At 41.9% G+C, this 58077-nt stretch overlaps 1 protein-coding gene across 2 annotated transcripts; it reads right to left on the reverse strand.

Moving 5' to 3' along the window:
- Nucleotides 1–5360: 5360 nt before the first annotated feature.
- On the reverse strand, nucleotides 5361–38376 carry HGSNAT (heparan-alpha-glucosaminide N-acetyltransferase). Of its 2 annotated transcripts, XM_040443791.1 has the most exons (17): nucleotides 38229–38375; nucleotides 28651–28787; nucleotides 28327–28448; nucleotides 25210–25279; nucleotides 22935–23004; nucleotides 22140–22249; nucleotides 19925–20001; nucleotides 18914–18944; nucleotides 17379–17539; nucleotides 16143–16258; nucleotides 12047–12168; nucleotides 11539–11665; nucleotides 10079–10165; nucleotides 7800–7877; nucleotides 7113–7183; nucleotides 6905–7017; nucleotides 5361–6179 (listed from the first exon to the last, which is right to left on the reverse strand). In XM_040443791.1, the coding sequence occupies exons 1-17, from the start codon at nucleotides 38310–38312 to the stop codon at nucleotides 5998–6000; spliced, it is 1758 nt and encodes a 585-aa protein (XP_040299725.1). In that variant the 5' UTR covers nucleotides 38313–38375; the 3' UTR covers nucleotides 5361–5997. The 2 variants fall into 2 exon arrangements, with proteins under 2 accessions (XP_040299725.1, XP_040299800.1); XM_040443866.1 differs by lacking the exons at nucleotides 19925–20001; nucleotides 22140–22249; nucleotides 22935–23004; nucleotides 25210–25279 and having other exon boundaries at nucleotides 38229–38376.
- Between the last annotated feature and the right edge of the window lie 19701 nt (nucleotides 38377–58077).

Consider the following 58077-nt stretch of genomic DNA (forward strand, 5'->3'; position numbering starts at 1 on the left):
CCACCCCCCACACTGGGACAGGCTAACTCTGTGCATCAGGCACTCCCCTCACAGCTGTGAAGAAGTGTTACCTCTTGTGAAATGTGTGGATGAACAACTGTCCCAAGTGCTCGGCAGTGTTAGCTCTCAGGTTTATCTCCTTCTTTTGCTGTCCTGAAGTATGTCAGGTAAACATCAGACAAATATTGTTTCTAGGGGCTAAGAATGAAAGGCTAAGAAGTTACTCAGTTATGTGCATTAAAAATTTTAGATACACAGTTGACCCTTGATCGATGTAGGGGCTCCTGAGGGTGCTGGCATGCCCCCCACTCACTGCACAGTCGAAATCCACATACAACTTTTGACTCCTCCAAAACTTATCTAATAGCCTACTGTTGACTAGAAGCCTTACTGATAACATAAACCGTTAGCACGTATTTTGTATATTATATGTACTACATACTATATTCTTAAAGTATGCTAGAGGGGCGCCTGGGTGGCTCAGTCTGTTAAGCGTCTGACTCTTGATTTCAGCCCAGGTCATAATCTCATGGTTCGTGAGTTCAAGCCCTGCATCTGGGAGCCTGCTTGGGATTCTTTCTCTCCCTCTCTCTCTGCCCCTCCCCTGTTCACCCTTGCTTGCACGCGCTGTCTCTCGCTAAGATTAAAGAGGCTAAAGAAAATGTTATTAAGGAAATCATAAAAAAATACATTTACAGTACTGTGCTGTAAAAAGTCCATGTATAAATGGACCCGTGCTTTTCAAACCTTTGTTGTTCAAGGGTCTGTGGTAGGGTCCCATCCCTAAAGAAAGAAAAAAAATAACACCTCAAGACAACCTTGCTATTCTAGTACTTGACCACATCCCTCGGGACCTTGTAACATGAGACCACTTAATCAGACTACATGTTTTTGTGTTACCAAATATGGGAGACAAAGAAGTAAAAAATACATAAAAACTATGCCATGTGGTGTTCGGGACTCAGTTCTTTGGGTAGGAACCCAACTGAATGGTGCTGGCAGGAATAAAGTTGCTTCCTGGAAAGAAAAACCTCCGTGTCACGACTCCCTGTGCAAGAATCCTGCTACAGGTCAACTGTATTAAAATCAGTAAAGTGGTTTAATAGACATCTTTCAGAAAATATTCCCCCCAGCTCGTTTTAAAAGTTTTTGCCAATTTAATATAAGTTGATTACAAATAATAAACCATCCTTTTTTTTTTAATTTTTTTTTTCAACGTTTATTTATTTTTGGGACAGAGAGAGACAGAGCATGAACGGGGGAGGGGCAGAGAGAGAGGGAGACACAGAACCGGAAACAGGCTCCAGGCTCTGAGCCATCAGCCCAGAGCCTGACGCGGGACTCGAACTCACGGACCGCGAGATCGTGACCTGGCTGAAGTTGGACGCTCAACCGACTGCGCCACCCAGGCGCCCCTAAACCATCCTGTTTTTATCGAGGAGTGTGTTGGACCCAAAAGAGCTTTCAAATTAAACACTCTTACCTTTTGGTTTTATAATCCTTCCTCAGATCAGTGTTTGGGGGCAGTATACATGAAAACAAGACTTTCTGATACCCAAATGTGTAGGTATAAAAAAGAACCAATCATCTTTTATAATTCAGTGGTGCCCCGCCTGTGTGAAGAATTGCAGGGGAAATGCCATAGAGTAAAACGAAACTCAGATCAAGTTTGCAGACAAGGCAGGGGCCAGGAGGAGGCTGCAGACCTCTGGCACATGAGGAGTCATCCAAACCCAACTCCAGGACAGCTTCTAGCAGCTGGTCCATAAGTCCATGGACCCAGGGTGACGTAGGCCCCCCTTAAAATGCCTGCCTGCGAAAGCTGCAGCCAAAACATGTTCCAGCCAAAACATGGTAATGAACAGATAGGTCTCTGAAAAACCCCCCTCCCCAGAGCATTTTTAGAAAGCTGGCAATTATAAATCCTTCCGCTGCCCTTTGAGATGTAAAACTACCACCCAGAGCTGTCTCTGAAATGTAAATATCCAGGAGAAAAAGGGCCTCACTTAGGCGGGCACTTTGCACTTGGCACCACCACCTCCCATCACAAGGAGAAGCGCCAACTCAAATCCAGTCACACAGACCGACCCCATCACGCCCTTGGTGGCTTTCCCGCACACCCAGCCTTTAAAGTCTCCAGACTCTTTTTCCAGGAAACGATTTCCGTTCACACCAGCCCCCACTGCAGTAGTATTAGTCTGCCCTGAGCTCTTCATTAGCTGGCTTTCTCTTTGACCTGGGACGGGCATCACCTGGGATATGTTAAACTGATACAAACTGTCCCTGCGCAGAGCTGACACAGGCCGGATTTGGCTAGACGGAGGGACCAGTTCACAAGCTGAACCACCTTTGGAGTTCAATTAAATATCAGAAGGAAAACTACCTCCTGTATTGAAGTAGAAGGGCGTGGCTACAAACCACAGCAAATTTAAGAACAGCCATAAAAGGTGGGAAACCCACAGAACTGATTTCTATACAGAAAGCTCCAATAGGACAGAATTGCACCAGAACCCAAAATGGTAATGGGACACTGGGAAGCCCTGTGCTCACCACTAGCTGGGAGTGAGGCCAGCTGTCCTCACAGCCCGCACTTTGGATGGAATTCTTTGCTGGCAAAGGAAAGCCAGCAAGATAATGGCATCTTTTGTCAACGGCAGTGTTTTGACATACACAATTAGATAATGAGGGAGCAAAGGGTGGGCTAAGGACAAAGTGCAGGCTAGCACACTGCCCCGTCCCCCCTGCCAGGTGGGATGTGTGTGATAACTCCTCAGGCACTTCTGGCTGCCCCAGGACAAAGGAGAGGAAAGAAAACAAATGGCCAACTGATAGGGATCACAGTCTTACTGGACATGAGTCCCAGTTTACAAATATCTTGCTTGGTAAATTACAAGATTTAAAAGGCAATTTTATCAACAGCCACCTCCAGAAACCTATCGACTCAGTTTCCTGGAGCCTCAACATCACCCCTCCATAGTGATGTGGGGAACAAAGGCAAGAAGGAAATGACAGGTAAAATTAAATTTCATCATAACCTGCAGCCCATTGACAAATAACTGAGGCAAATACAGAGTTTACCATTTCTCCAGGAACCCCCCCTCAGTCATAATGTTAATGCCTTACCAGAGGGAAAACAACCTTAGCTTGACAAGAGCAAGGCGTCAGGTATCTTAGGAGTCATGCTGTGACTTCCCTCACAGTGAAGAGAGCTGGCTGAGCCCCTGGAGGTGTGCAGGAGCCAGCCCACCTCAGGCCTTCCGTGAGGTTAAGTTTTCCTTGCAAGCAGGCTGAATCAGGACTACCTGGTCCTTCCGGTTCCATACACCCTGAAATACTCCCCCATTCGAGAAATGCTTCTGGATAACTCATCTGGAGAGGCCCAACTAGCTCTGCCTGCTGCGATTTGGGATGATGACACACCGTGACCATGTGCGGTGGCTCACTGCAAGAGAAGGGGAGCGGCAGCTTTCCTCAGTACCTGTCCCTGTACGCATTAGCTCCATGCACATTTTCATGGGGCACACCACACACACTCATTTTATCAGCATTTAAAATACTGTCAAAAAAACCACCACCATTGCTTTGTTTTAATAAATGTTTATTTAGCGCCTAAGTACGAGGCACTGTGTTTGCACCAGGAGGAATACGCAGATGAACAAGGCATAATTCTTGCCCTCAAGCTCACAGTCTAGTGCAGGAAATTAGACATGTACACAAGGAACCATCATACGAGGCAGAAAGTGATAAAATGCCATGGGATTGATCCCAGTAGAGTATTATGAGAGGAAGAAAATACTACTTTTGGATGAAAATACGAGATTAGAGAAGTTGCCTTAGAAGTAGGGGGTCTACAGGTCAGGTGTACACGGGAGCAAATTAAGGGGAAAAAATAAACCAGAAGACTCCAAAGTCAGAAGCGGGAGGTGCTAAGTGCTGAGGCGGGAGGAGGAAGGTGGGCCCGGCATGGGACAGGTGGCTGGAAGATGTGTCTGGAAGCCGTGTGGGCTCCCCTGAGGGTGGTTCTATACATAATGCCAGGCAAAGCTGTTGCAGAGGTGATCTTACTCAGGTTCTGCTTTATAAAGCTTAATTTAGAGGCAATGGATAGCGACTTTACAGAGGGAAGGGCTGAGGGAGGAGGCCCGTTTAAAAATAATTACAGGGGCAACTGGGTGGCTCAATTGGTTAAATGTCCAACTTCAGCTCAGGTCATGAGCTTGCGATTCATGGGTTTGAGCCCCACATGGGGCTCTGTGCTGACAGCTCAGAGCCTGGAGCCTGCTTCGGATTCTGTGTCTCCCTCTCTCTCTGCCCCTCCCCCGCTCACATGCTGTCTCTCCCTTTCTCAAAATAGATAAAAAGAGGTTTAAAAACAAATGATTACAAGAGCCCGGATTGAAGTAACAAGGCAGCCACAGTGAGAATGCAGGCTTTTCAGATGGAAGATGGGATGGAAGTGACAAGAGAGGGGAATGGCTAAATATGGAAAACAGGGGGACAGAGGAGGTAAAGGGGGGTGAAATGTGACGGAGTTTCACACCTAGAGACAAACAGGCCCATCCACGAGCTAGGAAAATCCAGATGAAAAGTCTGAATGTGGGAAGAGAGGCGGGAAGAAGGGAGGATGGGTGCTGGCGGGCGTCCAGGCGGAGGGTCCAGCGGGCCGTTACAGTGGAGTTGAGGGTCCGGGGTAGAGGTCCAAGCTGGAACACCAGCCAGACAGCCGTCTGTCAGTGGCAACAGCCACAGCCCCATGGAGGTGGCCCCGGGTCACCACGCGAAGTACAACCTGTTCCACCTTTCCTTCTATACGGAACTCTCCCAGAAAAGTCAGAAGCATGATGATGCATCATATGAAACATGCTGTTTCCCTTTGCGTGCTCTCCTGTCTTCACTCCTGAGAAACCATGTCTTCGGTGTTAGGATTCCAAGCGGGAAAGTTGCTTGCCTCCACTGTGGAGGGTCATTCTGAAAAGATTTACTCCAATGAGAGTTTTTTAACCTTTTCATTATCACTTATTTTGAAGTTTTCTGTAATAAAATTATTTTCCTAAGGATTTCAGAAAAACGATCGATGTATCATCCTGCCTCACTGAGCCTAAGAGCTGGAAGGGACCAGAGAGGTCATCACTTTCTCCCTCATTTCACAAATGAGGAAACCGAGGCCCTGAGAGGCCACAAGACTTGCTGGCATCTCACATGGCAAGGATGGTGGAACTGGCACCACAAGCAAGACAGTGTGTTTTCTCTCTGCCACGACTGTACCCTGGGTGCCAGCTACCATCTGACACACAGAAAGACAGATAGATGGGTAGACAGACAAACAAACAGGTACGTAAGTAGGGAACTAGGAGCAAGAGTGACTGGGAATAACACACTTATATTTTAACTTCTTTTTCAAGTGGGGAACAGGAGAGAATGGCTTCTGATAGAAAGGCATTTTTTGGACCCAGCAATGCCTTGCAGATCTGAAAAGGAAATTACTCTCTCTTGAAATATTAAAGTGCACTTAACCAGAAAATATTAGGCTACATTACTACACCTCATATTCGATAAGCCTCACAGTCAGCGGCAACAGAAATGATGGTATTCTTGGTTGGCACGTGTGCATGTGGAAAGGCCGTTTGCAGGAAAACAAGGTCAATACAAATTAGACTTTACGTTGTTTTATCCGTCACAGACGCAAAATGCCCACGGTAATTCCCTGTTGGAAAGTTATATGAGAAATCCTCAGAATGAGGTTCTAAATACATTTACATAGAAGATGGAGAAAAAAAGACAACTCCATTGCAAATACAGAAGTCCCAAATATCCAGGCAGGGTTCTGATGAACAGCTGTGTCACAGTAAACCAGCCAGAGTACATCGGGTTCTTCCCCATCATCTGGAAACACACGTCCTATCGATTTTTAATTAATGGTTCCCTCTAATAAAGGCTGCTTCAACACATCCCCCAGGCCCACTAGAGTCTGCCAGCAACACATCTGGGTGGGAGCTGTCAGATTTTCCAAAAAACCTTCTTTTTATAGAGAATGTAGGCAATGAGCACCCAAAGTGCAGAGGCGACTATGTTCTGAGTTAGATGCTCTTTGTGTGACTGGTTGTCCCCCAGCTTCCACTGGAAGGGGAAGTAGTTCTCAAACACCTCGTGGCCAACGTACACCAGAATAGAATTCATTCCTGGAGGAGAGATGCACAAGGTAAGGCTTTCCTGAGCCACATCTGATCATCTACTTAATTCTGGAAATTTGACTTGGGTTCAGTGAAAAAAAACAAAAAGCTTGCACCTACATTATTGGCTACTGCCAAAAATACATGATGTGTATCTTAGATACTATTACATGTAAGCTCGATCAAAAACAGAAAATATTTATGACAGTGTAATCTGTGAATACCAAATCTGCCAGGAGAGCCAAAATTATGAACTTCTATTTTCTAGGGTTAGAAAAATGTAACTATTACAAGAATCAAAGGACTAAAGCGAGTCTTCAAGTAGAACTGCATGGAACCCATTCTGTTTATCTCTTGATATTTCTTATGCGTAATCTGTAAGGTAGTATATTTACACTCAGAAGGCAAGCATGGCCCCATTGCTGAAGCGTCAGAAGCTGGCTAATATGCCCTGGATGGTTTCTGATGCTCCGTAACTCGGCATTTCCTGAAGAAACAAGTGGAGCTTGGTTATGACCCCACAATCTAAACAGATAAAATGGGTGGACGGCATCAGAACAGGCCAAGGACGTCCTGCACATGGCCTGGGACAGTGTGGCCCGGCTGCTTTCTCCCTCAGCCTGCATCTTGGAAATCTGCCACTGAGGCCGGGGGCCCAGGGACGTAGCACTGGGCGTGCTCAGCGTCTCTGGGCTGACCCACTTGGTCGCCATCATCGACTCTGGGTGACTTACCTGGGTAGAAGAACGGGGTCCCTGTCCACAGTCCCTTCACGTCCACAATAGGGTACAGGATAAGCAGGATGAAGAAGGCAAAGGAGCTCAGTGTGGTGACATAGGAAATGGACCTACGAGGTGAACGGGGTGTTTCAGGCTCCCGAGGAACGCATCCAGTATCAGCAGGACCAACCCACATGAAAATGACATGGTTTTCTGTACCTACCACAGATTTTTGTTTATTGGAATAAAGCCTTCATTTTCAGAAATTTTCGTCAAAGCAATAGAAATAAGCCCCTGAAATGGGGGGGTGGGGGGGGGGAAGGGAGAACGTTAGTTTTTTATATTATCTCAAAAAAACCACTGTGTTTCAAAACTGGAAAATACATTAATTGCTTAAGGAGGGCTGAAAATTGTGTTTTATATTTTATTCTTTTAACTGGAAAAATATTTTCAAGATGCATAGCTAAAGATATTCTCAAAAAAATATTCTTAAAAACATCTCCAAAGCATTCTTCTGAGTTGAAGGTAAAGTAATTGATAAATTAGAGAGGAAACATGAGGGATAAAACAAACAGCCAAACTTTCAACTCTGCCACCTGGAGATCTGGAAGCGGACCTTTGGAAATGTGCTGTCTGCCTGGTCTTTCTGGTCTGGCTCCCCACCAGAACCCACACCACTTCCTCAGGCACTCCTGGCCAGCTGGTTGACAGCAAACACTCTTATTTATAAAGACATTTGGCTAAGAAAACTAACCTGAGAGTTTAGGTATAAAGATTTGTTTCTCTCCATTACTCCAGTGAAGAACGCAGCTACTGTGATGTGATAGCTGCTATCCGCTGCTGCTAAACATTTTATTTCTTTGAAATATACGTGTAGAAGGAATTTCAGTGAGGAACATAGGTTACTTACTAGAAAACAACACCAGGCAGTGAATCTGATCAGTATGTCTTTGGTCTGGTCCTTGTAATACAAGAGTATTTTTCCTGCCTGGAGAGGAAAACGCAGATGACCAAGAGACCTGCTTAAGGTGTATTTGTATTTCATGTTCATCCAGTGTCCTAATCACTCGTCTGCCAAGCACGCTGCTAGATGCTGGGATGGAACGTCACCCCTGCCCTAGACAGCTAGACACCAAGGCACGGGGGACAACTCGGGAGGGGAGGAAACGCCAGAGAGGAAGTGCCATCGGGTTGAGGCTACGACTGCAGAGCAGGAAGGGCATCTGGGCAGAATGGAACAGCATGCACAGAAGCATGTCAAATGGCTGAAAGAGCATGTGTCCCTGAGTTGCAGGTAATTGTCAAAGGCTAGAGGGTTGGGATGGGCAGGAAGATGGTAGGCAGGTGGGCTTGTGGGTCTCTCTGTGAGGCACAGGCTTTCTCCCATCGGTGAGAGGGAGCTGAGGAAAGTCACTCCCCTACCCCCCCTACCCCCCCCAAAAAAAACTAGTAACAAGGGACGAGCTCTGACGGCCTGCCAGATGGCCCATTCAGGCAGCAGTACAGAAGGGGACAGGGTGGAACTAGAGGCAGAGAAACACTTTAGAAACAGTGCAATCTGGACTTTGCATAAAAACTCCCTGAAATTAGGAAATGACTTCTGAAAGCATAAAAGGATAAGAAAATATTCAGAATTTGTAATTAAGCTAAAATTTATGAATGTTTTCTATATGCCCATTCTTAGAATTGTACATAAATTAGCTTATTTAATCCTCTCAACACCGTCATGAGGTAGATGCTGCTGCAGCACAGACGGATGGACGTGCTGAAGGCTACCCAGCTGGAAAGTGGTAGAATGTGGTTCAGACCCAGGCGGTGTGGACCCAGGTCTGCGCTCTGAACCCTATCCTAGGCTGCTCCCACAGGCACAGACTTACCTCAAGAGCAAACACGGGGATTAAATGAACGTATGTAAAAGTACCCACTGTGAACCATAAAGTACAACAGAGATAAGTATAAAGCAGTATTTCTAAATATGAAATCACCAAAATGTATATGCTTTAGACCTGCACCATCCAATATGGGAGCCACTAGCCTCATGAGCCTATTTGAAATTAAATTTAAATTAATTAAAATTAAATGAAATTTAGGGGCGCCTAGGTGGCTCAGTCGGTTGAGCATCGTACTCTTGATTTCGGCTCATCAGGTCATGATCTCGCAGTTCGTGGAATCAAGCCCCACATCAGGCTCTGTGCTGGCAACACGGAGACTGCTTGGGATTCTCTCTCTCCCTCCCTCTCTCTGTTCCTCCCCCACTCATGTGTGCTCACTCCGTTCCTCTCTCTCTCTCAAAATAAATAAACATTTAAAAAAAGAATAAAACATGGGATGTCTGGGTGGCTCAGTCAGTTAAGCATCCAACTCTTGATTTTGGCTCAGGTCACAATCTCACTCATGGTTCATGAGTTTGAGCCCCGCATCAGGCTCCATGCTGACAGCTAACAGCACAGAGCCTGCTGGGATTCTCCCTCTCTCCCTGTCTCTCTGCCCCTCCCCTGCTCATGCTTTCTCTCTCTCTCTGTCAAAGTAAGTAAACATTTTAAAAATTTAATAATAAAACTTAATTTAATATAATTAAAAATTCAGTTCTTCAGTCATGCTCGTATACCACATTTCAAGTTAAAAGCCATATGGACATAAAAAACATTTTCATTGTCACGGAACATTCCATTAGTGCTGCTTTACAGGCTTCTTCCTCTTCCAGTTAGTTCTGCTCAAACAATAGTTTCAAACATCAATAAGGAGAACATTAGGGGATAAAAGTCTAGGCTGTTCAGAATTTTAACAAAATTGCACATAAGATACACCAAGAACCACCTATATTGACTCTGGCATAAAATATGCATAACTTGAAACCATACAAAGGGTATATGAAAGAAATGTGCCAAGTGACACTGAGGCTTCCCAACATCACCAGTACACTCCAGCAGGGAAACCTTTTTGCCCACAAACTGCTGTGCTTCTATTGCTAAGATAAGCCACATAAATAATGAGAATCTGGGGAAGCATATAGGAATTATATGGAATTATTTCAATGTGCTAAATTTTAGCAAATTCTAGTTTTGACCATTTGTCACATATAAACAGAATGTATTATACCACAGAAGATATGCTTCCAGTTACTTAATGAAATAGTTTTTGAATTAGTGATGAATCAATAATCATAAGCTATATAAAATAAACAAATACCTGAACTCCTAAAAATGCCATCACAATGGAGTTGATGGTCCCTAAGATTCCCTCTGGATCGTAGGCCACCTCGGTGTGATAAAGCACCTTCACAAAGCAGAAAAAGAAGGCAGAACCCACTGACCATGAAACGCACACAAACAACTCAGAGACTAAATACAAACTTGAGTACACTCCAGAATTCAATGTTTTTTGTTTTTGCTGCAGAAATTCACTGCCAATTTGTGGGGATTACAGGCAGAATACTTCTGGGTGACAAAGTGTGGGGTGTGTGACACCAGAAGGAACACAGAGCCCAGGGACAAGCCGTGGTCCAGAGCAGCCACTTCAACCTCAAGTGCCCTGGGACACAATGCTTCCCCGCCCAGTTCCAAAACTGTGCATAATACCTTCATAACTGTTAGGCTTATTCAACCTGGTCAACCCTACTGTAACATCAAAAAGATGTTCTTTCCTAACTTCTCTTATGGCAAATTAACATTTAAAAACATACCTGTACTAGGGCACCTGGGTGGCTCATTCAGTTAAGCATCTGACTCTTGATTTTGGCTCAGGTCGTGATCTCATGGTTTGTGAGTTCAAGCCCTGTGTCAGGCTCTGTGCTGACAGTGCGGAACCTGCTTGGGATTCTCTCTCTCCCTCTCTCTGCCCCTCCCCTGCTCATGTTCTCTCTCTCTCTCTCTCTCTCTCTCTTTCTCAAAATGAATATTTAAATATGTGTGTGTGTATGTATTATTTTATTATAAAACAAATGTTATTATGGAAATTGCAGAAATTTGGAAATATACAGTGTAGTGGATGCCACAGTGCATCACATAGATATCCTCCTGCCCCACTTCTCTCAGGACTAAAGCATTTGTTTCCTGAGCTGGTAGAAATATTAATGGCCAGAAAGCTCTCATCCAAGTCCCTTTTCTGGATCTGTCCCTGACTGAAGAGAGCTGCCTCTCCAGGAGCCACACTCCCTTGCTGGGGGTAGTCTGTATCCAACCAGGGTTAACAAGGGCCCGATCTCTCACTCCAGAACAACTGTAAAGCACCAGCACAGCCCCCCCAGGAGATTAACTAAGGCGGTATGACTATGAGGCAGTCCAACTGCCCCTTCTGCGAGTTCCTGATCCCTTTGATCCCTAGCAGGTGTCAATCCCAAAAGTACGGCCTGATAGCTCCCTGCATACGAATCTCAGACTCAGACTCGGCTGCCAGGAAGCCCAACTGAGCTACAGGAAAAAGCACCTGCCGCATGCTTGACACAGTGCATTCACACTTTCCAATCCAAATTAATGAATACACACATTTAATGAACATTAAATTTCCAAAATCAGCAAACTGTTCAACTAAAAATTAGTTCCCATCACAGTCTGCTAAACGGACAGTTTCCAGTTGACCAGCCCCTTCCGTTTTCTCTCACTTCAAACCCCCCAAATGTCTAGTTCTAAGTGCAAGCTAGGCTCACTCACGGCTGAAGAAGGATGCTGGTAAATGTGGTCATCGCCCAGAAGCAAGCGGTCAATGTAGCCAGCAGCTCCTCCAGTACAATTTGGATACTTCCCCAAATCTCCAATGCCACCAGGTCCAAGATAACCACTGGGAAAGAGAACATGTACTTCACTGACAAGACTTCAGAGGGGCTCAGGGTATATACTGGCAATTGTTGCAGCCCAACAAGTGGCTTCACACAATGCAACCCCTCGGAGCCATGTTACCCTACAGCAATGCTTTTTGGACTTGACTGCTCCCTGCGTGCTAAGGTGGGAGGCCAGCATGCGTTCAAACTGACCCTGAAAAAGCCTCATGGAGACATTCCTCTGGACATCCACCCAACTCCTCTCCCAATACGCACTATGCCTCAAAGAAGAAAGAGTAAAAGAGAATTCCTCTTGGGAAATTTGCAAGCTATCACCCCAGAAGCTCTAACCTGGCAGAAAATGACATGCAAAAAGGGATTACGTACATGGGCTCACTTACGTAGGACATCCAGGAACAGGCAAGAAGAATGTCAAGCCCAGCCAAATGCTTTCCAGCATCAGAATGAAGAGCCACTGGGGCCAGCTGAAGATGATGTCTCGAAGGGAAAAGCAGCTTCTCTCCTGAGTGAGGGGCATAAAAACACATATATGAACTACATGCAAGTAGAATAGGAAAAAAAAGATGCATATATGTATTGGGGAAATTCTGTGTGATTCCTCTCTGGCCTTGATGGTAGTAATATAAAACTAGATGCACGTTTATTTCATATGTATCATATGGTCTAGCTGCCCCTCTCCATGAAATATCATAATAAAACATTAGTTAAAAAGACAGCACTGGGTAATTCCACTCCTATACCCAAGAAAATTGAGAACAGATGTTCACACAAAAACTTATACACAAATACACATGGAATCTTTATTCATACTAGGCAAAGAATGGGAATAAGTCATATGCCCATCAATTGATGAATGTATCCAAAAGGTGGGACATTCATAAAACGGAGTATTATTCAGCAGTAAAAACAAATGAAGAACTAAAACATGGCACAACATGGATAAACCTTGAAAAATATGCTAAGTGAAAGCCACCAAACAAAAAAGGCACATAGTATAAAATTCCACTTATATGAAATGTCGGTAACAGGTAAATCTACAGAAACAGAAAATAGATGAGGAGTTGCCTAGGGCTGGGGGAGTTGTGGAGAAACGGCAAGTGGCTGGTAGTGAGTACAGGGTTTCTTGTGGAATAACGAAAATGTTCTAGAACTGGATAGGGGGGATGACTGCACAACTCTGTGAATATACTACATGTCACTGAATTGCACATTTCAAACCTGTGACTTTTACAGTATGTGAAACATATCTCAATAAAGGTGTCATTAAAAAAGCAATTAAATGGCACAAAAACAGACACATAGACCAATGGAATAGAATAGAAACCCCAGAACTAGACCCACAAACGTATGGCCAACTCATCTTTGACAAAGCAGGAAAGAACATCCAATGGAAAAAAGACAGTCTCTTTAACAAATGGTGCTGGGAGAACTGGACAGCAACATGCAGAAGGTTGAAACTAGACCACTTTCTCACACCATTCACAAAAATAAACTCAAAATGGATAAAGGACCTGAATGTGAGACAGGAAACCATCAAAACCCTAGAGGAGAAAGCAGGAAAAGACCTCTCTGACCTCAGCCGTAGCAATCTCTTACTCGACACATCCCCAAAGGCAAGGGAATTAAAAGCAAAAGTGAATTACTGGGACCTTATGAAGATAAAAAGCTTCTGCACAGCAAAGGAAACAACCAACAAAACTAAAAGGCAACCAACAGAATGGGAAAAGATATTTGCAAATGACATATCGGACAAAGGGCTAGTAGCCAAAATCTATAAAGAGCTCACCAAACTCCACACCCGAAAAGCAAATAACCCAGTGAAGAAATGGGCAGAAAACATGAATAGACACTTCTCTAAAGAAGACATCCGGATGGCCAACAGGCACATGAAAAGATGTTCAGCGTCGCTCCTTATCAGGGAAATACAAATCAAACCCACACTCAGATATCACCTCACGCCAGTCAGAGTGGCCAAAATGAACAAATCAGGAGACTATAGATGCTGGAGAGGATGTGGAGAAATGGGAACCCTCTTGCACTGTTGGTGGGAATGCAAATTGGTGCAGCCGCTCTGGAAAGCAGTGTGGAGGTTCCTCAGAAAATTAAAAATAGACCTACCCTATGACCCAGCAATAGCACTGCTAGGAATTTATCCAAGGGACACAGGAGTACTGATGCATAGGGGCACTTGTACCCCAATGTTCATAGCAGCACTCTCAACAATAGCCAAATTATGGAAAGAGCCTAAATGTCCATCAACGGATGAATGGATAAAGAAATTGTGGTTTATATACACTATGGAATACTACGTGGCAATGAGAAAAAATGAAATATGGCCTTTTGTAGCAACGTGGATGGAACTGGAGAGTGTGATGCTAAGTGAAATAAGCCATACAGAGAAAGACAGATACCATATGGTTTCACTCTTATGTGGATCCTGAGAAACTGAACAGGAACCCATGGGGGAGGGGAAGGAAAAAAAAAAAGAGGTTAAATGGGGAGGAGCCAAAGCATAAGAGACTCTTAAAAACTGAGAGCAAACTGAGGGTTGATGGGGGGTGGGAGGGAGGGGAGGGTGGGTGATGGGTATTGAGGAGGGCACCTTTTGGGATGAGCACTGGGTGTTGTATGGAAACCAATTTGACAATAAATTTCATATATAAATAAAAAAAATAAATAAAAAAAATAAATAAAAATAAAAGTTGAAATAAAAAAATAAAAATAAAATAATTTAAAAAAAATAAAAAATAAAAAAGCAATTAAAAATACATTTTTAAAAAGGAAAATGAAATTTAAACTTTTGAAGCTGTCCTGGTTGAAAGAAGGAATATAGCCGACCTATCCTTTTTTTTTTTTAAGTTTATTTATTTTTGAGAGACAGCATGAGTGGGGGAGGGACAGAGAGATAGAGAAAGAGGGAGAGAGAATCCCACGAATCCCACGTGGGGCTCAAACCCACGAAACCCATGAGATCATGACCAGAGCCAAAACCAAGAGTTGGATGCCCAACCAACGGAGCCACCCAGGCACCCCTAGCCCACCTATTCTTGGTGTCACACCCCACCCCTTACTCTATCATGGTGGCTGTGGAGGAGCCTCCACAGACCTTAGGTCCCACACACGGCTAACCAAGCCCATGTTCATGTCTACTCTCGCTTCACCTCAAGAAAAGCCATAGCAGAGGGGACACATACAACAACAGAGTGGGCAGAACAGGTGAAGGAACAATGATCCAATCCCCTCCAAGGACATATAACTGAACAATCAATGCAGGGAAGGCCAAGTGAGTGTGGGGTTCAGTGATGAATATGCTAGTTACATATACAGAAAGGAGCTAGAAAGCAAAGACAACTTTATAAATTAAGTAGGATCCCAAGTGGAAGAACTTTAACACTTCTTCCTAAATTTTTACCTCTACCAGGGAAAAAAAAGCTCCACCTGGGTAAACTCACTGAGCAATTTATATTAAGACAGAAAGCAATCACAAGGGCGCCTGGGTGGCTCAGTTGGTTAAGCGTCCAACTTCAGCTCAGGTCATGATCTTGCAGTTCGAGGTTCGAGCCCCACATCGGGCTCTGTGCTGACAGCTCAGAGCTGGAGTCTGCTTTGGATTCTAGGTCTCCCTCTGTCTGCCCTTCCTCCACTCGCACTCTGTCTCTCTGCCTCTCTCTCAAAAATAAACATTAAAAAAAAAAAAAGAGGGGCGCCTGGGTGGCGCAGTCGGTTAAGCGTCCGACTTCAGCCAGGTCACGATCTCGCGGTCCGTGAGTTCGAGCCCCGCGTCAGGCTCTGGGCTGATGGCTCGGAGCCTGGAGCCTGTTTCCGATTCTGTGTCTCCCTCTCTCTCTGACCCTCCCCCGTTCATGCTCTGTCTCTCTCTGTCCCAAAAATAAATAAAAAACGTTGAAAAAAAAATTTTTTTAATAAAAAAAAAAAAAGAAAGAAAGCAATCATGAAAGAAATGAAACTCTCACATACCTCCTACAAATAAATACTAACTAGCCAAAGACAATACTGTCATTCTCCTCCACCCTACCTTGGCATTTTTCCTCCAAGTTGAATCTTCACAGCATGTATATAGACACTGAAATGTTTCATGAGTTTCTATATATCTTATACTGCAAGGAATTAAAAAATTGGCAGTAATGCCCCAAAAGACTAAACTAGCAAACTGGATGATGGTGATATTATTTAATGCCGTCAAAATGGATCTGATCACTGGACACTTAAAAATTTATTAGGAGGGGACATCTCATGTTATGTGTTTTTTCCCCATAATAAAGAAAAACGATTGATGTAAAGACTAAATAAAAATAACTAATTGAAGGAAAAAAATAATGCATTTGACTAACAGAGTCTACTGACTCTGAGTCTACTGACATACAGTACTGTGCTCAGCACTAAAGTAGGTTCTGAAAATCATACAGTGATTTCTGCACCCCCAGACCCACCATGTTTAAAAGTAGGTTTTCTCACCGAGGCACAGCTTTCAGGCACAGGTTTGGCAAAGATGAGCTCTAACACGGCAACCACAAAGTAGGTCACCCCCAGCCGCTGGAGCACACCAGGGATTCGCACCTTATCCCAAGACACTATAGAAGGCACAAGTTAAGTAAAGTGTTAGCCAGAATTCCTCTTCCTTCCCAAGACAACATTATTTTTTTCCTAAGGGGGAAAGCATACCTCTATTGTACTTAAGTACACTTTGAAGCTCTTGGAGATAGTAATACATATGGGATTCGGCTCAACCTCACAGCTGGAAGTGGCCGGCTGGGACATGGGGACAAGAATACGTGTCTTCCTTGGGTGTGGGACAAAGCAAGGACTACCTGGGCCCTGGGGTTCCTCCCCTGGCCCTTTGTCACACCAGGCATGGGTTCAACCAGCTCTCACATCCACCATCAACTTGCAGAGCCAGCACAGGCCACAAATAGATTCTCCCTGTCCTACAGGCTACGTGACTACTCACTGGAAGAGTGTGACCATGTGACCCCTACATGTGACCATGTAATGAGCAGTGGTTCACTTTTTGAAGATCCACTGAATCAACTATTATGTGACACCTTTCCTTATGACCCCAAATGGAAGTGACCTCTACCTCCTCCTAATGTGCTTCTGAGCTGAAGGGACCACATGACTCTTGTCCAGGTAACTATGTCCTGTTTTACTAATGACACTGAGTACAGCAACCTTGAGTACAGCCACCACCAATTTCCCTGACTCTGACGCTGGTCCCAGGCACAGGGTGTGTGTCCTTCCCTCAAGCTTCCCGTGTCACTCACACTGCTAAACAACAACAAAGATATTCCTTCCCAGCAACCCAGCAGGCATACAGGTGATAACCAAGGTGGATTGTTGAACTACCACACAACAGCCTTATTATGAAAGCTGATGAATCCAAAGAGGCAGGAGGGCGGCTCTACTCTGTCCCTGCACTTGGAAGATCCACAGAAAGCACTTTAATCTCTCTGGGACTCAGAGTCTTCCTTTGGACAGCAGAAGGATTTGAGTAGTCTTGGAAGCTCCTCCCAGGTCTGAAGTCCCAAGATAATAATAATAATACCCGATGCTATATAAGCATGCTTACACTTTTCTAATAACTGTTCTTTTTGCAGGAACCTGAGATGAAGGAATTATATTTCTTTTTAATTCTGATACATAGTTTTCCTATTTCAACCCAAATATATACAAAAACAGGGGAAAAATACTTACATGGACCAAGGCAGTAATTGGGGTTCACAATGAACATTCCTATACAGATTAACAAGAAACTCCTCCATCCAATTTTCCCCATCAATTTGAGTTTTGAACATCCTCGCTGCAATATGGAAGTCATTGACAGAAAAATCGAAGATCCCATAATAAATACAAACCTAAAAAAAAAGACAGCTATTAAAAGGTGGCCATTTCTAGGGTGGTTTTACTTTTTTATCTATATGTCATCACTATTTTATAATCTACTACATACAAGAAGCAACACCTGATTTTCTAAAGTGGCTAATTATTGAAGTAACATTGGAGGAGGAATCAGAAGGTAACCCTGTTGGACTATAAGGTTTGTGCACCGTCAAGTCCTATCCTAGAAGGAAAATTCTTCAGGGCTGAGTGCAGTTTCCAAGGACAAGACTCCCTTTTAGTTGTCAAAGAAAACAATGATGAAGAAGATGCTACAATCTGCAGAACCTGACATTCACTAGCACACCCTCAAAGTCCTTGAGAAACAATGCATTTCAATCATTTCTAAATTCACTCTTTTGCCTGGGAAAAAAAAAAAAAGGAAGTTTTATTTTTTTCTAATTTTGTCTGAGCCACCCACCTCTTTTCCTTCCTTTTTACTATACTAATCCTTTAAAAAAAAAAAAGCCAGAATAGCAGTCTTTCTAATTACTGGATGTGGGGTTAACAGAAGATGAGAGTTTGCTCTTTGGTTCCCCCAGCTTCCTTTCTTGGGGTCACCTAATTGGATAAAAGTGTCTAATAACAGGAACAGAAACCTATAGGGAACCTTGTAAAGAATATACATAAGTAATTACCCAGTCTTCAGACATATAAAACTTCCTCCTCCCCAAACCCATCTCAAAAAAGAACCCTCGCTCTCCTGCAAAAAACCCTGAACACATATTAGTGATGGAACCCAAGGGATCAAAGACCTAAACCAACAGCCAGTACTACCTCCTAAAGATGGAACAAAGTTGCTCCAAGAGTCACAAGCAAAGACACAAATTCCACATTGTACAGGAAGTCAAGGTCCCTTAACAAGGTGAACAAACCACAGATGATCAGTGATGGAGTGGGTCACTCACTCCAGGATTATTTTACATTTTAATTTATTACTATCATTACCCTGTTACATACCTTGTCAGAATTTCCTGATGCAAATACACTACATTTCTTTCAGGAACTGATTTTTATATTTATTTTCAGGATGAATGGGATTTAACTACATATTCAGAATTTATGATTTCCTACAAGATTCCAGGATCTCGAATACCATATCTACAGTAACAAAATGTTCCCTCTGAAATCACTCATCTTTTATAAGCAGGCCTTATGCAAGCCCTGTGCCAAGTATAGGAACTATCCAGTAACACAATTTACAGAAGGACCTCATGAGGGCAGACACCTGTGAGTAACATAGGCCTGTGGCCCAGAACTCAAGGCTGGTCTCAGAGAAAGGCTCCAGCATCTGCTGAAAAAACAAAAACCTGGATGACCTATGGAAGAGCTGGTGGGAGACTGCAACTCACCATGGGAATACAAGGTCGGCCACCGTCAGTCCTGGAGAATAACACAAGAACAAGAGTAAGGAAAAGTACTCTAGAATGTAAATACATCCTAAATCTAGATTGGCACCATTATATACTGATATATATGGAAAGTAAACTCACGCAAAGAGCTCACAGGAAAACACTGGGAAGTAACACGCACAGATACTCCCTGGAGACTCTGCAACCGGTCACTAGGCCTGAGACATTTCCTAAGAACATAACTGGGCATGGGACAGCCAAAGTAGCAGTGTGTAGACAAGTCTGTTATCTTCGAGCAGTGCTACTCAAAATCCATTCTTAAACCAACTACTGAGCAGATTCACAGCCATTACTAACCACCACTCAGGACCAACCTGAGTTCAATGGCACCCCTGAGGAGGACCATGAGTCGTAGAAGACAGAGCTCCCATGTGGCTGGAATAAAAGCATATCTGGGCGCTTGGGTGGCTCAGTCGGTTAAGTGTCCAACTTCGGCTCAGGTAATGATCTCATAGTTCATGAGTTCGAGCCCCACGTCAGGCTCTGTGCTGACAGCTCAGAGCCTGGAACCTGCTTTGGATTCTATGTCTCCCTCTCCCTCTGCCCCTCCCCTGCTTGTGCTCTCTCTCTCTCTCAAAAATAAATAAACATTAAAACAAATTTTTTTAAGGATATTTTTTTTAAAAAGACATATCTACAATATGACAAAAATCGTTTACAACTAAATTCTTAACAGCTTCTGCAGAGGCCCATGGTCCTGCAGCAGAGCTCAGACGTCTACATGTTACCACAGTGAACCACTGCAAGGCCACAGCACACAAAAACAAGAACAAAACAAAAAGGGTTAATGGAATCATCCAAAGATCATCCTATGGGGGCAGGAGCTCAGCACTCAAAGGAGGCTGGTGGGGCATCATCTCTGAGCTCCTGAGGGGATGCCGAGAGGTTCTCTTGCCCACGCTTCTTTGAGGGGTTCTACACAAGCAATGCTACCCTAAGGAAATATCTTACCATTCCAACTTGAGTGTTTGAAGTACCAATATTTTCCTCCTCCATAATTAACGAAGACCATAAGGATGAGAGCTATCCTGTAAAGCAGCAAAGGGCACACTTTCAGAGCTTGCACACATGACAAGGAATGGCCCAACTGTAAGAGACACATTTATACTCACAAGGGGCAATCACAACACAGAGGACACTTACAGAGCAGGAAGCCATTCTTTCTAATCACTGTAATTAAGGCCCTAACACAAAACCCTTCTGTTGCCAACATTTCCAACATGATTTTTTTTCCTTAATTTTAGAGAGACAAAAGACAGCATGAGTGGGGGAGGGGCAGAGAGGAAGAGAGAGAGAATCCCAAGCAGCTCCACACTGTAAGCACAGAGCCTAATATGGGGTTTGATCTAATGAACCCTGAGATCATGACCTGAGCTGAAACCAAGAGTCGGACGCTTAGCCAACTGAGCCACCCAGGCGCCCCTCCAACGTGATTTCTTGAAAGAAAGTTACACTGACGCTAAACTGTGTAACTTGAAAACAAAGCAAACGTTTCCCATCACTCAGTTTCACACTAATCACTTAGAAGTCTCAGGTTAAAGAACTGTAATAGAAAGCATACAGTTGTTAGAGATGAGGGCTCAAATCATGGGCCCTCCTCTCTTACGAGGGCAAGACTTTTATCAGTTACCTCAATGTGCTTCTCTGTAAGAGAGGAAACACACCCACAGGGGCCACTGGGACTACTGAGGAGAATAATGCATATCCTGGTGCCTAACCAGTGCTTGGCATACTTTAGGCACTTAATAAATGTTAGTCTACCTGAGAACATCTCATTTCTAAAAGCAGCAAAATGAGAATTAAAAAAAGAAAGAGGAATATGATAAAATAGACTGAATACGTGACTGTTTGATGCTAATTCTGCAGGATACTGAAGAATGAAGACTTTAGTGTGTCAGTGAGGTTATTGCCTGGCTATCCCACTTAGTCCCCAGCCGACCTCGGGCAAATTACCTAACTCTTCATCAGTACAACAGGCATATTAAAAGTTTATACCTCATAGGGTGGTGGAGAGACTGAATAAATTATGACAAGGAAGTGCCTGGCCCAGGGCAAGAATTCAAAAATTGTTACCAATGTTCATTACTCTCATTATTGCCTGGCTTCAAATATATACCCCAGGAGCACTCAGCATCTGGTGAGGCTGGGACAGAATTATAAGGTTATCACTGGAGTTTAAAAGCCCTCCGTGGGCAGAAATGGAAGGTCTGACACCTAGATGTTTATTTTCAGCTATATAGGTTTTTCTTTTTAAGGTTTTACTTTTATTCCAGTTATCATACAGTGTAATATTAGTTTCAGGTGTACAATACAGTGATTCAACACTTCCATACAACACCTGGTGCTCATCACAAGTGCACTCCTCAATCCCCATCACCTATTTCTTCCATCCCCCACCCTCCTCCCCTCAGGTAACCATCAGTTTGTCCGCTATAGTTAAGAGTCTGTTTCTCCATTTGCCTCACTCTCTCTCTTTTTTTATCCCTTTGCTCATTAGTATCACTTCTTAAATTCCACCTATGGGTGAAATCATAGGGTATTTGTGTTTCTCTGACTGGCTTATTTCACTTAACATCATACTCTCTGGGCCCATCCAGGTCATTGCAAATGGCTCAAGCTATACAGTTTTACACTTTATTTTCAGAGTTGGGTCCTAGCCCTCACTCTTCTACCTGAACTCTAAAAGAAAAACAACTTGTTGCATGACTCTGTGGATTTGCTACCAAAAGGGCCTGATATTCTAGCTGTTCTGCTAGCAGTGGGGAAGGGCCAGGACAGACACCAGCAACGGCTGGTGCTTCACTTCCAGACCGGCACACCCTCCCATTTGGCAAGCTGTTCACCAGACACAGGGGTGCAGGTGGTCATAGAGGCCCCGTGTGCAGCTGCCTGCCCACAGGTGAATGACCTTAACTCAGAAGAATCTACATACCAGTGGAAACGTTCTGGCTGTACCCCTCGACTCCTCTCTTGCAACTATTATATTTGCTATCACGACAGTTTTTGAGAAGGGAGAGACCACTGATTTATTTTTACAGCAAGAAGTCCTGCCTACCCTACAAGGTAAATGATATGTAAAAACACCTTAAGTTAGAAGTGTGTTTATGTGCAAACATGTGATCCTGGAATACCTGTGCCCACCGTGTCCCAAGGGAGCCCCACATACCCCCTGAATGTGTCTACACAGCGGAGGCGCGGAGGTGAGGCAGGTGGACACCATCCTCCTGGTTGAGTATCGCCACCGAGTGAGTCTGCCCTGCTTGGAGACCCCAGCTCCTTCAGAAAAACGGGGAGAGAAACATGCCGGTTCATAATGCTGGCAAGTAAATTTCAGTTATCTGTTTTTTAGGGAAGAAATTAACAGAATAGAGAGTAAAACTCGTCCTGAACAATCCTTTAATTTGCTTTTGTAAAGATTCCACCCAGAGGTTTAGTTTTCCACGTTATTTGGTTTTTGTGCTATCTGCTGAGCCTGCAGCTGCCATGTTGATCAATGACCACAAAAAACTGGTCCATGAGTGCATCTGGTACAAGGCTACAAATAAGTATGTCCATAAATGGACAGCAGTATGTCCATAATGAATTTAACACAATATGTTTAACCATCATAGGAGGCCACTGATTTATAGATTTCACATGGATGTCTCTTATTTTTGACACCCTCTACCTAACTGTATTGACTCAACAGTGCTGCCTGCAGAGTGAAAAAATGTCTCCACATCCTGCATACAATGCAGCCCAAAGTTCCAACTCACTAGAAAAGAGAAGGGGATCCTGCCCTTTACCAGAGCCGAAGAGAAGGCTGCTTGCTCTTTATTAAGAATACAGAACACAGGACCTGGCCCTCTACAATATAAATAACATTAATTAAGCCAGACAATAAGTATTATTAAACACAGAATTATAAATTCCAAATCTAGAAAACCACCCAGACCACACATGATGCGTTCTAATAACTCACAGAATTGATCAGGCGATCAGTTTCCCGTGAATTTATTGCTTTAGAAATCCAATTATGAAAGTCATCCAAACTGTAAATAAATAAAAAAGTCTGTTAATTTATTCCCTTTGGCAAATTTTTCAAAACGATTGGATAGCATATTAAAAGAAAATTAATTTGAAGTTCATATTCTATACGAGTCAAAGAAATAAACATTTTAAAGTATCATTATGTGTGGCCGATCTTACTTCATCCACACTCCCACCCACCGCCCCCTTTCCTGCCTTAGATTGATTATTTTAAAGAATCCCAGACATGGTATCATTTTATCATTTTAGTATGGATCTCTAATAAATAAAAGACTCTTTTTTTAAAAACAGAACTACAGTTCCATTATTACATTTTAAAATATTATCAATAATTCCTAGTATCACCAAACAGCTGGTTCAATTTGTCTCATAAGTTTTTTTCTCCAGTTCATTTGTTCAGATCAGTTTCTAAACATGAACCATATATTTAATGCACATATTCTTATTTCTTCTCTTTTTTCCCTACAACATACTCTTCTTTCTACCTCATTCAGCATTGGTAACATCACCACCACATGAAAATATTAAAACAGAGACATCTAAGGAAGGCCGAAAGGAGAACTTAAGATATTTAAAAATTAGAATTTTTAAAACGCCCTTAATTTTCTTGTATTTTCTTGTCTTCCCAGTGAAAGGCGAGAGACCCTGTATTCTTACTACTGCCTCAGATTCTTCTGGTTCAGACAAACCTAAGCATTCCGGGACTCCCACGGGCACACTGAAAAGTAATAAGCAAGGGACAAGGGACTCTCGCTTGCCAGCAGAGCATTCTGCCTACAAGGCTGCAGAGGCAGAATCACATGCAATTTCAATTCCACAGTGGAGTGAGGTGTGATTTCTTCCCTGTGCAAGAGCTCAAGATCAGAGACCAATTACCTTAGAAAGTGATGTCATAGAGCCATTCATATTGAAAGCACCAAATGAATACACTGTAATAAACTGGAACAGTATCTGCATCTTATCTTATCAAAAGATTGACAAGACAATGGCTTAATTCAAAGAAATGAAACCCCTCTGCTAAAATTACACTCTGCCCCTAAAAAGCAGTTAAGTGAAAAATATGCTTCTGAGCAAGTAGTAGTCCTTTTACCCTTCCAGACCCTTATATTTCTGGGATGCACAAAGGGAAGAGGGCCAGACTTCATGGACTCCCCAAAGCTGCTGGGTTTCCCCAAGGTGGCAGGCAGACTTAGACTAGGTTTTCTTTTTTCTAGTTTAGATATGGCTCACCCATAACACCTTGTGATCTATGAGACTCTAACAGGCGGAGCATTCCAATCAATCTTATTTCTTTAAAAACATGAAAGAACTTTCCTTTGAACGGTGATCTGCCAGGCCTAGATCTATTTTTAATATTTATTTTTGAGAGAGAGAGAGAGAGAGAGACACAGCGTGAGCAGGGAAGGGGCAGAGAGAGAGAGAGAGAGAGAGAGAGAGAGAGAGAGACACAAAGCCCAAAGTAGCTCCAGGCTCCGAGCTGTCAGCACAGAGCCTGACGTGGGGCTCAAACTCACAAAACGCAAGATCATGACCTGAACCGAAGTTGGACTCTAAACCCACTGAACCGCCCAGGCACCACAGGCCTGGATCTATTTTACTTTCTTGTTTTTTTATTTTTCCAGTCTACTAATTCACTCTCACCCGACTCACTGTTAACCAGACAGACAGGGGAGAAGGAATCCCCTCGCCAAGCTGCCTGCCTGTCCTAACCAGGGCAAAGCGAGTCCATGCCGAGGTGTAAAGGTCCAGCCCCCCATCTTCCATCTCTGCGCTGGATGCCCAGCTGGCAGGAGTTGGGATGCTGGCCCAGAGGGCGGCCTCGAGGCTCAGAGCCAGAGAGGGGGACGAAGAACACAGTGGGGCAGCCGCTTCCTGAAATCAGCCCAGGCTTCTCCCACTCACTACAAAAGCAAGCTGCAAGATTCTTTCTGGAAATAATGCCTTCTCAAGCATTTTCTTCTAATTTTTAGCCATTTGGGAGGATTGAAGGCAAAGATCCATTCAAACTAGTTATCATTTCCCTGAAGTCAGGGACCATCGCTTATTCTACAATGGTCCCTAATACCCAGGACTGGACTGGCCATGGAGGACACATAAGCATTCATTTAATCAAAGAATAACAGTCATTTAAAGAGTCAAACTATCCTGAATATCCTTTTTCTATATTCTACTCCCCCCAACTGTGTCCTCCCCTAACATCTGCTTACCTCAGTAAAAACCTGAGAAATGAGACTGCAATGATGATTGCCACACCAATAAGGAAAGCGACACACACAGCTAGAAAAATCAAAGAAAACACGGTATCACCAAAACGTCATCATAAGCATTGAAGCTGTCACGTCACTACATTTCATCTGTAAGTCAAAAAAGCAAACAAAAATGGAAACAAGTGAGGGAAAAGCCTATATTCTCATGCTAACTTTCCTATATTCCTATAAACAATTGAGAACACTCATCATTAGGGGAATGCTAATTTTCATTATGAAAAATATAAAACATCTACAAAAGAACAGAGATTTGTATAATACGCCCACATATACGCATCCCTAGATGCGTAGTATTATCTAGTATTATCAACATACTGTCACTCTTGCTTCATCTACTGCTACTCTCCCTCTGCTTTTTATTTATTTATTTTTTTTGAGAGAGAGAGCATGAGTGGGGGAGGGGCAAAGAGGTGGGGAGAGAGAATCCCAAGCAAGCTCCGCACTGTCAGCTCAGAGCCCGATGTGGGGCTTGATCCCACAAACCGTGAGATCATGACCTGAGCCGAAATCAAGAGCCAGACACTTAACCAACTGAGCCACCCAGAAGCACCTCTTGCCTATAGTATTTTTAAGCAAATCCCAGACATCATGTCATCTCCTCCATCCATCTTCCATATGTATCTCTAAAGCACAGACCTCATAAAAGACATGTCAGCATCATGCAACTCCTGACATGGCACACTGAGAAGGCTTAATCTACCAAAAATGCACGCCCTCTACCTAGTTAAGAGAAAACATGTTGCACTTTGCAAGCAAGTGCAAATAACAAAATAACTGACCAGTCCTCTTCAAAAGTGTCAAGATCATGAAAGAAAAAAAAGGCTGCAGAGACCCAACAACTAAATGGGCTGTGGGATCCTGAACTGCATCCTGGACCAAAAGGGGGGAGCCTTAGAAGGGACAACTGGAGAAATCTGAAAAGCCTATACATCAGTTAATAGCACTATACCGATGTTAACGTCCTTGTTTCGATCGTATATATGGGATAACTGTACTATGATTACATAGTTTAGGGGAAGCTAGGAGAAAAGTAAATGGGAACTCCTTTTTGCAATGTTTCTAAAATTACTTCAAAATTAAAAGTTTCTTAAAAATGGACCCTTTGTTATATAATCACAATGTCATTAACAATTCTCTGGCTAACACTGCGACCATATTCCAATTTCTCTAGTTATCTCAAAAAGGTTTTTTGTAGTTACTGTGTTCAGATCAGGACCCAAACATGGTTCCCATTTTGTATTTGCTTGTTATGGCTCTTCAGTCAGCTGATGTTATGGCTAATCATAAGTAGCCATTGACCTGTTTGAAATAAGTCGTCTATTAGTACGTCTCCTTTTCTAGATCTGTCAGTATATTTCCTCATGGTGTCACTGGACTTGTTCTTCTACCCTCCAAGCTAAAGGGGAAATTAGCTGTAAAGACTTGACTAAAAAAAGTTCAACTTTTTTTGGCAAGAATGCTTCACAGATGGAGCTGTGTCTTTCCCACTGCACATCAGGAGCACCTGCTGCAAATGCCCATGTGCCCAATGCACGTGTCAGCTGGGGGAAGCCTCAAGTTCCCCTTTCATGTGATGGTTTCATCCACTCATGACTTTTGTGTACATCAATTCCTTCATTAAGGATTACCATATATTCTGCCATTCTGTCACATGCATTAGCTGGAATTATTCCCTAAAGAATTTACCCTCATCATCTCAGACTACATAGTTATCATAAAATACAATTAAAACAGGAAAGGCATGGGATGCCTTGGTGGCTCAGTCGGTTGAGCATCTGACTTGATTTTAGCTTGGGTCATGATCCCAGGGTTGTGGGATTGAGCCATGCATCAGGCTCTGTGCTGAGCAAGAAGCTTGCTTATAATTCTTTCTCTCTCTCCCTCTGCCCCTTTTCCCCTGCTCTAAAATAAAAATAAAACAAAAACAAAACAAAACAAACAAACAAAAACGGGAAAGGCAGGATAAATGCTTAGATCCTTCCTTTCAATTGATAATTTTAAGTCACTCCAGTTAACATCAGGTGGTCCTTGTTATCTCCGAAGGCAACCAAAGTATTGTTTTTGTGTAGGGAAGGGGCTTTGTTTTTTGGTGGTTGTTGTTTTTAAATTTACTTATTTATTTTGAGAGAGAGAGAGTGCGTAGGGGAGGGGGAGAGAGAGAGAGAGAGGGAGAGAGGGAGAGTCCCAAGCAGGTTCCATGCTGTCAGCACATAGCCACCCAACTTGGGGCTTAATCTCATGAACGATTAGACCATGACCTGAGCTGAAACCAAGAGTAGGATACTTAACCGACTGAGCCACCCAGGCACCCTCAGCTTTGTTTTGTTTTTTTTTTTCATAACAAACTTTGATTTTTGTACATACAATGTGTTTCCATCAATGACATTCCTTATTCTTTTTAATGCTTCAACTGTCCCATGTTGGTTCTTTCATTCTTTTTGGGGGGGCTCTTACATTCTTTTGACCTGACCCTATGGTCTTCAAAAGCTTCACTGTAGACAAGTACTTATTAATGCTCCTGGGGGTTATTATATTATCTAATGGGGGCTCAGACTGACAGATTTTCTTCAGTGGAGTTATTAGAGAATGAACAGTCCCTCCTTAATCTAAGGGACTTCTGGATGGTCCACGTAAGACACATACAGAGAATACTGTGCCCTATATCCTAAAACAAGGAAGTTACTTGACAGTCATTTTCCCTATTTCCAGTTTGTTCCCATTGCATTAACTTTTTTTTGGTTATTTATCTTCATAATTAAACTAAATAACACCTATGAGAATATGTTGGTCATATAATTTTCTTAAATATCACATAATTTTCTTAGCATACACTAACAATACAATAAATACATCATAGGTATACAATAAATATAATGTACTTATAATACAACTGTACAATAAATATAAATAAATACAATAAATACATTATAAATAACTAAATAAGACAGATAACCTATAATTCAGGTTTTAAAGTACACAAAGTGTCACAAGCAGTACTCAAAAACTAAAATCTTTGAAATACAAATTTTAAAAAATTAACAAACAGCATATACGTACGAAGGTTACTGTCAATTGGATTCTTATTGACAACTACGTCACAAGCAATTTCATTGACTCCATTATGGACGTGCTTTACCAAGAGTGAATAGTTTCCAAATTCTCCAAATTTATATTCCAGCCTACAAAAATTTGGTAAATTTAAGAAAAATGGTTAGATTAGGAAATAAGGAGTGGATTATGGTAATGTCATCAAGGCAGTGACAGACCAGGAAAGATATTTAAAAATACTGTATTTTGAAGGAAGGAAAAGCTGAAAACCAAATAGGGATGAAAAAATAGAAAATGCAGGTGCCAGCAGATCACATTAAAGCAGATACGAACCTACAAACTTCCTTCTCTTCCACAGTGTCATTAAGTTGCAGGATAGATCCATGCTGGGTGCTCACAGCAACCGCCGCAGTGCTAGGCTTCCCAGGTTTTCCACTCCAGGAAACATTTACTAGAACCTGAAATGAGCACTGTAAAACAAAAACACAAGCCACTGTGAGAGGTGTTTGAAAGTCAGGTGGCTGTTGGAGCACATGAACACCCACCCATCTGAAATCCTGAGGTGACTTTTCCTTCATACTTGTAATTTTTTTTAAGTTTATTTATTTTTGAGAGACACAGAGACAGCACAAGAGGGGGAGGGGCAGAGAGACAGGGAGACAGATAATCCCAACCAGGTTCCATGCTGTCAGCCCGATGTGGGGCTCAAAACCACGAAACCACGAGGTCATGACCTGAGTCGAAACCAAGAGTTGGATGCTTTAAGTGACTAAGCCAACCAGGCACCCATTTTCCTTCATACTTACAAAAAAACTTTTAAATTCCAATAATTTAGATAAAATTTGCCTATATAACTATGTGTTGCCATACAATCTTTACTCATGGGTAGATTTTTCATACAATTAATAAATAGAGCATATATTGCCTTGCATTCCATTTTGTTACATATTGTTTAATTGGTAAATTTCCATCATTCTACCTAATTTGCATATTTAAAATTTTTAATGATTGCTTTATAGTCCATTACATACTAAAAATGTATTTAGGCTGCTTTCAAAACTTTTTTAATCTTCTTATGTGTAATTTATATAAATTATGTTCTGAAAGATAAATATAGGGGCATCTGGGTAACTCATTGAGTTAAGCAACCAACTCCTGATTTCGGCTCACGTCATGATCTCACAGGCTTCATGAGATCAAGCCCCATGTTGGGCTCTGAGCTTACAACATGGAGCTGCTTGGGATTCTCTCTCTGCCCATACCTTCCCCGTTCATGCTCTTTCTCTCCCAAAATAAATACATAAATATTAAAAAAAAAGATAAACATACAGTATATGTAATTACATTTTTAATTTATGTTATACATAATTTATATAACATATTGCTTCTAAAGATCTGTACATGATGTGCTTTTTTTAAAATTTTTTTTAACATTTATTTATTATTGAGAGACAGAGAGAGGCAGAGCATGAGCAGGGGAGGGGCAGAGAGAGGAGGAGACACAGAATCTGAAGCAGGCTCCAGGCTCTGAGCTGTCAGCGCAGAGCCCGACGTGGGGCTCGAACTCATGAATGGCAAGATCATGACCTGAGCTGAAGTCGGATGCTCAACTGACTAAGCCACCCAGGCGTCCCTGTGCTTTTTTTTTTTTTAATTAATTTATTTTGAGAGAGAGAGAGAGCATGTGCATGCACATGTACATGCAGTGAGGGGCAGAGAGAATCCCAAACAAGCTCTGCACTGTCAGCGTGAAGCCTGACTCAAGGCTCCATCTTATGAACCATGAGATCTTGACCTGGGTGGACATCAAGAGTTGGACACTTAACCAACTGAGTCACCCAGGCATTCCTACACATGATATTCTTATTCCTTTAAATTCTTTCCCTAAAATAAATTTCCAAAAATTACATTATTGGATAAAAAATAATCATTTTAATGGTTCTTTTCATATGTGCCCAAACAGTAGTCAAATAAGAAAAATTACAATATATTAGTTCCTCATTAGCCTTACCAAGATTTAAAAATCTTTCTTTTTGTTCATGTACCAAATATTTATGACATCACAGCATTAAGATTACATTTTAAGTTATTAAATAATTCAATATTCTGTTATGTTTCTTTTTTTTACCATTTTATTTATTTTTTTAATTTACGACCAAGTTAGTCAGCATATAGTGCAACAATGATTTCAGGAGTTTATTTCTTAACGCCCCTTACCCATTTAGCCCATCCCCCCTCACACACCCCCTCCAGCAACCCTCTGTTTGTTCCTATATTTAAGAGTCTCTTATGTTTTGTCCCCCTCCCTGTTTTATATTATTTTTGCTTCTCTTCCCTTACGTTCATCTGTTTTGTCTCTTAAAGTCCTCATATGAGTGAAGTCATATGATATTTGTCTTTCTCTGACTAATTTTGCTTAGCATAATAACCGCTAGTTCCATCCAGGTAGTTGCAAATGGCAAGATTTCATTCTTTTTGATTGCTGAGTAATACTCCATTGTATACATATGCCACTTCTTCTTTATCCATGAATCCATTGATGGGCATTTGGGCTCTTTCCATACTTTGGCTATTGTTGATAGTGCTGCTATAAACATTGGGGTGCATGTGCCCCTTTGAAACAGCATACCTGCACCCCTTGGATAAATACCTAGTAGTGCAATTGCTGGGTCGTAGGGTAGTTCTATTTTTAATTTTTTGAGGAACCTCCATACTGTTTTCCAGAGTGGCTACACAAGTTTGCATTCCCACCAGCAGTACAAAAGAGATCCTCTTTCTCTGCATCCTTCCCAACATCTACCGTTGCCTAAGTTGATAATGTCAACCCTTTTGACAGGAGTGAGGTGGTATCTCATTGTGGGTTTGATTTGTATTTCTCTGATGAGTGATGTTGAGCGTTTTCTCATGTGTCAGTTGGCCATCTGGATGTCTTCTTTGGGGAAGGGTCTATTCATGTCTTTTGTCCATTTCTTCACTGGATTCTGTTTTTTGGGTGGGGAGTTTGATAAGTTCTTTATAAATTTTGTATACTAACCCTTTATCTGATATGTAATTTGCAAATAGCTTCTCCCATTCTGTCAGTTGTCTTTTAGTTTTGCTGATTATTTCCTTCAGTGTGCAGAAGCTTTTTATTTTGATGGGGTCCCAATAGTTCATGTTTGCTTTTGTTTCCCTTGCCTCCAGAGAGACACGTGTTGAGTAAGAAGTTGCTGCAGCTGAGGTCAAATAGGTTTTTGCCTGCTTTCTCCTTGAGGATTTTGATGGCTTCCTGTCTTACATGGAGGTCTTTCATCCATTTTGAGTTTATTTTTGTGTATGGTGTAAGAAAGTGGTCCAGGTTCATTCTTCTGCATGTCGCTGTCCAGTTTTCCCAGCACCACTTGCTGAAGAGACTGTCTTGATTCCATTGGATATTCTTTCCTGCTTTGTCAAAGATTAGTTGGCCATTCGTTTGTGGGTCCATTTCTGAGTGTTCTATTCTGTTCCATTGACCTGAGTGTCTATTTTTGTGCCAGTACCATACTGTCTTGATGATTACAGCTTTGTAACAAACACAGCTTGAAGTCCGGGATTGTGATGCCTCCTGATTTGGTTTTCTTTTTCAAGACTGCTTTGGCTATTCGGGGTCTTTTCTGGTTTCATACAAATTTTAGGATTGTTTGTTCTAGCTCTGTGAAGAATGCTGGTGTTATTTTGATAGCTATTGCATTGAATATGTACAGTGCTTTGGGTAGTATTGACATTTGAACAATATTTGTTCTTCCTATCCAGGAGCATGGAATCTTTTTCCATTTTTTTGTGTCTTCAATTTCTTTCATAAGCTTTCTATAGTTTTCAGTGTATAGATTTTTCACCTCTTTGGTTAGATTTATTCCTAGGTATTTTATGGTTTTTGGTGCTACTGTAAATGGGATCGATTCCTTGATTTCTCTTTCTGTTGCTTCACTGTTGATGTATAAGAATGCAACTGATTTTTGTGCATTGATTTTATATCCTGCAACTTTGCTGAATTCATGGATCAGTTCTAGCAGTTTTTTGGCAGAATCTTTTGGGTTTTCCATATAAAGTATCATGTCATCTGCAAAGACTGAAAGTTTGACCTCCTCCTGGCTGATCTGGATGCCTTTTATTTCTTTGTGTTGTCTGATTGCTGAAGCTAAGACTTCCAATCCTATGTTGAATAACAGTGGCAAAAGTGGACATCCCTGTCTTGTTCCAGACCTTAGGGGGAAAGCTCTCATTTTTTCCCCATTGAGGATGATATTAGCATTGGGTCTTTCATATATGGCTTTTATGATCTCGAGGTATGATCCTTCTATTCCTACTTTCTTGAGGGTTTTTATCAAGAAAGGATGCTGTATTTTGTCAAATGCTTTTTCTGCATCTGTTGAGAGGATCGTGTGGCTCTTGTCCTTTCTTTTATTAATGTGAAAATCAATCAATGTGATTCACATTGATTGTTTTGCAGATATTGAACCAGCCCTGCGTTCCAGGTATAAATCCCACTTGGTCATGGGGAATAATTTTTTTAATGTATTGTTGGGTATGGTTGGCTAATATCTTGTTGAGGATTTTTGCATCCATGTTCATCAGGGAAACTGGTCTACAGTTCTCCTTTTTAGTGGGGTCTTTGGTTTTGGAATCAAGGTAATGCTGGCTTTATAGAAAGAGTTTGGAAGTTTTCCTTCCACTTCTATTTTTTCGGAAAAGCTCCAAGAGAATAGGTGTTAACTCTTCCTTAAATGTTTGGTAGAATTCCCCTGGAAAGCCATCTGGCCCTGGACTCTTGTTTGTTGAGAGATTTTTGATTACTAATTCAATTTCTTTACTGGCTATGGGTCTGTTCAAATTTTCTATTTCTTCCTGTCTCAGTTTTGGTAGTTTATATGTTTCTAGGAATTTGTCCATTTCTTCCAGATTGCCCATTTTATTGGTGTGTAATTGCTCATAATATTCTCTCATTATTGTTTGTATTTATGCTGTGTTGGTTGTGATCTCTCCTCTTTCATTCTTGATTTTATGTATTTGGGTCCTTTCCTTTTTCTTTTTGGTAAAACTGGCTAGTGGTTTATCAATTTTGTTAATTCTTGCAAAGAACCAGCTTCTGATTTTATTGATCATTCTACTGTTTTTTTTGTTGTTGTTGTTGGGTTTTTTTTTTGTTTTTTTTTTTGTTTTGTTTTTTTTCTTGGTTTCAATAGCATTGATTTCTGCTCTAATCTTTATTATTTCCTGTTTGCTGCTGGTTTGGGGTTTTATTTGCTGTTCTTTCTCCAGCTCTTTAAGGTGTAAGGTTAGGTTGATGTATCTGAGACCTATCTTCCTTCTGTAGGAAGGCATGGATTGCTATATACTTTCCTCTTATGACCGCCTTTGCTGCATCCCAGAGGTTTTAGGCTGTGGTGTTATCATTTCCATTGGCTTCCAAGTACTTTTTAATTTCCTCTTTAACATCTTGGTTAGCCCATCCATTCTTTAGTAAGACTTTCTTTAGTCTCCAAGTATGTGTTACCTTTCCAAATTTTTTCTTGTGGTTGATTTCAAGTTTCATAACGTTGTGGTCTGAAAATATGCACAGTATGATCTCGATCTTTTTGTACTTGTTGAGCGCTGATTTACGTCCCAGTAATGACCTATTCTGGAAAACATTCCATGTGCACTGGAGAAGAATGTGTATTCCACTGCTTTAGGATGAAATGTTCTGAATATATCTGTTAAGTCTATCTGGTCCAGTGTGTCATTCAAAGCCATTGTTTCCTTGTTGATTTTCTGTTTAGATGATCTGTCCATTGCTGTGAGTAGGGTGTTGAAGTCCCCTACTATTATGGTATTATTATCAATGAGTTTCTTTATGTCTGTGATTAATTGATTTATATATTTGGGTGATTCCACATTTGGCACATAAATGTTTACAATTGTTAAGTCTTCCTGATGGATAGACCCCTTAATTATGATATAATGTCCTTCTTCATCTCTTGTTACAGTCTTTATTTTAAAGTCTAGATTGTCTGATGTAAGTATGGCTACTCCTGCTTTCTTTTGTTGACCATTAACATGATAGATGGTTCTCCATCCCTTTACTTTCAATCTGAAGGTGTATTTAGGTCTAAAGTGGGTCTCTTGTAAACAGCATATAGATGGATCTTGTTTTCTTATCCATTCTATTACCCTATGTCTTTTGATTAGAGCATTTAGTCCACTGACATTTAAAGTGACTACTGAAAGATATGAATTTATTGCCATTATGTTTCTTGTAGAGTTGGGAGTTTCTGGTGGTGTTCTCTGGTCCTTTCTAGTCTTTGTTGATTTTGGTCTTTTTTTTTTTTTTTTTTTTTTTTTTTGTCTTTTCTCCCCTCAGAGATCCCCCTTAAAATTTCTTGCAGGGCTGGTTTAGTGGTGACAAACTCCTTTAATTTGTGTTTGTCTGGGAAACTTTTAATCTCTCCTTCTATTTTTAATGACAGCCTTGCTGGATAAAGAATTCTTGTTTGCATATTTTTCTAATTCAGTACACTGAATATATCCTGCCACTACTTTCTGGCCTGCCAAGTTTCTGTAGATAGGTCTGCTGCAAACCTGGTCTGCAGCAAATAGGTCTGCTTCTGTGTTTCCTTGTAGGTTAAGGACTTTTTTTTCCCTTGCTGCTTTCATGATTCTCTACTTGCCTGAGTATTTTGTGAATTTGACTATGATATGCCTTGTTGATGGTTGATTTTTGTTAAATCTAATGGGAGTCATCTGTGCTTCCTGGGTTTTGATGCCTGTATCTTTCCCCAAGTCAGGAACGTTTTCTGCTATGATTTGCTCACATAACCCTTCTACCCGTTTTTCTCTCTCTTCTTCTGGGACCCTATGATTCTGATGTTGTTCCTTTTTTTTTTTTTAATGTTTATTTATTTTTTGAAAGAGAGAGAGACAGAGTGTGAGCAGGGGAGGGGCAGAGAGAGAGAGAGGGAGACACAGAATCCAAAGCAGGCTCTAGGCTCTGAGCTGTCACCACAGAGCCCAATTCAGGGTTTGAACTCGCAAGCCATGAGATTATGACCTGAGCTGAAGTCGGTTGCTAAACCAACTGAGCCACCCAGACGCCCCTGTATATTCTTCTTTTTTAATAATATTTTAAAGATACAGTAACATTATTATATTTATCATACTGAGAACATATCTACCTAAGGGAAAAAAAGAAAACTAAATGGCCTTGCTTATACTAATTTACGTCTGAAAATAATTAACAGTCAAAAGTAACAGATCACCACTTTGGATTCCTTCACTGCAATGAAAGCCCAGGATTTCTGTCTCCCATTCACTGCTTCTCCCTTCTCACCACCTCCAGATCTGCTGAGGAATACTGTTTATGATGCTAAAAAACAATTTTTGTTTTCTTTTTTTGTCATTTACACCTTACTTTAAGTCAACTATAATAATTACTCATATTTAACATTACAATACTAACCTTCTTCCCATTTTTGTTCTCTTTTAAAGCGCACACACACACAAATCACTTGCTGACACATGGGATCTCTAGCTGTCTTGAAGCTATGAAATCTAGTCAACACTTTTTTTTAACGTTTATGTGTTTTTTAATGTGTATGTCTCTTAAGTGTTTCTATTTTAAGGAAAGGAAATTCTCATTTAGCCAGATAACTTATCTTGAGGACATATCTTCAACTGGTAAGCCCACCATTCCCAGGTATTTATTATCTGGCTTATAGAACAAATTATTAAAATTTGCATTCCTTTGAATATGTATTTCTATATTTGCTTAAAGATTTAAAAATTATCATTAATTTTCCAAATTTAAAACAGGTTATGTCTCAATTCTATTTTCTGGTTAACCATTACACCCTCATAAAGTGTCTTTCCAATTTCCAGACTATAAAGTCTTCTCTGGAATTATGGGACATTTTCTACAACTATGTTTCAATGAAAACTCTACCACCCCTTTACACATTTTCCTAAAACAAAATTATCTCCACGCTCTTGTAAATAAATTAGCAGTTTTTTTCCCCGAGCTGGTCTCAGGTAGCTAATTCTGTTTTTTGATTCTTTACTGTCACCAGCATCACTGTTTTGAATCAGTTATTCTACTGTTTTTATTCTAAAGATGCTTTAGTTGTCCTATGGCTAATACCCTGGCAATGCACTCTTTTTTTCCCCCTCACATTGCTTTTCTGTAAATTTTAGGCCTTTATTGTCTGTTTAGAAGACATTTTGCTCATTCTCTGAATTATCTATGATTCTTGTGGCTTTGAAATTCAGCTATTATTGATATTTTTTTCAAGTTTCTTTTAGGTCCTTCACATAGACAGATAAAGCTTTCCTTTGTCTTTGCTATATATATTTTTTAACACTATACATTTTCTTTGCTTCATATAACTTTGTAGAGCTCTCAGTGAGTTTAATCAAACAGAGGGGGGACCATCCATCACCTCTTCAGCTGGTATGCACACTGGGGATTTTTTTGTTTGTTTGTTTCTTTTTTAAAAGCTATTTATGGTAAACAGGTCCCTAAACAGTCTCTGACTTACTGTAGTTCGATTTATGGTTATTCAACTTTATCATAGTATGAAAGCAATATGCATTCAGTAGAAACTGTACTTGGAATTTTGAATTTTCGTCTTTTCCTGGGCTAGCACTATGCAGTAGGACCCTCTGTCATGATGGAAGTCAGCAGCAGCAAAACAAAGCCCAGTCAGCCATGTAACCCTGGGGGTCAGTGAATGAGAAGCTGTGGGCTAGTGTAAGTGCTCTGAGCATGTGTGAGGAAGGCTGGACTACACTATGCTGTTCAGTAAGTTACGTGTATTCAATGCATTTTTGTCTTAAAGTAGTTTCAATTTACAGGGGGATGCAATCCATGGGAAGAAAATCTGTACATTAAAATTCCTCCTCTGAAGGCGGTACACTGAAGTGCTCAATTTGGAAATGAAGATGATTTTATTTTACCTGGAAGAACAGTCTTGTACTTAAAAAGCAGCAAGGTCTAGTAATTATACCTTGAGATAAAATAAACCCTTTATCAACAATTGAAAAAAAAGAAAAAAGGAGAGATTGACAAACCAAGAAACAGACTCTTAACCATAGAGAACAAACTGATGGTTATCAGAGGGGAGGTGGGTGATGGGTGAAATAGGTGAAGGGATAAGAGTACACTGATCTTGGGGCGCCTGGGCGGGTCAGTCAGTTGAGTGTCCAACTTCAGCTCAGGTCACGATCTCTCAGTTCATGGGTTCGAGCCCCATGTCAGGCTTTCAACTGACAGCGCAGAGCCTGCTTCAGATTCTCTGTCTCCTTCTCTGTCTGCCCCTTCCCTGCTAGTCTCTCAAAACTGCTCTCTTCTCTCTCTCTCAAAAATAAATAAACATTAAAAAAAATTTTTTTAAAAGAATACACAGATCTTGATAAGCACTAAGCAATGTACAGAACTGTTGAATCACTATATTGTACACTTGAAACTAATATAATACTGTATGTTAACTGTACTAAAGAACTTAATAAAAATAAATCCTTTATCATCAGGAGGGCAGATCCCTGGAATAACTGCCATGCCTCAACCTGAGCTTCCCCATTGTCTTCACGACCTTTGCCCCTGGAGAATACCCAGGTGTCCCACTCCTTTCTTCTCTGGTCCAACAAGAGGGTTATGTGTTAGAGGAGTAAAATAAAATATGGTCTATCCCTTTTTCTCATCACTGAGAACTGAGTTTTCAAAAGATGGGTGGGGGGAAAGTTGAGAGACTGGCATTGTTCACTGCTAGGCATTCTCCCTGATTATACATCTTCTGGTATACAGCCTGTATGTTTCCTTACCTACAGAACTGAAGTTAACAAGAAAACAACTGTGAGAGCATGGAGGATCATATCAAACAGCCCAAAGCAAACAAAGCTGTGAGCATGAACATAATACCTACATGATAACAGCGTTCAGAATTCCAGTAGACAGTCAGGTTTGTTCCATGTAGTTCGTTATGGATGAGCAGCAACGCTTGGTCCATCTTCAGCTCTACATGCCTTTTTTTATCTAAGTCTGCTAAGAATTAGAAAAAAAGTTTTAAAAAGCAGAAAAACAAAGCATCTGAAAGACTACATAAGAGACGAAGTGCACTTCACAGGAGTGCTTCTCGAATGCCTGCCCTCTAAGGTTCTAGGGTGTCTCATTCCTTACTCTGTGAACACATAACTGTGCTTGCACACACAAGCGTGCCTGAACACGTGCACACGTGCGCGCACTCACACACACACACACACACACACACACACACACACACACAGAGTTGCCCTTTTGTACATGTGCCTCTACTATAAAACAGAATTTGGTTAACATCATTCACGTCCTGTGTGTACCGGGACTACGTAGGACCTTACGTTCATCACGTGCTAAGGTGTGGCAGGCCCTGAATTTACTAGTTTCACATATCTTCCATTTGACAATATGTCAACCTCACAATCTGGGTATTTTCTCCATTTAGCACATGAAAAAATGGAGGCTCACAAGCATTAGATAATTGTGCATGGCCAGGGTTCTGCAAAATCACTGTGTGAACCCAATCAATTTGTGTGATTCCAAAGTCCAAACTTTCTTCAATCATGTTAATCCCACCCCCCTATGAGTGCAGCTCGGGAGAAGTCAGGACACCGGGTGAGCAAGGCTCTGTGGGGATTTGCATGCCCTTTAAAGTTTGAGATGCTCTGCCTTCTATCACTTTGGTTTGGACTTCTGAATCTCCTTCTGGCTTCCAGCAGAAGACAAGATGAGCCTCAGTCTGAAGGGAGAAGTCCCACCACTCCAGAGTCCCTAAGCTTAGAGCTTACCACTTTACTAGATGCTCTTAGGACAATCTAAAGACAATGCACATTCTACATTTACACCTGCCAATATGGTAGGCAAACAAAGAGAACTATTATTAGTTAAAGTGAAAGCAAAATGTTTCATTTAGACCAACCTCCTCATTTATACTATTATATGGTACAAAAGAGAAATTAATTTGCCCTCTAGCTTCCAGGCCAAAAGAGAGAGAGAGAGAGAGAGAGAGAGAGAGAGAGAGAGAGAGAGAGAAACTATTTAATAACACAATGAGAAAGATAATAATCTAGCCTCTTTTATTTTGTTATATGAAAGCTTATTTTAGGGCTCCCCAGGAACTCATGTGAATGGTTAATTCAGGAAATTTTTCACTGTAGCCAGCCTAAATCCCTCATTTTATTATTTTTAAAAGATATTTATTTAGAGAGAGTGTGTGCACACACAAGCAGGGGAGGGGCAGAGAGAGGGGGAGAGAGAATCCCAAGCAGGCTCCACTCTGTCAGCACAGAGCCCAACATGGGCTCAAGAACCATGAGATCATGACCTGAGTTGAAATCAACAGTCAGAGTCAGACACTTAACTAACTGAGCCACCCAGATGCCCCTAAATCCCTCATTTTAAGGTTTACCCTAATGTACCCTTATTTAGTTAGCTCTTGGTAAATACAAAACCCACAATATATCACTCTTAATAATCTATTGAAAGCTGTCCCCCTTCTACACTAAAGAAAGTTATACTCACTTTTTCTATCCTTTCCTTCTGAAGAGTGTCTTCTAGTGGAAGCAGTGTTTGGGACCAAGGGTGTAACATGGTGGGTTAAGTGTCTGGACTCCAAGTTAGACCAACTGGAATTTGAATCACACCCTGTCTCAGCTTCCTCATCAATAAATTAAGAGTCCAAAGGTTCTACACTCAATTTCCATTGTTGGGTGAAGGTTCCCACACTACCAAGCAATTCTCAGACACCAGCTGGGTGTCCTACAATTCAACTCAATTCTGACACTATGTACCTGGAGACAGTGTCAGATGCCACAGATAAGGGGCTCAGTCCCACAAGACTGACTCTGCCTTCAGATGTCAGTCACCAGCACAAGGTACCACCTGTGCTTCAGACCGACCAGCTATGGATTGGAGGTTCCCAAGGCCCCCTTCTCACGTTTGATTAATTTACTAGAGCAGCTCACAGAACTCAGAGAAACATTTTACTACTAGATTACTGGTGTATTATAAGAGGGTATAACTGAGGAACAGCCAGATGGCAGAGATGCACAAGGCAAGACACAGGGAAAGGGTATGGAGCTCCCATGTCCTCTCCCAGGCTGCCACTCTCCCCAAATCTCCAAGTGTTCACCAACCCAGAAGCTCTCTGAACCCCATTCTTTGAGTTTCTATGGAGACTTCATTACCAAGGCAATTGATTAAACCATTGGTCGTTTATGACTGATTCAACCTCCAGCCCCTCTCCCTTCCCCAGATGCTGGCTGTGGGACTGAGAGTTCCAACATTCAAATCACAGGGTGGGTTCTCCAGGTCACCAGTCCCACCCTTCAGTAGAGGCCAAAGATCACCTAATTAACATAACAAGGAACACTTTGGCAGCTCTCTCCACAGAGGAAATTACAGGTGTTGTAGAAGCCCCTGTGCAAGATGAAAACCAAATACATACATTTCTTGATAAAAACCACACTTGTAACAGCATGTCCTTCACAGTACTGCTGGGAAGGCTAAAGTTAATAATATATGTAATGTGTTGCCACAGAATCTGAAACAAAGCAGGTATTCAACACATGATAATTACAATGTCCAGGCCACATCTAACCAACACAGAGCTTCATTAGGGTTACGAACATATGAATATTTTTTGGTTGTTTCTTCTTTTTTCATTTAACTTCATTTCCGATTTCTTCCCATTTCCTCTTTTTTCCTGTTGTAAGAAATGATACTACATACATCTGAAAATTAACCTGTTCTCCTTTCGACATAATTCCCTAACTTCCAGGAGTGAAATTTTACAGCTTTTTAAATAGCTTTTGCTCTGTACTGCCAAAATCCTCTCCATTTTAGTTGTGATTTTTTTTCAATATATGAAGTTTATTGTCAAATTGGTTTCCATTAAACACCCAGTGCTCATCCCAAAAGGTACCTTCCTCAATACCCATGACCCACCCTCCCCTCACTCCCACCCCCCATCAACCCTCAGTTTGTTCTCAGTTTTTAAGAGTCTCTTATGCTTTGGCTCTCTTCCACTCTAACCTCTTTTTTTTTTTTTTCTTCCCCTCCCCCATGGGTTTCTGTTAAGTTTCTCAGGATCCACACAAGAGTGAAAACATATGGTATCTGTCTTTCTCTGTATGGCTTATTTCACTTAGCATAACACTCTCCAGTTCCATCCATGTTGCTACAAAGGGCCATATTTCATTCTTTCTCATTGCCACATAGTATTCCATTGTGTATATAAACCACAATTTCTTTATCCATTCATCAGTTGATGGACATTTATTTTTTTTCAACGTTTTTTTTTATTTATTTTTGGGACAGAGAGAGACAGAGCATGAACGGGGGAGGGGCAGAGAGAGAGGGAGACACAGAATCGGAAACAGACTCCAGGCTCCGAGCCATCAGCCCAGAGCCTGACGCGGGGCTCAAACTCACGGACCGCAAGATCGTGACCTGGCTGAAGTCGGACGCTTAACCGACTGCGCCACCCAGGCACCCCAGTTGATGGACATTTAGGCTCTTTCCATAATTTGGCTATTGTTGAGAGTGCTGCTATAAACATTGGGGTACAAGTGCCCCTATGCATCAGTACTCCTGTATCCCTTGGGTAAAGTCCTAGCAGTGCTGTTGCTGGGTCATACGGTAGGTCTATTTTTAATTTTCTGAGGAACCTCCACACTGTTTTCCAGAGTGGCTGCACCAATTTGCATTCCCACCAACAGTGCAAGAGGGTTCCCGTTTCTCCACATCCTCTCCAGCATCTATAGTCTCCTGATTTGTTCATTTTGGCCACTCTGACTGGTGTGAGGTGATATCTGAATGTGGTTTTGATTTGTATTTCCCTGATGAGGAACGACGCTGAGCATCTTTGCATGTGCCTGTTGGCCATCCAGATGTCTTCTTTAGAGAAGTGCCTATTCATGTTTTCTGCCCATTTCTTCACTGGGTTATTTGTTTTTCAGGTGTGGAGTTTGGTGAGCTCTTTATAGATTTTGGATACTAGCCCTTTGTCCGATATGTCATTTGCAAATATCTTTTCCCATTCCGTTGGTTGCCTTTTAGTTTTGTTGGTTGTTTCCTTTGCTGTGCAGAAGCTTTTTATCTTCATAAGGTCCCAGTAGTTCATTTTTGCTTTTAATTCCCATGCCTTTGGGGATGTGTCAAGTAAGAAATTGCTACGGCTGAGGTCAGAGAGGTCTTTTCCTGCTTTCTCCTCTAGGGTTTGGATGGTTTCCTGTCTCTCATTCAGGTCCTTTATCCATTTTGAGTTTATTTTTGTGAATGGTGTGAGAAAGTGGTCTAGTTTCAACCTTCTGCATGTTGCTATCCAGTTCTCCCAGCACCATTTGTTAAAGAGACTGTCTTTTTTCCATTGGATGTTCTTTCCTGCTTTGTCAAAGATGAGTTGGCCATACGTTTGTGGGACTAGTTCTGGGGTTTCTATTCTATTCCATTGGTCTATGTGTCTGTTTTTGTGCCAATGCCATGCTGTCTTGATGATAACAACTTTGTAGTAGAGGCTAAAGTCTGGGATTGTGATGCCTCCTGCTTTGGTCTTCTTCTTCAAAATTACTTTGGCTATTCGGGGCCTTTTGTGGTTCCATATGAATTTTAGGATTGCTTGTTCTAGTTTCGAGAAGAATGCTGGTGCAATTTTGATTGCGATTGCACTGAATGTGTAGATAGCTTTGGGTAGTATTGACATTTTGACAATATTTATTCTTCCAATCCATGAGCATGGAATGCTTTTCCATTTCTTTATATCTTCTTCAATTTCCTTCATAAGCTTTCTATAGTTTTCAGCATACAGATCTTTTACATCTTTGGTTAGATTTATTCCTAGGTATTTTATGCATCTTGGTGCAATTGTGAATGGGATCAGTTTCTTTATTTGTCTTTCTGTTGCTTCATTATTAGTGTATAAGAATGCAACTGATTTCTGTACATTGATTTTATATCCTGCAACTTTGCTAACTTCAAGTATCAGTTCTAGCAGACTTCTGGTGGAGGCTATTGGATTTTCCATGTATAGTATCATGTCATCTGCAAAAAGTGAAAGCTTAACTTCATCTTTGCCAATTTGCATGCCTTTGATTTCCTTTTGTTGTCTGATTGCTGATGCTAGAACTTCCAACACTACGTTAAACAACAGCGGCGAGAGTGGGCATCCCTGTCGTGTTCCTGATCTCAGGGAAAAAGCTCTCAGTTTTTCCCCATTGAGGATGATGTTAGCTGTGGGCTTTTCATAAACGGCTTTTATGATGTTTAAGTATGTTCCTTCTATCCCGACTTTCTCAAGGGTTTTTATTAAGAAACGTTGCTGAATTTTGTCAAAGGCCTTTTCTGCATTGATTGACAGGATCATATGGTTATCTTTTCTTTTATTAATGTGATGTATCACGTTGATTGATTTGCGAATGTTGAACCAGCCCTGCATCCCAGGAATGAATCCCACTTGATCATGGTGAATAATTCTTTTTATATGCTGTTGAATTCGATTTGCTAGTATCTTATTGAGAATTTTTGCATCCATATTCATCAGGGATATTGGCCTGTAGTTCTCTTTTTTTACTGGGTCTCTGTCTGGTTTAGGAATCAAAGTAATACTGGCTTCATAGAATGAGTCTGGAAGTTTTCCTTCCCTTTCTATTTTTTGGAATAGCTTGAGAAGGATAGGTATTATCTCTGCTTTAAACGTCTGGTAGAACTCCCCTGGGAAGCCATCTGGTCCTGGACTCTTATTTGTTGAGAGATTTTTGATGACTGATTCAATTTCTTCGCTGGTTATGGGTCTGTTCAAGCTTTCTATTTCCTCCTGAATGAGTTTTGGAAGGGTGTGGGTGTTTAGGAATTTGTCCATTTCTTCCAGGTTGTCCAGTTTGTTGACATATAATTTTTCATAGTATTCCCTGATAATTGCTTGTATCTCTGAGGGATTGGTTGTAATAATTCCATTTTCATTCATGATTTTATCTGTTTGGGTCATCTCCTTTTTCTTTTTGAGAAGCCTGGCTAGAGGTTTATCAATGTTGTTTATTTTTTCAAAAAACCAACTCTTGGTTTCGTTGATCTGCTCTACAGTTTTTTTAGATTCTATATTGTTTATTTCTGCTCTGATCTTTATTATTTCTCTTCTTCTGCTGGATTTAGGCTGTCTTTGCTGTTCTGCTTCTAGTTCCTTTAGGTGTGCTGTTAGATTTTGTATTTGGGATTTTTCTTGTTTCTGGAGATAGGCCTGGAATGCAATGTATTTTCCTCTCAGGACTGCCTTCACTGCGTCCCAAAGCGTTTGGATTGTTGTACTTTCATTTTCATTTGTTTCCATATATTTTTAAATTTCTTCTCTAATTGCCTGGTTGACCCATTCAGTCTTTAGTAGGGTGTTCTTTAACCTCCATGCTTTTGGAGGTTTTCCAGACTTTTTCCTGTGGTTGATTTCAAGCTTCATGGCATTGTGGTCTAAAAGTATGCATGCTATGGTTTCAATTCTTGTATACTTATGAAGGGCTGTTTTGTGACCCAGTATGTGATCTATCTTGGAGAATGTTCCATGTGCACTCGAGAAGAAAGTATATTCTGTTGCTTTGGGATGCAGAGTTCTAAATATATCTCTCAAGTCCATCTGATCCAATGTATCATTCAGGGCCCTTGTTTCTTTATTGACCGTGTGTCTAGATGATCTATCCATTTCTGTAAGTAGAGTGTTAAAGTCCCCTGTAATTACCACATTCTTATCAATAAGGTTGTTTATGTTTGTGAGTAATTGTTTTATATATTTGGGGGCTCCTGTATTCGGCACATAGACATTTATAATTGTTAGCTCTTCCTGATGGATAGACCCTGTGATTATTATATAATGCCCTTCTTCATCTCTTGTTACAGCCTTTAATTTAAAGTCTAGTTTGTCTGGGGCGCCTGGGTGGCTCAGTCAGTTAAGCGTCCGACTTCAGCTCAGGTCACGATCTTGCAGTCTGCGAGTTCAAGCCTCGCGTCGGGCTCTGGGCTGATGGCTCAGAGCCTGGAGCCTGCTTCTGATTCTGTGTCTCCCTCTCCCTCTGCCCCTCCCCCGTTCATGCTGTGTCTCTCTCTGTCTCAAAAATAAATAAACGTTAAAAAAAAAAATTAAAGTCTAGTTTGTCTGATTTAAGTATGGCTACTCCAGCTTTCTTTTGACTTCCAGTGGCATGATAAATAGTTCTCCATCCCCTCACTCTCAATCTGAAGGTGTCCTCAGTTCTAAATGAGTCTCTTGTAGACAGCAAATAGATGCGTCTTGTTTTTTTTATCCATTCTGATACCCTGTCTTTTGGTTGATGCATTTAGTGCATTTACATTCAGTGTTATTGTAGAAAGATATGGGTTTAGAGTCATTGTGATGTCCGTAGGTTTCATGTTTATAGCGATGTCTCTGGTACTTTGTCTCACAGGATCCCCCTTAGGATCTCTTGTAGGGCTGGTTTAGTGGTGACGAATTCCCTCAGTTTTTGTTTGTTTGGGAAGACCTTTATCTCTCCTTCTATTCTAAATGACAGACTTGCTGGATAAAGGATTCTTGGCTGCATATTTTTTCTGTTTAGCACATTGAAGATCTCCTGCTATTCCTTTCTGGCCTGCCAAGTTTTAGTAGAGAGATCGGTCATGAGTCCTATAGGTCTCCCTTTATATGTTAGAACACGTTTATCTCTAGCTGCTTTCAGAATTTTCTCTTTATCCTTGTATTTTGCCAGTTTCACTATGATATGTCTGCAGAAGATCGATTCAAGTTACGTCTGAAGGGAGTTCTCTGTGACTCTCGGATTTCAATGCCTTTTTCCTTCCCCAGATCAGGGAAGTTCTCAGCTATTATTTCTTCAAGTACACCTTCAGCACCTTTCCCTCTCTTTTCCTCCTCTGGGATACCAATTATGCATATATTATTTCTTTTTAGTGTATCACTTAGTTCTCTAATTTTCCCCTCATACTCCTGGATTTTTTTATCTCTCTTTTTCTCAGCTTCCTCTTTTTCCATAACCCTATCTTCTAGTTCACCTATTCTTTCCTCTGCCTCTTCAATCCGACCCGTCGTCATTTCCATTTTATTTTGCATTTAGTTTAAAGCGTTTTTCAGCTCCTCCTGGCTGTTCCTGAGTCCCTTGATCTCTGTAGCAAGAGATTCTCTGCTGTCCTCTATACTGTTTTCAAGCCCAGCGATTAATTTTATGACTATTATTCTAAATTCACTTTCTGTTATATTGTTTAAATCTTTTTTGATCAGTTCGTTAGCTGTTGTTATTTCCTGGACGTTTTTCTGAAGGCAATTCTTCCGTTTCGTCATTTTGGATAGTCTGGAGTGGTGTGGGACCCCGGCGCACTTCCCCTGTGCTGTCTTGAATAACTTCCGTTGGTGGGCGGAGCCACAGTCAGACCTGATGTCTGTCCCCAGCCCACCGCAGGGGCCACAGTCAGACTGGTATGTGCTTTCTCTTCCCCTCTCCTAGGGGCGGGATTCACTGTGGGGTGGCATGGCCCGTCTGTACACTACTTGTACACTGCCAGGCTTGTGGTGCTGGGGATCTGGTGTATTAGGTGGGGTGGATTGGCAAGGTGCACGGGGCAGGAGGGGCAGGCTCAGCTCACTTTTGCTTCGGAGATCCACTTCGGGAGGGGCCCCGTGGCCCCGGGACAGAGTCAGACCCGCAGGAGGGATGGATCTGCAGAAGCACAGCTTTGGGTGTTTCGCGGTGCAGGCAAGTTCCCTGGCAGGAACTGGTTCCCTTTGGGATTTTGGCTGGGGGATGGGCCGGGGAGATGGCGCTGGCGAGGCCTTTGTTCCCCGCCAAGATGAGCTCTGTCGTCCGGGTCTCAACAACTCTCCCTCCTGTTGTCCTCCAGCCCTCCAATCAGCGCTATTAGCTTATAACCTTCCAGATGTCAAGTCCGGCTTGCTGTCAGAACACACTCCGTCCGGCCTCTCCGCTTTTGCAAGCCAGACTCGGGGGCTCTGCTTGGCAGGCGGGCCGCCCCTCCGCCCCGGCTCCCTCCCGCCAGTCCGTGGAGCGCGCACCACCTCGCCGCCCTTCCTACCCTCTTCCTTGGGCCTCTCGTCTGCACTTGGCTCCAGAGACTCCGTTCTGCTAGTCTTCTGGCGGTTTTCTAGGTTATTTAGGCAGGTGTATGTGGAATCTAAGTGATCAGCAGGACGCGTGGTGAGCCCAGCGTCCTCCTACGCCACCATCTTCCCAGGATCCTCTAGTTGTGATTTATAATGACAACTGTGGTGACCGTGGGCTCCCAGGTGATACAAATAACTACACACTCAATGTATGCCAGGCCCCAACAGCCCTGTGAACAGCTTTTGAGGTCTCCATTTCTGGATGAGGAATCTGAGGCCTGCAGAGGCCAAGCAACTTGCCCAAAGACACCCACCAGCCACCAGGACTTAAGCTTCAGTCTGACCAGCACCTGACCTCTGTTACCAGTCTCCTGAGAGTAAACATATCTGTTCCCCGAAGCTGGGCCAGGGATTTTTAGCCTTTTAATTTTTTCCCTCACTTTTTAGCCTGATGTATAGAAAATCTAATTTTCTTATTATTTTAAAAATAGTTTTGAAGTAACGATTAACAACTCTGAAATGTTTGCCAAATGTTTATGTACTTTCCTTTCATGTGAATTGTTGGAATGTTCATTTATTTAACCACTTAACCCACATTAGAAAGGAGACAGCAGGCCCAAGATGGAGTCACTCATGCTAAACCCCACCAAGACATATCTAACCTAACCTAACTGCAGCTTCAGCTTCTGCCAGAAATGGGACTTTCAACCAGGCAATCTGGAACTTCCCAGTCAGCACCAGGAGGTAATCTGCTGATAGACCCCTTCTGTTGCCCTTAGGAAGGTGACCTGGCCTAAAACAATTCATTTTTATGAATAATTTCCTTTTTCCTCTCCCTCTCCACCTTTAAAAACTTTCCTTTTCTCAGCTCAGTGAAGTTCCTTTCTACATTATTTGCTAGATGATATTGAAATTTACTCAGTTGAATTTCTGTTATTTAACAGATTTCGTGGCAGTGGGGACTGAAGGAGACTTCGACGGCTTCGAGGAAACTGAGAAACACGAGCATGGTACCCCACATCCACTCTGAACTCACGTTCTTCCTCACCATGTCCAAGAGCCATGGGTAACTTCTCTTTTGGTTCTGTGCTCCACTCTCTGCATCAAGCTCTCAATCTAATTGGCTCTTCAGTCCGCAATTCCAGAGTTTTTGAGTGGAAAACCCCAGCCCTTAATCCTAGCCCACGATCTATGTGGGAACTGTGGGCAGTGGTGCACAGTTAACAGCAGTAACTGTGCACCACTGCCCACAGTTCCCCACCACAGGGAGCCCCCAGCCTGTAATCCCCATTTGTTGGGGTTTGCTCGTTCAACCCTTTTCCCAGCTTGAGGATCCTCGGGGACTGCTGCTAGTAAAACACAGGGCCTTGTATTAGCCATTTCGCAGAAACTTCCACTCCCCAGGTTTTGGTTCAGACTCAGCCACAGCTGCAGTTCTCCATTTGTTTAGAATCAGTCCGCGGTCTGGTGGTTGGACACTTTCCCCAGTCCCCAGATCTTTGGTTATGCTGATGTCCACTTTCAGTTCCTCAGATACTACTGCTTTCTGTTAATATGTACATGACATAAAGATTAATTGCTAATGGGAATTTTGCAGGCCAAAAGAGTCACAAAAATTGGTTAGCACAAGTCAAGCATTTAAGAGCTGTTAGAACACTTACCACTTAGCCCAAAGACACCTGTGTTAGGATGAGCTGGTCACAGAACCAGTTAGGTTGACACTACATCACCCACCAACCACAAGAAAAATTCTGCACAATGAGGTGCACCATGAAAACACCACACAACCCCAACCCCATCACTGCACATCCCTCTTAGCTATTGATCTGGCTCTAAGAAACTCCTCCATCAGTTGATGACATATCTAAAACTTCTGATATTTTTTTAAGTTTATTTATTTATTTTGAGTGAGAGAGACAGAGAGAGAGACAAAGTGCATGAGTTGGGAAGGAGCAGAGAGAGAGAGAGAGAGAGAGAGAGCGAGCGAGAAGGAGAATCCCAAGCAGGATCCACACTGTCAGTGCAGAGCCCGATGCAAGGCTTGAATTCACAAACGGTGAGATCATGACCTGAGCTGAAATCAAGAGTCAGACGCTTAACCAACTGAGCCACACAGGTGTCCCCAAGCCTTTTGATATTTAAACAAAAAAAATTTTTTTAATGTTTATTTATTTTTGAGAGACAGTGTGCAAGGGGGGGAGGGGGGGGGGGGGGGAGGTACACAGAATCAGAAACAGGCCCCAGGCTCTGAGGTATGAGCACAGAGCCCAATGCGGGGCTGGAACTCATGAATCACTAGATCATGACCTGAGCTGAAGTTGGATGCTTAACTGACTGAGCCACCCAGGCACCCCTAAACCTTTTGATATTTTTAACAAACTTCCACAAAATCAAATTCTAAATGAAGTCTTTTTGACCTTGAACCCACTTTGGGTTTTCCAGATGGTCCCTGGAACATCTCAAAGGATTTGTTTTCTCTTTATAAAAGGGAAGATGTGAACTAAATAGGCTTATCTGGTATGTTAAATTACATGGGAGGTATTGTCAAACAGGTGATGTTAAGTCTTCTTAGATTATATTTGTGTGCATATGTTATTAATATAAGTGTTCCAAAAACTGTATGAAATTCCTGAAGATCTAATGGGTATTGATATAATGTTAACATTTGTAATTCTAGTTACTATCTTAAAATGTATTCACAAAAATAACCGAATTTCCTTGTCAATTCCATTGTAATGAACTTTCATCAGCTAACAATAGACATTTTAAAATCTTTTGTCATTTACAGAGTTACTGTTTTATTGAAATGCTTCTACAAAAGCTTCCTGCAAATGTGTTTCATTTTCAGAGAAATTCATGGAAAAGAATCTGACAAGTGCTGTAAAATACAGGTTTCTAATAACTTTCAGATCATGCAACTGAACTGGGTAAGAATTTCCAGAATTAGTGGAAAAACAGTATTCAAACAAAAAAGAATAACATAGGACTGAATGCACCAAGGAGGATATTTTAATTTTTATGACATCTTGTTTAAAGCTGCTGGTTTTCTAACATTTTGCTTTTCCAGATTTTAGGAAACCTTTTTCTTTTTTCTCTTAAAGTATCAATAATTTGATAAGATATACCTTTGTGAACAAAGATGAAACACTGACTTTTTCTCCCTACCTGATTCCTCCAGAATTGGAAAGTTCTTGAGTATTCTTTTCATGGCAATATAGTTAGTTATTTACATAGATTCAACAAGAGTCTAATCCTTATAACCAGATACCATTGGAAATACTGGCCATGTAATTAAAGCTTTGACCAGCATGTCATATTTGAAAGAGATATGCATACCTGGAGCCTGTTTCCGATTCTGTGTCTCCCTCTCTCTCTGCCCCTCCCCCGTTCATGCTCTGTCTCTCTCTGTCCCAAAAATAAATAAATGTTGAAAGAGATATGCATAGACTTAGATATGACCAAGTAGCTTTAAAGAACTAAGGTTGACTTTGCAGAGCCAATAAAGCCTCTTGGAAAAGTTGCCCTAACCTTGCTTACAAGGTTCCAGCAAAGTAGTAATAAAAAGAGCTCATATGAGGGCGCCTGGGTGGCTAAGTCAGTTAAGTGCTGGACTTCCATTCAGGTAATGATCTCGTGGTTCATGAGTTCAAGCCCCACATCAGGCTGTCTGCTATAGGCCCAGAGCCCACCTCGGATCCTCTGTCCCCCTCTCACTGCCCCTCCCCCCACCTCAAAAATAAACATTAAAAAAATATTTTTAAAAAGAGCTTATATGGTCCAAAAAAAATTTTTTTAAGAGGGGAGGGCACCTGGCTGACTCAGTTGGTAGAGCATGCAACTCTAGATCTCAGGGTCATGAGTTCAAGCCCCACACTGGGCATAGAGCTTACCTAAATAAATATTTTTTTAAAAAAAGAAAAAATGCTATATCTAACTTTTTTTTTAAGTTTACTTATTTATATTTGAGAGAGAGAGCAGGAGAGGGGCTGACAAGGCAGAGAGAGAGAATCCCAAGCAGGCTCTACACTGTCAGCACAGAGCCAGACAGTGGGCTCAAACTCGTAAGCCTCAAAATCATGACCTGAGCCAAAACCAAGAGTCAGACACTTACCTGACTGAGCCACCTAAGTGCCCCTATATGGTCAATTATCTTGCTGCACTTAAGAAAATAATCAGGTGGTGTGCCTGGGTGGCTCAAGTCCGTTAAGCATTTGACTTCGGCTCAGGTCATGATCTTACAGTTCGTGAGTTCAAGCCCTGTCATCAGGCCCTGTGCTAACAGCTCAGAACCTGGAGCCTGCTTCAGATTCTGTGTCTCCGTCTCTCTCTGCCCCTCCCCTGCTCATGCTCTGTCTCGCTCTCTCAAAAATAAAAAAAAATATTTTAAAAAACTAAAAAAAGAAAGAAAATAATCAGGCAAAGTTTAATGCAAACAAATTAGTTTTATTATAAAAAATGAGGGTTGGCACAAGAACAGACACTCAGATCAGTGGAACAGAATAGAGCACCCAGAAATGGACCCACAAACGTATGGCCAACTAATCTTTGACAAAGCAGGAAAGAATATCCAATGGAATCAAGACAGTCTCTTCAGCAAGTAGTACTGGGAAAACTGGACAGCGACATGCAGAAAAATGAATCTGGACCACTTTCTTACACCATACACAAAAATAAACTCAAAATGGATGAAAGACCTCAATTTAAGACAGGAAGCCATCAAAATCCTCAAGGAGAAAGCAGGCAAAAACCTCTTTGACCTCGGCCGCAGCAACTTCTTACTCAACACGTGTCTCTCTGGAGGCAAGGGAAACAAAAGCAAACAGGAACTATTGGAACCTCATCAAAATAAAAAGCTTCTGCACAGTGAAAGAAACAATCAGCAAAACTAAAAGGCAACTGACAGAATGGGTGAAGATATTTGCAAGTGACATATCAGATAAAGGCTTAGTATCCAGTATCTATAAAGAACTTATCAAACTCAATACCCAAAAAACAAAGAATCCAGTGAAGAAATGGGCAAAAGACATGAATAGACACTTCTCCAAAGAAGACATCCAGATGGCCAACTGACACATGAAAAAATGCTCAACATCACTCATCGTCAGGGAAATACAAATAAAAAACCACAATGAGATACCACCTTACACCTGTCATAATGCCTAACATTAACAACTCAGGCAACAACAGATGTTGGCAAGCATACAGAGAAAGAGGATCTCTTTTGCATTGTTGGTGGGAATGCAAGCTGGTGCAGCCACTCTGGAAAACAGTATGGAGGTTCCTCAAAAAACTAAAAATAGAAGTGCCCTACGACCCAGCAATTGCACTACTAGGCATTTATCCAAGGGATACAGGTGTGCTGTTTTGAAGGGACACATGCACCCCCATGTTTATAGCAGCAGTGTCAACAATAGCCAAAGTATGGAAAGAGCCCAAATGTCCAGCTATGGATGAATGGATAAAGATGTGGTATATATATATATATACAATGGAGTATTACTCAGCAATCAAAAAGAATGAAATCTTGCCATTTGCAACTACGTGGATGGAACTGGAGGGCATTATGCTAAGTGAAATTAGAGAAAGACAAAGATCATATGACTTCACTCATATGAGGATTTTAAGAGACAAAACAGATGAACATAAGGGAAGGGAAACAAAAATAATATAAAAACAGGGAGGGGGACAAAACATAAGAGACGCATAAATATGAAGAACAAACTGAGGGTCACTGGAGGGGTTGTGGGAGGGGGGATGGGCTAAATGGGACAGGAGCACTAAGGAATCTACTCCTGAAATGATTGTTACACTATATGCTAACTAATTTGGATGTAAATTTAAAAATATATAAAAAATAAAGCAAGTTAAAATAAAAAATAAAATAAAATAAAAATAAATAAAGGTAATTGTAGAGAGAAGAAATTATGTTTACACCTTTGTCTATATTAGAGTTTAATTCTGTTAATCGTCTTTGAGGCTCTGTTATAAAGTGGACTAGATCCTGAATTCTTCTAGTTTCCTCAATAATTTGGCTCAACCCTCCAAACTAATGTTTGCAATTTTCCCTCACCCTTCTGACTTGGAATCACCAAGAAAAAAGACTGCCCTTGAGCCTCCTTGGAAGGGACTACACCAGGTCCTCCTCACCACCCAGATGGCAGCCAGACTGCAGGGGCTTAGACCTTAGATACACATCTCACTGAGGAAGTAGGCTCCACCTGACACATGGTCCTTCTCAAGCACTGGAGACCTCCAAATCAAATTGAACAGAAAGAGAAGGAGCTGACATCAAAGCAGACTGCTTCCTCCCAAGATGCCAGATCAAGACTTCATACTTTAACTAAACATGAAACCGTCCCGTCTTCCCTTTACTGTCTTTTACTCTGGCACTGACCTGGAAAGAATGCCATTATCTGTATCTCCCAGGCCATTGCTAAGGTGGGTAACTCTAAGAATTGAGAATAACTTTATATTTTAGGCTAAGGAGGAAACCTAGTTGACTCTTTGACTTTAACAGGCACATACAAACAATCCCTGTGAATGAACCCATTAACAGCGCCACCATAGTGGGAAGTGATATGTGCCCCAACAGTTTGTCTTGTCTGTTGTGGTTATCATTATGAATGCCTACAAAGCTGGTCAACGACTCTTAGTTTAGCTTACTGAACTTACCACAAATGAACTACCACACCTCAATGGTCCACACCCCTGGATTTACACTGTCAAGTTAGAAAGGAATTACCAGGAGGCATTCATGACTCACACTCACTTCCTTTGGCAGGGTCATACTTCCCTGGGTAGGAGTAAGTGTAAACGAGAATATGATCAGAAGCCTCTCCTTAATGGTTAAGGTTTGTGCAGAATTTATTGCCAAGACAATAGCTGCCCAATAAAGATCCTTAGCCTCTTTGGCCAAAGTTGTACTTGATAATAGGATAGCCCTTAGTTATATTTTAGCCAAGAAAAGAGTTGTCTGTACTGTGGCCAAAACCACCTACTGCACCTGAATTAATACTTTTGGGAAAGTTGAAACTCAATTACATAAGATCACTGAGCAAGCGACTTGGCTTACAAAGGTGACTCCTTCAACAGGGTCTTTCTCTGACTTATTTGATTTTGATTTCAACTGGTTTGGGTCTGAAATGCACTCCAGACATTGGGAATTACCCTGCTTATAATAATCTTAGTAATTTCCCTGGCACGTTATATACTCTTAAAAGCTCTCAATACATGTTTGCAGCCACTAAGCAGCAAGAAAATGATCTCCTTAATATAAGAACATCAGAAAAGGAGTGAAGAGAATGACCAACTTAAAGATTGTAAACCTTGAAGATGTGGCCTATGAATATCACAGAAATTAAAACAAAAACAAAAAATCAGTCATGACCTATGGATACCACCGAAAGTAGCAACAAAACTTCATAAAAAGCTGCGAGAACTGCAGAGCTGAGCATGGCATTAGCGCCTTATGCTTTGATCACATCTCTTAGTTAAGCTGAGAGTCTGATCAAACAGTGAAAATTGTTAGAAAAGAGATAGCAAGCCCAAAATGGAGTCACTTATGCTACACCCCACCAAGACTTAATACCTGAACTACCTGCAGCTTCACCCTCTCCCAGAAAAGTGACCTTTAGGCAGGCAACTTGGAATTTCCTGGTCAGCACCCAAGGGTAATCAATCAAGTGAGGGTCCCTTTGCATTACCCCTGGGAGAGCATCCTGGCCTAACATGCATTCTTTGCTAATGATTTCCTTTTTTCCTCTCTCTCTCTCTGCCTTTAAAAACCTTTCCTTTCCTGCAGCTTGAGGGAGCTCCTTTCTATTTGTTAGACAGGATACCATGAATTATGTATTTATTCATTTATTTAAATTCACATTCAAATTAGTTATCACATAGTGCAACAATGATTTCAGGAGTAGATTCCTTAATGTCCCTTACCCATTTAGCCCATCCCCCCTCCCAGTCATGAATTATTAAATAAAGCAATTTGCTCTTTATATTTACTCAGATGGGTTTTATTATTTAACACCCCTTCCATCTTGGCACTCTTCTTGGGATTTGTATCATTTCTTTACATAGCACAGATATTAAATCCTCTGTCATACCTGTCATACATACACATCATACCATGTTTTCAAATACTTCTCTTTAGCTTCCCTGGTTCAATTTTGATAGTTTTCATTTTCAAATTTATAGTCACTATCCACTGACCTTTTCCTTTATAATTGTTTTACATATCATCATCCCTTCATAGTTGGAATAACTAATGCTTTTATTCAGTTTCCTATGAGTCCTTAGTAGGGGGTAGAGTACGGTTCTTGTTTTATGCTTCAATTTTCCATATGAATTTCAGACTCTGACTGTTCTTAATTGTCATCATAAGGATGCAACACCCAAACCATCCAATATGACATCTAAATTGAATTTAAATGCTCAGTTTCAAGAAAAAGCTGCCAACTTGTGATACTGCTGACCTTAGAAATACCAGGACAACACATAAGAAGCTTTATATACAAAAGAACAATTCTCTCCTCCTCTCCTGTCCACAATGTCTTGGTGAGGACATACACCAAATAAAGTCATCCTTCAATAGGTACCCAAGTAACTGTGCTGTTTGTATAGGAGACCTTTGTTTCTAAATATTTAATTTATGGTTCTAGCTCTCTGCTCGGGGGGGGGGGAGGAATTCTTTTTTTTCTTTAAGTTTATTTATTTATTTTGAGAGAGAGAAGTGTGAGTGGGGGAGGGGCAGAGAGAGAGGGAGAGAGAGAATCCCAAGCAGGCTCCACACTGTTAGTGCAGAGCAGGATGCAGGGGCCAAACCCACAAACCACGAGATCATGAACAGAGCCTAAGCTGGATGCTTAACTGACTAAGCCACCCCTGCGGGGCAAATTTTTGAAGACATACTCTATTTATTTATTTTTTTCTTTCAAAGTAAACTTGAGTCCTCAAATCATATGAAGATGGAGTTCTTAGTAGGAAGCTGTCCAACCCAAACCTGGACTCCAGGTGGCACTAAAAGCCTAGCTGTCCTCTCAACACAGCTTCATGAAGGTTCTGGAGTGGATCACCTAAGAATATTAATATGTGGGGCCCCTGGGTGGTTTAGTCAGTTGGACCGACTTTAGCTCAGGTCACAATCTAACCGTTTGTGACTTTGGATCCTGCATGGAACTCTGCTTTGAGAGTGCAGAGCCTGTTTGGGATTCTCTCTGCTCCTCTCCCCTCTCAAAATCAATAAATAAACTTAAAAAAAAAAAGGAAGAATATTCATATGTTCTCCCTCACTACATAGAGTTACTATTTACAAACCACCTTTTTCCTAAAATAACTATGGTTATTAACTGGTGCTAAAGCACAAAGAAAAAGCCTTGCACAGGATCTTTCCCTGACAACTTATGAATGGACTGATTATGTAATCTCTAAGGGTCCCTTTCCTCCATTATCAAAGAAGGGGAGTACAGAGACTTGAGGTCAGGGATGGGGGAAGCAGTAATACAAAAAGTAATCAGCTAAAATGCTTTTCCAAAATGCATTCTGTCTTTGTCCTACAAGATTCTGATTGGGGAGGAAAGGTAGTCTGAACTACACACACTGACACCAAGACCCCCCTATTCGGATACAGAAAAGGGGATGACGAGGAAGGCAGGCAGGTTACAGGCAGACCTTTCCCCAAACCCTGACCAAATAGTGTTTGCTGCAGTTGACTGCTCCCCACAATCCCTGAATCCCCTGGGGAGGGGCTGGGGACCATCATCTTCTGGGGCCCTGGGATTCTCCTTTCAGGGGGTCTAGGGGAAGCCGTGGACTTTATTTTTCACCATCCTCCCCACCCCGCCCCCAGACCAGGCAAATTAGGAAAACACTAGAGGAGCTGATGCTTCTACTCCCAGCCACACAGTAAAATCACCCCCAGCAAAATACCCCGTCCAGCCCCTCCCAGGCCAAAGACCTGGTTCCGCGGCTTCCCAGCAAAACCGCAGGGCTCCTGCAAACCGCGACATCAACTGTCCCTGGCATCCCCGTAGCTGTAAAATCTCCCTAAGGGCCCTCGAGATTGGCTTCGAGTTTGGACAACCAGCTCCGGCAGTCAACACCCTCCCCGCGCCGCTATGAGTTTTTACTCTATGTCGGACATTTACTCGGGAGTTTAATCCCAGCACGGCGGGAGGCTTTTCGCCATCCGGCTGCGGACTGTGGCTGCCGTGCTCTGGTGCCCCGCAATTCCAGCGGCCTGGCAGGGCAGCGGCCCGCGCTCCTGCCATCCCACCGCGCAGGACGCCACCCGCCAAGTTCTCCGTCCTCTTCGGGAAACGGACTTCATTTGCGCAGAAGTCCCTGCAAACCATAGGCTAGATGAGGACTGAATGCCGGATACACCAGCTTCTTGGCCAGTGCATCTCTTATTTAGCTTTGCATTTGGGGAGTAACAGGTCTCCCAATCACAGACATTTTACTATTTAGACAAAAATCGCCCGGAGACCTCGGCGCCCCGCAGCCTCGGGGCGCGCGTGAGGAAGCGCAGGGCTGGTCAGCTCCGCGGCTCTCCCAGCGGCCTGCAGCGCTCCCGCGTCTTTCCCTTCCGGGTGGGCCCCCCCAACACACACACACACACACACACACACACACACACACACACACACAC

Source organism: Herpailurus yagouaroundi, unplaced genomic scaffold (assembly GCF_014898765.1).
Source record: "Herpailurus yagouaroundi ecotype Mexico unplaced genomic scaffold, PumYag 28, whole genome shotgun sequence".
Classification (NCBI taxonomy): domain Eukaryota; kingdom Metazoa; phylum Chordata; class Mammalia; order Carnivora; family Felidae; genus Herpailurus; species Herpailurus yagouaroundi.

Coding starts and splice junctions, on each gene's coding strand:
- HGSNAT (XM_040443791.1), bottom strand. CDS start 38,312: ATGGACCAAGCGTTGCTGCTCATCCATAACGAACTACATGGAACAAAC. Junction 7,878..10,078: donor TGGCATTTTTAGGAGTTCAG/GTATTTGTTTAT, acceptor TTTCCTCTCCAG/GCAGGAAAAATACTCTTGTA. Junction 7,184..7,799: donor CTGCCTGGTGTTGTTTTCTA/GTAAGTAACCTA, acceptor CCCCCATTTCAG/GGGCTTATTTCTATTGCTTT.